General features: G+C 51.5%; 1 protein-coding gene and 1 long non-coding RNA gene across 2 annotated transcripts; one reads left to right on the top strand and one right to left on the bottom strand.

Moving 5' to 3' along the window:
- Positions 1-27,308: 27,308 nt before the first annotated feature.
- DACT2 (dishevelled binding antagonist of beta catenin 2) lies at positions 27,309-37,479 on the top strand (the record flags this gene model as incomplete). Its single annotated transcript, XM_082669002.1, has 4 exons — positions 27,309-27,545; positions 32,981-33,113; positions 34,107-34,370; positions 35,314-37,479. 4 exons carry the CDS (start codon positions 27,309-27,311, stop codon positions 36,906-36,908), a joined length of 2,229 nt encoding a protein of 742 aa, XP_082525128.1. The 3' UTR covers positions 36,909-37,479.
- A 193-nt stretch (positions 37,480-37,672) lies between these two features.
- On the bottom strand, positions 37,673-41,535 carry LOC309831653. The gene is made up of 3 exons (XR_014297620.1): positions 41,382-41,535; positions 40,729-40,847; positions 37,673-39,581 (listed from the first exon to the last, which is right to left on the bottom strand). It is a non-coding gene; the product is annotated as an uncharacterized lncRNA (long non-coding RNA).
- Between the last annotated feature and the right edge of the window lie 29,742 nt (positions 41,536-71,277).

The raw sequence follows: 71,277 nt of genomic DNA, 5'->3' as shown, positions 1-71,277 counted from the left end.
GGCAGCAGCAGTAATTCCTCTTTCCAACTACGGATGTCTCCTTCCAAATAAGAGCGCACCCTGAGGGCGTCCCTCTGACCCTGGAGTAATTACGGGACCTCAGAGGACAAGCGGCCTGCGTGCCCGTGGATCGAAGTCCCTCCTCAGGGCAGCCGTGAAATCACTTGTGATGAATTGAAAGATCTCCCTGTGAACATAAAAGAACAGCTATTTTTTAAATGCATGTATCCACCAGGAGACACCATTGCAACCCCACGGAAGCCCAGGGCCTTAGGGCAGTTGGTTTAACCGAGAGCTCCTCCACTTCTATCAAAGCACAAAGGAGAATGGTCCGTGTACTAGGCAGTCAGGCTACAGACTCCCAGTGATGTGAACTGTACTCTAACGAATCACAAAAGCTTCCCAAACGGTCCCAAATGCGCTAGGTCCACCAGCTTCTCCATCAAAGGCATCTCTTTAAACTCTGCATGAGAAATAATTTTGTACAGTAGACAACTAACATCATAAGGAAGAAATCTGTGCTCACTAATAATGTGGTAATTGCTAGCTGGCATACGAAAGCAACTTAGTAGCAATAACAATAACCAGATTGCTAAAGAAAGAAAATGAAAAGGTGGGGGGGGTACTTTTATCTGAGATTACCAAACTGTAGACACAAAGCAAAGCGGAGTAAGTGGCTAATTCGGGTCAACACTGAATAAATTCAAGACACTCCTCTCCTTTTGAGAAAATATTGGGATCTGATTAGTGTACGTTAGTTTATATTCACTGAATTACTAGGCAGTTGCTTAATTTTTATATTGGAACGGACACCACCTAACCTGCGTAGGAAATAACCTCTTCAGAGGAGCGTTGAACGTGGTGTCTGTGATTCGCAGAACGGCGTCTGGCGGCGGCATCCTTCTCAGGCACTGCCTCATTTCAGCCTAGAGAACAGTGTGAATTTTGGAAAGCGAGCCCATGAAAACCCTGCACAGACGTCTCTGATGCTGACATGATAAAAGGGATGCCACGTTAGAAACGCCTTGAGAAAGCGCATGACTCAGAGGGACGTGGTCTAGGAAGATAAGATGTGTGGGAGGCACTCTTTCTGCGTAAACACGTCCTGGCTGCTGTGAACCACCACCCTGGGAGAAGACTCTAGATTTGGGTCAGAAGCGGCAAAAGGTAAAACTGAGATTTTCCAAATACCATTTTGTTTGGGGAAAGGAAAACCCCTGACCTCCCCTCCCCTGTGGACTCTCCCCTGTGACAGCCCTTCTACCTCAGAGAACAAATCCACGGACCCTGTGTCTGCTGTAGGTCTCCTTCCCTACCCGCTCCCAGCGGCTCCACTGTCAAGGCTAGAAATCCACGGGGGCTGGTCACATGGCCTGTCAGCGACCCCTCAGAAGGCTCGCATCCCCTCCTCTCTCTGCACACCCAGCTCTGCCGTCTTCACAGCCTCATCGTCTCCCCAGTGTCCCGCTCTGCAATGGCCCCTCGCCTGCACTCTGCCGCCACCGTGAGCTGAGCCATCTCAGCCGCACGTGGGTCACCTGGTAAGGAAACAACGCCGTGTGCCATTTCTACTGGCTCCCGTGACCCAGAGGGCACGTGTAAACTCCTGAGCGTCACGTCCTCTCCGGCACAGGATGCAAGATGCCAGCCGTACCCGACCCCCTGGGACATGTCCCAGGGATCCCTGCCTCGCTGCACATCCCAGCCCCTGCTGCGCCCGGTACCCGGAGGAGGAGGTGTGTTCAAAGCACGAGGTGGGACTCCCTCCGGCCATGTGAGACCGGCAAAGCACACTGGGATGAACCCAGGGCAGGTCACGAACGCCAGGCTCAGGTCTCGACCTGATTCTGCGGGCGCCTGACGGGAGTGTGAGTGGAGGGTGGCCATGCTGAGGTTGGAGGACGGGGCGGGGCAGGAGGTGGTACCAGTTGCCCGGGGGGGCGGGGGTGGGTGGAGGTGAGGGGGGCAGGGCAGCAGGACGAAAGGAGAAGGCAGGGGTGGTGGATTTAAAGGAGGAACCCGTATGTGTTTGGAGGCGGGGCAGGAGACACAGAGGATGGTCCTGTGGAAGATTCCAGAACATGCTTCTCTAAGTGGCACCCAGAGGGCAGCAAAAAGGTGAGCCCTGACACACCCTCGGTGTCCTTTGAAAGGGACAAGATTCAAAGTCCTTTAAAATATATTCCCCCTATTTGAAGGACAAAGTCAAGGCACCATAACCAGCTGAGCACGCATCCCACACTCCCTCCTGCCTGGGACTGGTTCCCCAGAGAAACGCCCCACAAGAGCCGAGCAAAAGGAAGGGAACGATGGCCATCGTGTGCTGGGGGCTGACTTTCCAGGCACTGCACTAGGCTTGTGTTAACACGTTTACTTCTCACAGCATCTCCCCGGAGCAGACACCGGTAACACTCAGTGCGCTGGAAGAGTTTAACTACGTTGTCCAGAGTGGGAGGGGAGTTACTGTCAAAGCCTGACTTTGAACCCCGGGCCTGAGTCCCGACCTGCAGGAAGGAAGGATGGAGCACAGGGAAGGGAGGAGGGAGGAAGGCACGGGGCCGGCCAGGAGGGGAAGGACGGACTCCCAACTCCTGCCCGTGTGGTCAGCGGGCAGCGGCCCCAGACTCATCTCCAGGAGGATGGGCTGGACGGACCTGAATTGAAATCCAGTTTCCCGGGAGCCCTGGTTTGGAGTCTGGTTTGCGCAAGGAGGTGGGGTTCTTCGCCAGAGTCCTGCAGCCCCCCGCGTGCACACCAGGGGGCGCCCTGCCCACACCCGGGGGGAGCCGGCCGCCAGCCTGGATGGGAGAGTCGTCATCCTGCAGCCCAGAGCCACAGCCCGCCCAGAAGTTCTCCCTGAGATCTAACGTGCATGTCAGATTTCAAAGCACTTGTAGTTTCTACGTCCTCTGATTTTCAAAGCGAGCCTGTTGGGGGCGTTTGTCCGAAAGGCTACGGTCTTCCCGTCTCCGTTAGATCAGAACCAACAGCAGGTTCCGAGCGGGTTCCCTGTCTGAGGAGATGCGTGCAGAAGCACCCTTCCGGAGGCGAGGAGGGGTCATGGGCACCAGCTTCTGAAGACCAGGGCTACCCCCAGGTGAGAGTCCCGGGCTGTCTGTGACAACTAGGGCCTTTCACTGAAGCCCAGTGTCCCTAACAGAGCATCGAGACACAGTCTGAACCCAGGACATCAATTCTCAACCCACGGGATTAGAGAAACATTTTTAAAAGCACGGGATGCCCTCTGGGCTGGAGCACAGCAAACTTCATTCTCCGCTACTGCTCGTCCTAATGTACACGCTTGAACACCTGGCCTCTGGAAGCTGCCTGACCATCGCTTGCAAAGGCTTCAGAAATGTTTATGTCCTTTTGCCTATAAGATCCACTTCGAGGACTCTAACCCAAGGAACAAAGCCCTAAATATGGGAAATTATATATAAAGATGTTCAGCAAAGTGCCATTTCTAATAAAAGTAGTTCAAAAACCCTTCGGAAGCCTTAAAATGGGCGTAAACCTTAGTCCCTGCACACAACAGAGTATTAGCGCAGACATCAAGGTATGGTTCCCTGTTATGTGGAACATGCAGAATGTTCCAGTTTGCATTTGCAATTATGTAAAATACAGGTGTAGGAGATCAAGGCCAGAAGAATCAAACCAAGATACTAGCGCAGTCACGTTCCCAGAATGAGATTCCAGCTCTTACGTTCTGAGCTTGCTAGATCTGATGTGATATGTGATTTTAGTTTAAGATTGAAAATTAATAGAATTCACTTGTTAAAAATTAAATGCATTTTAGATTGTATTATCATGAGAATGTTGAAATCGAAAGCCACATGGAGAGCCAAAATCTATCAAGAGCACTTCTGCGCCTCTAATTCGGCGTGAGGAAAAAGTTCTTGCAAGAGGTGGCAACGTGCAGCATGACAGCAAAATAAAGACAGCCGTGGCTAGTGACAGGGTGGGAGGTCCGCACCCTCGGCCCGGACGTGAGCTCGGCACCATCACTCATCAGCAGAGGAATATTGGGAAAATTATCTGACCTTCATCAGTTTCTCCACCTGTAGAATGAGGGTGAAAATACCCCAGGCTTCGCAGGGCTTTTGTCAATATTCAAATGAAATCATTCTAGACATTTCTCCAAAGAAGATATACAGACTGCCAACAAACACATGAAAGAATGCTCAACATCCTTAATCATTAGAGAAATGCAGATCAAAACTACAATGAGATATCACCTCACACAGGTCAGAATGGCCATCATCAAAAAATCTAGAAACAGTAAATGCTGGAGAGGGTGTGGAGAAAAGGGGACCCTCTTGCACTGTTGGTGGGAATGTGAATTGATACAGCCACTATGGAGAACAGTATGGAAGTTCCTTAAAAAACTAAAAATAGAACCACCACACGACCCAGCAATCCCACTACTGGGCATATACCCTGAGAAAACCATAAATCAAAAAGAGTCATGTACCACAATGTTCATTGCAGCACTATTTACAATAGCCAGGACATGGAAGCAACCTAAGTGTCCGTCATCGGATGAATGGATAAAGAAGATGTGGTACATATATACAATGGAATATTGCTCAGCCATAAAAGGAAACGAAATTGAGTTATTTGTAGTGAGGTGGGTGAACCTAGAGTCCATTCCATACAGAGTGAAGTAGGTCAGAAAGAGAAAAACAAGTACCGTATGCTGACACATACGTAAGGAATCTAAAAACAAGTGGTTCTGATGAACCTAGGGGCAGGACAGGAATAAAGAGGCAGACGTAGAGAATGGACTTGAGGACCTGGGGAGGGGGAAGGGTAAGCTGGGATGAAGTGAGAGAGAGGCATGGACATATATACACTCCCAAATGTAAGGTAGCTAGCTAGTGGGAAGCAGCCGCATAGCACTGGGAGATCAGCTCAGCTCGGTGCTTTGTGACCACCTAGAGGGGGTGGGATAGGGAGGGTGGGAGGGAGATGCAAGAGGGAGGAGATATGGGGTTATATGTGTACATATAGCTGATTCACTTTGTTATACAGCAGAAACTAACACAACATTGTAAAGCAGTTATACTCCAATAAAGGTATTTTTAAAAATACAGATTAGCAGATGCAAACTATTACATATGTGTATAACTGAATCACTTTGCTGTACACCTGAAACTAACACAATATTGTAAATCAATCTTTACGTCAACGAAATAAATTTTTCAAAAGAGAATAAAAAAAGTGAAATCATTTATGTTATAAAACGTAATTACAACTAAGGGACATCAAAGCAATAGATGCAAGTATGTTTTCTCCTCTGCGGGACACATACTGGTTCATTTATCACCGAACATTTGTCTCGTGAAACACGTGGGGCGTCAGCAAGCGTACTGGGCACTTAGGATGTGGAAGTGAATCACTTCTCTGTACAGAGTCTTATCTGGAAAAGCCAAGCAGACCCAGCAACCACACAGAATCCAGGTGCTTTTTCTCCCAGAAGGTATGTTAATCCACATGGTTAGATGATCAGGATTAACTTTATATTTTATATATATAAATGTATTTATTTTTATATTTGGCTGTGTTGGGTCTTCGTTGCTGCACACGGACTTTCTCTAGTTGCAGCGGGGGCAACTCTTTGTTGCGGTGCACGGGCTCTAGGTGGGCGGGCTTCAGTACTTGCGGCACGCGGGCTCAGTAGTTGTGGCTCACGGGCTGTAGAGCACAGGCTCAGTAGTTGCGGCACACAGGCTTAGCTGCTCCGCAGCATGTGGGATCTTCCTGGACCAGGACTTGAACCCGTGTCCCTTGCATTAGCAGGTGGATTCTTAACCACTGCGCCACCAGGGAACTCCCAGGATTAATGTTAAAGTAGCGTCATACCTGCTATCCTCGGGTCATTATTTTTAAATGTGTGATTATTTTAAAACTAATTCCTGGATCTTTCAGTAACCATCATTGTTCAATTAGAAAAAGAAGCACTTTCCATTTTAAAGAAAAAAAAGTCTCTGGAATTGTCTTATTTGTTTACCTGTTTTGAGAGGCAAATAGGGAGCACAATAGAAACCCACATTTGCAAGTGAATTTAGGTGAGGGGCAGTGCTCCAGGGTGACACCTGCTCTCAAGCCCGTAGTCCCTGGGGTACAATGTGCCGTCTCTGCTCTCGATCCCTGATTGGCAGATGGGCTCCCCAGGGTCACTTCTTGTCCCCTGCTCTTTATTCCTTTCAACACATTGAGAAATCGAGCTTAATGTTCTACCTAAAAACTAGACATTCAGCTCAGAACCATTACCAGGCAGGAGAAAAGGAAATACTTCTCAAGAAAGGGAGCCCAACAGGCAGGTTCTTTTGAATCAGAGGCACTGAGGTTTAGCTCTACACTGAAGACCCAAGTTACTTTTCTGGTGACACCAGGAGCTTCCTGCTTTGGTGGGAAATTCCATGCAAGAAGTCTTCCCATCCATTCCTAGAACTGTGTAGTTCCCTTTCAAAGTACACTAACCTCTTCTTAAATATCACAGTTGCCCATAATAATGAACACAGAAAGTCATGTTTTATATGTCGTTTGTCACAAGTAAGTCACGTCAGTTTTATCGGTGATAAAATGTAGGCACCTACGTCCCAGGGGAAGGAAGGAAGAGAATTCAGTGTTTCTGTGCATTTTTAGTGTAAGAAAAGCACCTGGTCCTGGAGGGGCGGGGTTACCTGGGGCCCTGGACACCCTTCAACTCTGCCACCCATGACCCCAAGGGAAGAATCGATTCTGGTGACCCGAGGGGCCGAATCAGATTGGAGCCCAGCCCAGCATCACCCTGAGAAACAATTTTATGGGACCATCCACCAGAATTCACTTGCAAACTAGCTGAACATAATGAAGTTTCTCCCCCTGGAAGCAGCCCAGGATGGAAACAAGGTGAACTGTTTCTCCAGGCTGGCACCGCCACCCAGGCGGTGACTGAACCCTCCCTTGTTGCCACATGGCCCGGAGAGAGAGAGCAAATCCGTCAGAGCAAGGAGTTTCAGCATCTGGTCCGTAAAGGCCAGGGGACTGCGGTGCTTTGAGTCACCCCATTATGGATTTTAACTAGGGTTTGCCACTGAAAATGATTAATTTTTAGAGTCATTTGTCACTGAATAGATTTACTTACAAGCAAGAATTACTATGGGTGGAATTAACTGTGCGCTTGGCCTACAAGGGGCACTGAGAGCTCCGGGTACCAAGTGCTGGGGGAACACGCACCCGCTCCCAGCCGCCCTGCCCTGCTTGGCCTCTGCTCCCCCACTGGGGTCAGCAAAACCACTGCAGGTGTGTCTGTTCAGCCGTGAGGAGAGTGGGTTTTACATCTTAAAGGGGTTGAAAAACAATCGAAAGAGAATATTTCATGACATGTGAAAATTAGATGAAATTCAAATGTCCTCGTCCGTAAAAAGTTTACGATTTTGTCAGTAAAAATTGGTGGAAATCTGCTTTCTCTCTAGTCGAGTACGTACAAGAGATTCAATCTGTGTCTTGTCCCACAAAGACTAGAACACTTTCTCCTACCCTTTGTGCACCGTGTGCCCAGCCCTGTTCTAGAAAGTGCAGCCGCTTGCCCTCACCCCCAGCTAGGCTGCTGCCCGCCCCCTGGGATGAGTCCACGACCCCAGGTCGCGGTGGAAGAAACACACTGACGGTTGTGATTAGTCTCTTGGCAGACGGGGGCTGGGCCTCCACACGCCCATCACTTCCTCCTGGGCCAGCTCTGGTTCCGTCCCTGTTACGTAAGGGAGCTCTTTGGGGCAGGATTTGTTTTTCTTCACGAGCAATGAGGCAGCATGAGTGGGCCGGGCTGGGCCGGTCATGGGACTTCAGAAAAATAAGTCAGATGGACACAAGCGAAGTGGGCGTCTCGTTTTGTGGGTGGTTTCCTCCCATCTCCAGCCCTGGACAGAAGCTGAGGGGGATTTGGCGCTGTCCTGGGGCCACATTCTTTCAATGGAATGAGGTGGTGTAATAAAATCTAACCACGACACCATGTTTTGTTTTGTCTTATTTTTCCAGTTGTCAAGGAAAAAATAATTATCTCAACTTGAATGCTTCTGCCGTAACTTTTTCATAAATCCCTGCCAGGTGCCGTCACCTGCCCTGGAGCCTTCCCCCGAAAATGGGGGCCCCACGGCGGGTGAATGGGGAGTCCCCATCTGCCCCAGGAGACCCTGGGGTGCGTCTCCCTCGGAGCCGGGATTCTAGCCAATGGCCGGAACTCAGGCTACAGTGTCGACGAAGGTCCTGGGACCCGACAGGAGCTGAAGCGCATCTTCCCTGAAAGGACAGGTCGCCCGTCTCAGCCCTTCCTTCAAAGTTCAAAGAAACCTAAGTTCACGGTCAATAGTCGCTGAGCACATGAGGAAACCACACCAAGTGACACCCAAGGACAGAAGCAGACCCCCAAAGATGACAGATGTCAAGTTTAAGGAGAACGTGATGTTTGAGGCATTTTTTTAAAGAAACGAAAGATGGAGAACATAAGGGAAGAAAGTACAACCGTCAGAACTGACAGGTTGTATCTCCACAAGAACCAAATAAAACATGCAAAGGGAATATGTGGCTGAAGGTCATGTTGAACAGCACGTCAGGTATGTGGAGAATGACTAAAGGAGCTAGCATTTACATCTGCAGGTACGTAGGGAACCACTTCAGATTAAGTCTCAAGTCACAAAGAGATGAATAGACGGCCGCGTTAAACGAAGAACCTGTATTTCTCAAAACACAGTGTGCAGAGATGTAAAGCAAAGGACAAACCAGCTACAACCAGAAATTATTTACAACCACATGCAGACACAGGCTTGGCCACCAGAACAGAAAGGCCTGGAACACCAATGAGACAAAGACAAACAACCCTTCAGGGAAGTGGGCAAAATACAGGAGGCGTTTTGCAGACGATGAAAGTGACATCCCATGTGTTGCTGAAGGGCAGCTTCGCCCATTGTCAACCAGGCGACACAGTTCAGGCCACAGTGAAACAACATACCAGGCTCAGCAAAACTGCAAAGAGCGGCTGCTGGTGAGGACACGTGACTGCAGAACCCTCCCCAGCTGCAGGCGACGGAGAGGGTGGTCCCACCGCGTGGGAGTAACTTGCAGCGCGGACGTGGGCACAGGGCCCCTCTCCCGACCTTGCAGCGGAGGAAAACTCTCGCAGAGGCACCTGGAAAACACATGCAAGAAGTTTCAAAGTTTGTCATGGGGGAAACTGCAGACGAGCATGGAATGGATAAATAAATGCCGGTTAATCATAAAATGAATCACTCCACAGTGAAAACAGGAATGAACTACTGCCCCGTGCACGGGCTCGGCAGCCCCGAACAGGGCATGGAGCAAAGGCAGCCGTGGGTAGGGTAACAATCACGGCCTCTGTTTACGTTCTGGGGGCTTCGCCTGCGTTAACTCACTGCCCGTAGCCGCTCTGAGCGGCACAGAACGTGTGTGTCCGTTTCCGGGGGGCGGTGGGGGAGCCGTGAGAACTCCGTGAGCACAGGGCGAGCCCATTTGTATGAATTTCAAAGATGGACAGAACCTAGCAACATGTATGGGGAAAGTTTTTTTAAGAATTGGAGGGATGATAAACCCAAACTGCAGAGGACGATCCTCCCCCCGCCCCCCCGGGGAAGGAGAGCTGTGACCTGGGTTGGGGGGCCGCCAGGGACTTGGGTGGTTCGGCATCTGCCTCGGTCCGCGTCCTCACACCCCCGTGTGCGGCCCTCCCCGCGGTCCCACAGGACCCAGCCTGCCCCATCACCCCACCCTCCTCCCCGTCGCCCTTCACGCCCGCGCCGCACGCGGGCTGGGGACCTTCCCTCTGCCGCCTGGCACGGCCAGAACGGGCCTAGGTGATGGGAAAACAGACGTCACAAAGGTGGAGTAAACCCGAAGACGGCCCGGGACGGACGTGCCTTAAAACAGCCGCTCCTGGGGCGTCGCAGTCCTGAGGACCAGGCTTCCGCCGCGAAATCTGCATTTTGAACAAGTCTCCTGGCCATTCGGAGGGCCTCCACGACCGGAATTTGGGAATCACCAACCTAGAAAAAGTGGCCGGAGGCGAGGGTCTTCCCTTCCCAGGCTCGGGGTTTCATTTGTCCCCTTTCCTTCGCGAACTCAGCAATACTGCTGACCACCCGCTGTGGACCGGGCTGTTCTCTAGGAGAGCTGAGCGCACAGGGAGAGACCCTGGGCCCCTGGCAGCAGAGCCCTAACCTGTGAGAGCCTGAGGCTGGAGGCAGGAGCGGGGGAGGTGAGGCCGGCAGAAGCCCGCTGGCCAGGACGGCTCCCCCCGCCACCCCTGGCTGGAGACCCCAGAGTCCAGGCGGGCAGAGTGCAGCGCCACCCCTTCCGGACTCCCTCCCCAGGATGGACACCCCCCACCCCCAGGGCTCCCCTGCACCCATGTTTATACTCCTGGGTAAGGAGTCCCCCGTCCACCCTGCCCGGAAACCGGACGCAGGTCCGGTTTCCCGGGTCCCTGAAGCCCAGGTGGGTCTGATCTGCAGTGTCCTCTGGTCGTTGTAGTGGGCACCAGGCTGTCTGGACACCCCCAGGGCTTGTCCTCTGCTTGGTGGGCTCCCTCACTCAGCTCGAAGCATCCTGGAAGGGACAGCTAGCCTCACAGCAGGAGGTGTTCCAGATACTCAGCCCCTGCACCTCCCCTGAGCCCCACCCCCGCTCTGCAGGCCTGGGGCCCAGAGACAGACGTCAGCCACACCCAGCTCCCACCTCCCTCTGTCTCCTGCTCTCACAGGCTGTCCCTCCCTGGAAGGCTGCCCTTTTTCATCCTGCCAGAGAGAACCATTTCTTCCAGACAGAAGCATCAGGACCATTTCCTCTCTCCCTCCAGCTCTGTCCCCACTCAGAGCTCTCCTTGCAGGCCCCGAGGTTCTGTGTCGAGGTTGCCTCCTCCCCCGTGAGGCCCGCACAAGGGTCTTCAAGTCCCAGACCCAGCAGAGGGGCCTGGCGTGGAGAAGGGGCTGCAGAGCGAGGGACCCACCTGCTCAGAAGCAGCACTGCCCTCGTCTTTCCTCCTCGTGGTTTTCCACATCAGCACCAACTGTCCCTGGCATCGTTATCCCTATTTTCAGAAATTAAACCAGAGAAAGGATACTTCTAAAATCCTTTGTTCAATCCCAGTCTTTCCAGGAGACGCACGCCTCACGCCCACAGCTTCCCTGGAGGACAAGGGTAAAGTCTGTTTCCAGAGACCCGTAAGAAGGGGACGCCCCACAGCTACTGAGGAAGCCCGTCGGGTGCTAGTCTCATGACCTTCCTTCGTCACACCTAGCACTTCTCGGGCTCCTTCCCAGACCGGCCACTTTCTCATCTCATGTCTTTCCAAGGTGGGCTCACAGTCACCCAAAGCTTCCTCTTGCGAAGGTTCTTCAGCTCAAATCAATCCCGCCTGACAAATCCTGTTCGGCTTCTGCAAACCTAATAACCTTGTGTTCGGAACGTGTAGGTCCCGTATCCTCCACCTGACTACACAATCTCGCTTATGTTTTCTTCTGTGTTTTTATCTGTATTTGTGAGATAACAATAAAAGTGCTGGTCTGGTGACTGGCAAAGAGTAAACACCCCAATGACAGTTGGTTGGTGTTATTTCTCTTACCATCTAGCTTTTAAACCTCTCAAGGACAGTAAGACCACCCTCTCCTATTTTGACCCAGCTCTAATATTGCTAATATTTACTGAGTGCTTGCAAAGTCCTAGTTTTAAGGACTCCACGTCTATTAAGTCATGTACAACCACTTCACGAGGCACTGAGGACCCAATATCCCACAAGTGCAGAGGTTAAATTTAAAGCCAGTATATGTGGCTTAACCCAGCTAGTGTCTCTGGCTGGTTCAGGACACATACTGCTGACTCGATGCCTTTTGGACCTTAAAGCAATTTCCTCATATTCTTGGTGATGGAGAAAGCAGATTACCATCCTGAAGGACTATCCCTTCATGCAGTTTTATACAGTTGCCTAGGGATTTAAACGTCCCCATACCTGGCAGGTGTGGTGTTGAGGTGGTAGGAAGCAGAAGTGTCACAAGCCACAGTGCACCAGCCTCAGCTCTGTCCTGTTACTCAAAAGGAAGACTGACACTCATCAACAACTTCATCATGAAGCAGAGCCGTAAGCCATGATGATGGCAAACACCCTCTGAAGGGGACCTGCCCAGATTTTAATATTTTATTTGATGAATAAAATAACACACCCTTTGCTAGAAAGCCTCTGAGTACTTGCGCTACATTTTAGGACCAAAACTAATAAATACGTTGGCAGTTTAATTACCCACTAAGTAAGCCAGCCTAGGAACTAAATCGCATACCCCAGCATGGCATTCTCAGAATCCCGTCAGTGGCCTCCAGCACCACCACAAGCACAGAAAGGTCACGTGAGCACCTTCTGAGGGTAGACACAGATCCCTTCCGGAGGCCAAGGTCCACGGCGGTCAGTGGGCAGGTTGGAGCTGAGGGGCAGGGGTGGGACACACGAGCCAGCGTATAACCCAGGGCAGTGACCATGACCCCCACTGCTGAGGCTCTAACAGGGGCTCTCCCACCCCTGCACCCCTCCGGCATCACCAGGACGGTCTCAAACAAGGCCAATTCCTAGGCTCTTCCTGGGTCAGCAGTCTGATTAAACTGCTTGAGGAAGGGGGCTGGCCAGCACAGGATTGTAATTTCTGGAGGTTTCCCAGGTAATTCTCTGACACACAGTCAGGGCAGAAAAGTCCTGGAGGGGTGGGGGGAGCAGTGATGCTCTTCTGACCGTGGACAAAGGCGGCCACGTGTGTTGCCAATTGTACTTGTGTTGTGTTATCCTATAACTGCTCTCCCATCTCCAGGGGCAGCACCTTCCTTGTTCTCCATTCATTGTCCTGTTTTCTCCACGATGCTTGCCCCTGAAGGCTATTTTTAACTAAAATGCTGGAGAGAAGTCAACCGCACTGTATGATCCAGCTTGAGTCTGACCCTGTTTGCTGTTTCATCTGAGTCCGTGGTGGCGATCATTTCTCTGCCCTTTGCTGGAGCGAGAAGTCTACAGCTATAGCACTTAGGGGCACCTGGGCTTCGGGGCCCCCTTCCAAGCACAGAGGGCCAGATTCACCTGCATGTGAGGTACCTGCCATCAGACAGCCACCCGGAGTCTTCTCACCTGTATCAGCAACAAGTCAGACACTTTTATATACTGTGCTCTCCTCCTGACCCGCCACTCACAGGAGGGTGGAAATCTCTCCTGGAAACTCTGCTCAGTTGCTTAGCACCTGAGAGTCTAATTCAAGCCAATGTCACCTAAAAGACGTATTTCTTCTGTCAGAAAGGCCAGGTTTCATGAGCTCAGTTCCTAAGACATCAGCAACAAGGTGACTCAAGCTCACCGTCCCCTTAAAAAGTGGTCGTGTTTCCCCCACTTGAAATAAAATAAGAGAAGCGAGAACAGCCCACAGAGAAGCAAAACCAGCCCATATAGTGAGGCAGTGGTCACGGTTGCCCTTCACCACCCTGCTGGCCTGGTGCCAGTGGGGGATTCATCTTTGAGGACCTCAGACCTCCCGACAGAGAGGACCCGCTTCTGGAGCGGAATGTGAGGGGCTGAGCTGAACAGACACGAGTGCCAACTCATCAGGCCTGGGCATCAGGGAGTCACCACCCAAATGGGTCTCATTAATATGTGACGGGAAAATGACAAACCCACACATGCAGAGAACGTTCCACCAAGAGCCAAACCAGACTTTAGTCACCGCATCAAGAGAGGAGAGTGACCCCAGAGACCTTCCTGATGGATCACAAGGCTGTCCAGCCGCCAAGGGCTCTGCTGTGCGGCCGCGGGAGCCGCGGGCCTTGGGGCCTGACAGGCAACTCAGCCCCAGGCATGCATGGCAGGTGGGTGGGTCGGCGGCCTTCCAGGGTGCCCCGTCCAACCAGGCCGCGGACACGGCGTGTGGGACACGGCGTGTGAGACGTGCATATACAATAGCTGCTAGAGCCCCTCCATCGCTGCCTTCTAGCAAATGTCCACCTCCTGCACCTACACCTCTCCCCTCAGCCCTGCTATTCTTTCAGGACTGGAAACGGCAACAAAGACAGCAAAAGCAGCCCAAGACTCTGGAGTCAAAATATTACAGTAGAATAGTGGCTGCACGGGGCTGGGGTCGGGGGAGTGAGCGCTTCGTGGGGACAGAGCTTCCGTCTGGGAAGATGGAAAAGTGCTGGACATGTGGTGGCACAGCGTGGACGCACACGATGCCGGGGCTGTGCACTTAACAACGGCTAAGATGGCAAGTTTTATATTGGGTATGTTTCACCACCACCACCAATATATATATATAATTACGTAATTATGTGTATGCTGGAAACAGAGAGGGAGAACAAAAAAGCTACTTCTGTTATTTTTTGGTAAATGAAGTGATGGTAGTCAGTTCAGTCAACTGCTAAAGAGAAAAATCTGAAAAACCCAGCAACTTCCCATGGTTCAACCCAACAGAAAACTCTGTTAGACACTAACGGGATCTGGAAATGTGTTTGGATTTTATTCCCATTCTCCTTTTTCCTAGGTGGAATTCTATTGTATATGGGGCAGGTTCTGGTGTACTCTAACACTGGGACTGATTAACGTTTTACGTGGAAAGCTTTTAGGTCACTGCTGCCTGCCAAAGCCACACCTTCCTCCTAAATTTGTGCTTTTCTTCTTCCCCCCACCCCAAGAAAAAACACTGTCGGTGATTCTGACATGCTTTCTTCTCATCTGAAAACATGTTATACCTGCCTATTTATTTATACTCTATTTATACTCTGAAATTATCATGGAGTTATTACAAAATGTATCAATTTTTTAAATTTTAAATATTTATTATAAAAATATCACCTTATAAGTACACAGTATAATAAGGAAGGAAAAGATTTCTATTTCTCCAACAATAACTAAGATTTCCAATAAAACTTCTTCTTAAAAAAAAACTGCATTTCCAAAAAGAAGACCCACAGGTGCCCCCAGAAGCCTCCCTTTTCAATCTATTCAGATTTTCTCCCGGGTAACTACAAAGCAGTCTCACCTTTTCAAAGCAGTCGGGTGCTTTCTGATACCAAGGCTGTTTCCGGGAACCCACAGACAGGTATGCAATGCACTCGGTTTTACATCCCAGGAGAAGGTAGTCTGTTTTGTGCTCAGCTTGGCCCCGAGAGATAAGGCTGTCTGAGTGGTTCCACAGCAATTATCGTTCATTTTGTTGTGTAACTGCAGACAGCTCTCTAAACCCTCACGGTCTGATTTCCTCAATCAGCAGCGTTTTCCTCGAGCCCTATTTCTCCTCAGGGCAGGTACAGAAGGTGAGCAGCCCTGGGCGGCTCCCCCCCTTCAAGTGGGAACCACAGGTGGCCACCGGATGCCCTGGAGATGGTGGTGGTTAGAATTGAGATGCGAGTGACTTATATAAATCATAACCAGCCCCAACTCACTTTGCCCTCGGGTAGAGGGTGGGCTCTGCCGCCTGTAATGACATGATCTAAAACACATGAGAATAATCAGCAAACTGTGTATATCCAACAATGATACATTCATTTCATTTAATCCAACAGAAAACTGTTTAACAATTATACGTGTACAATTATATAAACATGCCCCAAAGTTTCCTATTTCTCGAAGATTAAAGTGTTCCCTTAATTTCCGGTCGTAACGGAGAGTCTGGTTGTGAGTGATATTGTGGTTTCTGTAAAATAAAAGTTGCAGAAACATTTCAGGACTCGTGGGTGTGAGTGGAAGGGAGTGTCTGATTCGTGCTCGGGAGTGGACGGTCCACAGAAGACACCACGCCGGCCTCAGCCCAACGTTACCTTCATTAGTTTCAATGAGCCTCTTTCCCACATATGGAAATTCCCACCTAAAGAAGATACACCTACTATAGTGAGTCACCTCTCTATCACTAGGGTTTTCACTCTGAACCATCTTTTATTGCCGACGACCTCAAACGTTATGACTCCGACCCTCACATTAAGGGGTCCCAGGTTCCTTCTGTTTTATGTTACGTTTGACACCTTCTCCCCACAGCTTTAATGGAGAGTTCTTACATACCCATAATAAGTATCCTGATTAAAGTTTTGACAAAAGATTTGAACAGGAAAGTTCCAAACAAGGCCTGTACATACCTAACATATACCCAAAAAATATTCACTCTCAATATTAATCTAAGAATCATATAAAATGGGGAAAACGTTTTAATAATACCTCATATTGACTAGAATTTTTCTCAGAGGGTGGGGAGGAAATAAACCCTTTTATTCAGGATGATTTAGAATAGGGGAAAATAGTTGATTATGTAATGTCCATCAATAGGGGGGTTAGTAAAATATGCTATTTTATAGTCACAAAGTAGGATATTAGGTATTAATATTGAAAATGGCCAAAAAAGTATTAAGTAAGAAAGAGATTAGATTTGCATTAAAATTATATTTACACAGAAATCTCTGGAAAGACATAACATATTCAAAACTGTGCACAACGGGATGGGTTTATGACCAGTTTTCTCCTGCTAATGATTTAACCATCATCACATATGTCTTTAATAATTAGCATAAACAATAAAGTTATTTCCACATGTGAAGAGAAAATATCTCTGATAGTGAGTACCCAAAAGTAGGGAGAATAGGGTAGGTGCCTCATGACATTAGCCCCAGATCACTGCATAATTAAACATACTGTTGACCTTTCAAGACCCACCTCGGACGGATGGACACACCGAGTCTGAAAAGTGGCATAAGGCGTTAGTGCCCCCTTTGTAGGAGCCGTAGGAGAATTACATGTAAGGCTTAGAGGACTGGATGTAGACACTTTGGACAACCAACATCTGTCTGCACCATGGAACGCAATTAGAAGTACATAAAAGGTGACACTAACACCATTGTCCGAATGCTGGATGGCCCTAGAAAACAAAGTCCCCTTCTGAGTTAGCATTTATGTGTAGCAGTGCAGACATTAGGGCTTCCTGTATGGTGGAGTAATAAACCACAAGAGAAGTGAAGCTGCAGTAGCTTCATCGTCTCCAATTCAATGTCGTCCTTACAAAAGGCTATGGATTTCCAATTTTAATCTTGCAACAAAAATGACTATGCGTTGCTGATTGACCATAGGACACGGCGTCCTTCTGTGTTTTTAACAGAGCGACACACGCACAGACACGCACAAATACATCCTATTTGGCCCCCCACGCCCCCGTCGCTCTGTGCAAACACAAGATCAAAGGCACGTCGAGCCCTTTTCACCAATTATCTGTCATCTCACGGTTCTGAGAAAACAAGTAACCCACCCACGCAGGCGGTCATCAGGGAAGGAGTGAAGATTGAAAAGTTGCTGAGATGATACTCTTTTTATTTTATTTATTTATTTTTTTGCGGTACGTGGGCCTCTCACTGCTGTGGCCTCTCCCGTTGCGGAGCACAGGCTCCGGACGCGCAGGCTCAGCGGCCATGGCTCACGGGCCCAGCCGCTCCGCAGCATGTGGGATCTTCCCGGACCGGGGCACGAACCCACTTCCCCTGCATCGGCAGGCGGACTCTCAACCACTGCGCCACCAGGGAAGCCCCGAGATAATACTCTTAAATGATGAATTTAAAGAAAAGGGAAAGAGGGGTAATTAAGACGTGACTTCGTTTTTGAAGTAAATAAGGCCGGACCAGTGACAGACAGAGTGCATTTATTTGGCTCCTAGGCATGTGGCTTTCATGCTTAGAAATTCATTATGACTGTGCAGATCGAGTCACGCCACATCAACTCAAAACGCCCAAGTCTGAATGAGTGATACCATCGTATGAGGTTTACGGTGGCTTCGGACAAAAGCTACATGGAATTTCAGCCCCGCTGTCTGTTGGGTGCTGACTCCAAGGGTTCTCAAGCCATGCATGTCTGCACAGAGGCACCCTCTCCACATCCACACCCCGGGGAGGCCTTTCTCAGGGAAGCTCAGGGGAGCTTCACGTGCACGGGCTACTTTCTTGCCACTCCATCCAGACACGAGAATGGCAAGTATTACTGCTAAATATTAAACCCACATTTTACAAAGAAAAGTCAAAACAGAGACAATCTCGAGGTACATCATGAACATCCAAAAACACCGAAAACTTGTACAAATGTGAATTCAGACTTCGGCAATAATCCTTTTAGTTTTTCAAAACCAAATGAAGCATGATTATGTGACAAAATTCCATCAGGACAAACGTGGGTCTCATCAGACCACCTACATCACCAGCTGCAAGTCTGTGTGACCAGCAGAGCTCACTGGTCCCCGCTCTTCCCAGGACCACATGCCGGCTCCATCCTGAATATGTTCTACCAGTTTCCCCTGATGATCCGTCATCGCCTCCAAGATGGAAGGCGTTCCCTTTTCTGAGCAGGTGTTTGGAATTGCTGGAGTCCAGCGTCAGTTACACAACACTGCTGGCATCTTCTCCTGACCCTGAGGGGGGCAATTCCCAGAACACGGGGAAAGCTCCTGCCTATGATGAGATGAAGACCAGCAGCAGGGAAACGAGGGAGTAGCTCCCAGGAGAAATGAGACTCTGCGGATGGACACGTGAGAAGATGCTCTCACTCACGAGATCCACAGCGTTGGACGTTGAATAAATACGAGATCCCATCTTTTACCACTTAAACAAGAAAAAATATTTTTAAATGATGATGTTTGGCGTCAGCCATGATCTGGGGAGTTTGTTACAACCTTTGTGAGAGACAACCTTGTGACATTAAGATAAAAACACAGACCCTCTCTGACATCAGAAGTCCTGCTTTTGAGAAGATGGCCTCAGAAACAAACAACAATACTGAGGCCATATGTAGAAGGGTGCTTTTTGTAGCACTGCTGTTGTAGGAAAAAATTAAGGAAACAGCATCATGCTCATCAATAGAAGAACGATTAAGGTAGATCCATAGAACGGAACGTTAGCTGTCGATTCAAAGAGTTATGAGATGGTGACACTGTAGGGTGATGTGTGGGGTAAGAGAAAAGAGGGATGTTATAAATGATACGTAGATGGATAGATAGATAGACAGGCACATACCTGCATGGATAGATACATACATCATACATGCATACATGGACGATAGATACACATACATAGATGGATAGATACATACATACATACAGAGATGGATAGATACATACATAAATGGATAGATACATACATACATAGATGGATAGATACATACATACATAGATGGATAGATAGAATGATAGATAGTTGGATAAATAGATAATGATAGACAGATGGATAGATAGACACATACATACATATATGCATGGATAGATACATACATCATACATACATACATAGATGATAGATAGACACATACATACATACATAGATGGATAGATAGAATGATAGATAGTTGGATAAATAGATAATGATAGATAGATGGATAGATAGATATAGATGATAGGTAGATAGATAGATCGATAGACAGACAGGCACATACATACATGGATAGATACATCATACATACATACATGGACGATAGACACATATATAGATGGATAGATACATACATACATAGATGGATAGATAGAAAGATAGTTGGATAAGTAGATAATGATAGATAGATGGATAGACACATACATACATATATGCATGGATAGATACATACATCATACATGCATACATAGATGACAGATAGACACATACATACATACGTAGATGGATAGATAGATGATAGGGTTGTGAAAGGCTGTACCTTAGAATACATAAAGAAGGTTTAATCCAAGGGGGATGAAGAGATGATATTAAATTTTCTTTACATATCTCTTGAACCTTGTGTATTACTTTTGTAACAAAACTCAATAACGTAAAAAAATGTTATACCATATGGGGGATGATCTAAGAAAAACATGATATAATTTTTTTTTCTTCTTTATTTTTTTCTGGCCATGCCGCAAGGCTTGCAGGATCCTAGTTCCCTGACCAGGGATCAAACCCGGGTCCCTGTAGTGAAAGCACTGAGTCCTAATCACTGGACCACCAGGGAAGTCCCAGACATCATTTTTAAAGTTTTCTTTCAGCTCAATGATGAACAAGTTACCAAGTGTTTATCCAGCAAATGTTATTAGGCATCTACTTGGAGCCAGGCTGGCATCTAAAATACACCAGTTTACTCAGCCATAAAAAGAAACGAAATTGAGCCATTTGTAATGAGGTGGATGGACCTAGAGTCTGTCATACAGAGTGAAGTCAAAAGGAGAAAGGCAAATACCATATGCTAACACATATATATGGAATCTAAAAAAAAAAAAATGGTTCTGAAGAACCTAGGGGCAGGACAGGAATAAAGACACAGATGTAGAGAATGGACTTGAGGATATGGGGAGGGGGAAGGGTGAGCTGTGACAAAGCCAGAGAGAGGCATGGACATATATACACTACCAAACGTAAGGTAGATATCTAGTGGGAAGCAGCCCCATAGCACAGGGAGATCAGCTCAGTGCTTTGTGACCACCTAGAGGGGTAGGATAGGGAGGGTGGGAGGGAGGGAGACGCAAGAGGGAAGAGATATGGGAACATATGTATATGTATAACTGATTCACTTTGTTATAAAGCAGAAACTAACACACCATTGTAAAGCAATTATACTCCAATAAAGATGTAAAAATAAATTAAAATAATAAAATAAAATCAAATACACCAGTTTAAAAGCAAAGATCTCTATTCTCACCAGGCTTACAATCTAGTGGGGGAAACAAACAAAGAGAACAATGATCATAAGAGACAAGCAAACTATAAAGAATGTGAGAGGATGATGTGCTGAGAAAACTAAAAGTGGACAGAGGGCCCCAGGGGTGCAGCAAGGTCAGGGCCGGCCCGACTGGAAACTGATCTGAAAAAAGAGGAGAGGAGGGGAGGGGAGGCCATGCAGACACCGAGGCTGAGCCTTCCGGGTAGCGGGCACAGAACATGCAAAGGCCCTGGGGAGCTGAGAGGCCACAGGAGGCTGAGGTGGAGTGGACGGGGTGTTGGCGAGGAAGGGGTGCCCAGCAGGGGTCAGATGGAGGAGGGCTTGTGCGGGCTCGTTGTCCCACCATCTCCTGCTACAGTGGATCACCGTTCTTTTTGATCTCTGCCAATCTGATTGGGAAAAAAAGTTTTCTAATAGTATGCAGGGCTGTGTGCATGAGGATGTGCTGTGTGCATGTGAATATTGGCTTATTGCACAAATAAACTGACCAACAAGAGAGTAAATTAGCACAGTGGAGAAAGCCACCCACCACCGCAGCAAACTTGCCAATGGCCGTCTTTATTTTTTTTTTAATAGATCTTTATTGGAGTATAACTGCTTCACCATACTGTGTTAGCTTCTGTTGTACAACAAAGTGAATCAGTTATACATATACATATATCCCCATATCTCCTCGCTCTTGCATCTCCCTCCCACCCTCCCTATCCCACCCCTCTAGGTGGTCTCAAAGCACCGAGGTGATCTCCCTGTGCTATGCGGCTGCTTCCCACAAGCTATCTATTTTACATTTGGTAGTGTATATATGTCCATGCCCCTCTCACTTCGCCCCAGCTTCCCCCTCCCACCCCGTGTCCTCAAGTCCATTCTCTACATCTGTGTCTTTATTCCTGCCCTGTCACTAGGTTCATCAGAACCCTTTTTTTTTAGATTCCATATATATGTGTTAGCATATGGTATTTGTTTTTCTCTTTCTGACTTACTTCACTCTGTATGACAGACTATAGGTCCATCCACCTCACTACAAACAACTCAATTTCATTTCCTTTTATGGTGAGTAATATTCCATAGTATATATGTGCCACATCTTCTTTATCCATTCATCTGTCAATGGACACTTAGGTTGCTTCCATGACCTGCATCCATTCAGCCAGTCTGTATCTTTTGGTTGGGGCATTTAATCCATTTACATGCAAGGTTATTATTGATATGTATGTTCCTATTACCATTTTCTTAATTGTTTTGGGTTTGCTTTTATGGGTCTTTTTCTTCTCTTGTGTTTCCCACTTAGAGAAGTTCCTTTAGCATTTGTTGTAAAGCTGGTTTGGTGGTGCTGAATTCTCTTAGATTTTGCTTGTTTGAAAAGCTTTTGATTTCTCCATCGAATCTGAATGAGATCCTTGCCAGGTAGAGTAATCTTGGTCGTAGGTCTTTCTCTTTCATAACTTTAAGTATACCCTGCCACTCCCTTCTGGCCTGCAGAGTTTCTGCTGAAAAGTCAGCTGATAACCTTATGGGGATTCCTTTGTATGTTATTTTTTGTTTTTCCCTCGCTGCTTTTAATATTTTTTCTTTGAATTTAATTTTTGTTAGTTTGATTAATATGCGTCTTGGTGTGTTTTTCCTAGGGTTTATCCTGTATGGGACTCTCTGTGCTTCCTGGACTTGGGTGACTATTTCCTTTCCCATGTTAGGGAACTTTTCGACTATAATCTCTTCAAATATTTTCTCAGACCCTTCTTTTTCTCTTCTTCTCCCGGGACCCCTATAATTCGAATGCTGGTGCGTTTAGTGTCGTCCCAGAGGTCTCTGAGACTGTCCTCAATTCTTTTCATTCTTTTCTCTTTATTCTGCTCCTTGGCAGTTCTTTCCACTATTTTGGCTTCCAGCTCACTTATTCGTTCTTCTGCCTCAGTTATTCTGTTATTGATTCCTTCTAGTGTATTTTTCCTTTCACTTATTGTGTTGTTCATCTCTGTTTGTTTGTTCTTTAGTTCTTCTAGATCTTTGTTAAGCATTTCTTGTATTTTCTCAATCCGTCCTTCCATTCTATCTCCGGGATTCTGGATCATCTTTACTATCATTACTCTGAATTCTTTTTCAGGTAGGTTGCCTATTTCCTCTTCATTTATTTGGTCTTGTAGGTTTTTACCTTGCCCCTTCATCTGTGACATATATTTTTACTGTCTCACTTTTAAAAATTTTTTTATGAGTGGGATTGTGTTCTTGTCTTACTGGTTTTTGGGCCTGAGGCTTCCAACACTGGAGTTTGTAGGCTGTTGGGTAGAGCTGGGTCTTGGTGCTGAGATGAGGAGCTCGGTGAGACCTCACTCTGATGAATATTCCCTGGGGTCTGAGGTTCTCTGTTAGTCCAGGGGTTTGGACTCAGAGCTCCCACCGCAGAAGCTTCACCTGTCCTTCGGCTTGTGAACCAAGATCCCGCAAGCCACATGCGGTGGCCAAAAAAAAGAAAAGAAAAAATAGAACAATAACAAAGTAAAAAATAAAATTAGACTAGGAAACTAACAGATATGTCAGAAGGAATATAAAAATATAGATGAGTCAACAACCAGAAGGTACATCAGTACCACAAGAATAAAAAAGAGGAGGAGGGAAAAGAAAAAAAAAAAAGAAGAGGAAGAAAGAAAAGAAAAAGGTGGGGAGTAAAGGCCTCGGCTGTGGAGGACGGGGCCTAAGCAAGGGCGAGGTTTGGGGGATGGGTGGGGCCTATGCTCAGGACCCACAGGGCTGGAAAAGGCCCTGGGGGCTGTGGGGGGTGGGGCTTAGGCTCAAGGAGCAGAAGGGGCCCAGGCGTGGCCCCCACCCCTCTTCTTAGAGGGCAGAGACCTCACCTGGGAGCCCAGCAGGCTTCCTGGGCTCGAGTGGGCGGGGCAAACGCCCTCCTCTCCTCTCCTGCTCCTCTGGTCCGGAGGGCCCTTCCCGCCCGCCGCTCCTGATCTCCCCAGCCTCCCTCCTATGCCCCCAAGGACCCACACAGCCTGGAGGGGGCTTTGGACGGCAACGTATCAGCCTGGGAGCTCAGTAGGCTCCCCGTGCCCAAGTGGGCCAGGCGATCACCCTCCACTCCTCCCGGAGGGTCCCTCCCGCCTGCTTCTCTGATCTCCCTGGCCTCAGGGGCTCCAATCCTGTCTGGCCTCCACTCCTCCTCCCCCTCAATCCCCCCATGTCCTACCAGTTCACTTGGGGGTTCCTCCCGTCTCTTTGGGCATCAGGCTCCCCCACCAGCGGCTGGCAGGTGCCCTAGTTGTGGGAAAACACTAACTCAGCGTCTTCCCACACTGCCATCTTTGCCAGTGACTGTCTTAATTGTCTTATGCTCCATAAGCCCTGCTGGTATGCAGGTGCACTTTTCATACACTTACAGTTACAACATTTAATTCAGTTTGTTTTTTCTTGGCATCTTAGAAACATTTCTTTCATTGCTATTTAGTTATAGTTAAATAATAATCTTTTCAGCTACGTGGATGTATAATCATTGAATAAGTCACATACTTTCAGACCCTCCAATACTCACAAAGGAAAGGCCCGCCCCTGAGACCTGAATACGCTGTCACCCCAGGGGAGTGTAGGTGACAGCTGACACGCGAGCCTCACGGAAGCCCAGGGCAGGAGCTGCAGTCTACACCCAGCATCCTTCCCGCCCCGGGGATGGAGGGGACGGGAATGTGGTAGCCACTCCCAAGAGCACTAAGGACGCAGGAGCTTCCCCCTCAGCAAGGCTCCCAGCACATTTTGGGGAGTGGAGAGCCCTCAGTCCCCCTCAACGCACCCCTAAATCTCAGAACATTAGAGGTCAGAGTGTAGGGGCAACTGGCCACATAGAGCCCTTCATGCCAACCCCAGGTGTGCCCACCTTCAGAGACAGGAGCACAACTGCCCACAGTTCAGCAGAGGCGGTCCAGCATTTCTGCCCACCCACTGCCCTAGGCCAGCACCAAGGACTCCAGAACCCTCCTCCTGCCGCCTCACATGGAGGATAAAACCCAACAGCACTCTTTGGGCTCTTGCTTCTTTCTTTTCTTCCCCCACTTCCCCTCCCTTCCTATCCTGAACAATTGAAAAAGCCAAGGATGCCTGTTCTCACCACTTCTATTCAACATGTACTGGAAGTTCTAGGCAGAGCAATAAGGCAAGAAAAAGAATTTAGACGCATCCAAATACAAAAGTAAGAAGTGAACATATCTATTTCTAGATGACGTGATCTTGAAAATTTTTAAAAATGCAAAGGAATCCACTAAAAATCCATTAGAACTAATAAAAAATTCAACAAGTTTGCTTAGATCAATATACAAAAATCAGTTACTTATTTCTATACACTAGCAATGAACATTCTGAAAATGAAACTGAAAAACATTTCCATTTACAATAATTTGAAAAAGAATTAAATGTTTAGAAATAAATTTAACAAAAGAAGTGCAAGACTTGTACACTGAAAACTACAGAACACTGTTAATTGAAGAAGGCCTAAACAAATGGAAAACATCCCACGTTTATAGTTCAGACATCTCAACCTTAAGGTAGCAATACTTCTCCAATCAATTGACAGATTCCTCTGCAATCTCCATCAAAATGCCAGCTGGCTTCTTTGCAGAAATTGACAAGCTGATCTTAAAATTCATGTGGAAATGCAAGGGAGCCTGAATTGCCAAAACAGTCTTGAAAAAGAACAGAGTTGGATGACTCGCATTTCCTGACTTTAAAACGTACCACAAAGCTACAGTAACCAAAACGATATGGAATTGGCATAAGGATAGACATATACACCAGTGAAATAGATTTGAGAATCCAGAAATTGATTTTTCTGAATCAACTGATTTTCAGCAAATGTCCCAAGACAATTTAATGGGGAAAGAATTGTCTTTGCAACCAATGGTTCTGGGAAAACTGAATACCCACACGTTTAAAAATGAAGTTGGACCCCTACCTCACATCATGTACAAAAATTAACTAAAAACAGATCAAAGACTTAAACGTAAGCACTAAAACTCTTTTTAAAATCTTAGAAAAAAACACAGAAGTAACCTTTGACCTTGGATTAGGCAATGGTTTCCTAGATATGACACCAAAAGTACAGGCAACAAAAGAAAACTAGATAAATTGGACTTAATCAAAATTAAAAACGTTTTGCTGCAAAGTACACTATCAAGAAAGTGAAAGGATACCCCACAGAGTGAACAAAATATTCGCAAATCATATACCTGATAATGGAATTGTATCTAGAATACATAAAGAATATTTACAGCTCAATCATAAAAAGACAACCCAGTTTTAATAAACAGGCAAACGATCTGAACAGACATTTCTCTAAAGAAGACACACAAATAGCCAATAAGTGCATGGAAAGATACCAGCGTCACTTGCCATCAGGGAAACGGAAATCAAATCACAATGGGATACCCCTTCCCACATACTGGAATGGCTGAGACCAAGAAGACGAACGCTGGTGACGGCGTGGAGCATTTGGAGCGTTCATGCGGTGCTGGTGGGAACGTGAAACGGTGCAGCCACTTGGGGAAGCAGTCTGGCTGTTCCTCAAAAGACTAAACACAGAAGTTACCTATGAGCCAGCAATTCCACTCTTAGGTAAACACCCAAGAGAAATGAAAACATACTTCTACACAAAAACTTGTACATGAACAGCCATAGCAGTAGCACTATTCATAATGGTCAGAAAGTGGAAACAACCCGTTAAGGAATAAATGGATAAATAAAAACGGGTCCTGCCATACAACGGAACATTATTTAGCAATAAAAAGGAGTGAAGTACTGATACCTGCTACAACGTGGATGAACCTTGAAAATACACTCGGTAAACGAAGCCGGTCCTGAAAGGCCACCTATCGTGTGATTCTGTTTATATAAAACCTCCCGAACAGGCAGCTTAGCGCTGGGTGCAGCGGGGAAATGGAGGGTGACCGCTAAGGGGCACAGAGCTTCTTTGGGGGGTGGTAAAAATGTTATAAAATGGATTGCGGTGATAGTTGCACAACTTGGTGAATATGCAATACTAAGGGACCATTGGACTGTACGTGTTAAATAGGGGAAGCAAATGGTATGTGAATTATATCTCAGTAAAGCTACTATTATTTTAAAAAAAAAAAGACAAGCTGAGGTTTCCAGGAAAAGTGGAGTTTTTTCAAAGTGCTTGTGAGTTCATAATGGTAACACAGTCCTTACAATGGGGAGCTATCCAATAATTTACCTTAAAAACATTGCTTCTAACCTGAACAAGACCTTTCTCCGTGTTTGGTCCACTTTCGCCCCTTCACCCGCGCCCACCCGGCTCCTCCTTCCCTCGGGTCCCCTCCAAGGGTCACCGCGCGCCTTCCGGGCGCCCCGGAGCGCGCGGCCCGGGTCCCCAAGGGCGTGGGGCTCCGCCGACGGGGCGGGCCCGGGGACGGCCGCTGTGACCCCGGGGCGTGTGCAGACACCGCCTCCTCTGCCACCGATAGGTCCCACCCCGCCTCGGCGACCCGCGGGCCGGGGGCGGGGAGAGGCGGCGCGGAGGCCGCGCGCACCGCCCGGCGCCGCTCGGAGGCCGGGGAGGCTTCGGGCAGCCGCGCAGGTCGAACGCGGGATGTGGGCGCCGGGCGGCCCGCCGGGGCCCGCGGGCTGGGACCGCCGCAGGGTGGGCGCCAGGCTGCGCGCGGCCCTCGCGGGGCTGCACGAGCTGCAGGGGCTCCGCGCCAGGCAACAAGCGCGCGTGTGGGGCGCCCTGGCCGTGCAGCCCCCGCCCGGGCCCGCCGCCCCCCGCGGCCCCCGCGCACACGAGCTGCGGCTGGAGGCGGCGCTGGCGGCGCTGCAGGAGCAGCTGGTAAGGAGCGCGTGCGGGGGTCGCGGGGCCGCTCCGGGCGCGCGGGGCCGCGGGGACCCGGTCCACCCGGGAGGCAACAGGCGGACGGGCCAACCGACCGATCGGGGGGCACCCTCGGCGATTTCGAAGGACGCAGCTCGGTCCCGAATGAGAGGGACGCGGAGGCCCGAGGCGCGAGGCTAGGCGTCCGGGCCCTGAAAGCAGCCCGGCCGGGCCGCCCGCGCCGAGCCGCGCATCGGGGCTGCGCCCGGCTCTGCCTACTTCCCGGCGCAGACCGACTTTAGGATGTACTCCTGTTGGTTGGAGTTTTGCTGATAAGAACGCATTAAATCGGTTTCCCCTGCGGGGGGCTACTAGGGATCCTGGTGTCCTGCGCCCGGTGCCAGCCTCTCCCTGCTGCGTGGGTCTGGGGACAGCAGTGCCAGCGTGCCAAGTGTCCCCCGAATTGTCCCCAGTGATGTGCTCAGGTTGAGCTCTGGGCTCGTGTCACTGTAATGAGATGTTGGGGAGAGCCTGTATCCGATGAGGGCCTCTCCGACTTTAAAATGTAACCTGACCTATGAAAAGAGGTGTGTCCTCTGAACGCAGAGGCGGTGGAACCCCGCTGGGCCTCCTGGGCCTGCTTTCCCACCGGCCTTCTCCCCCCTGGGCTCCTCCAAACGCGGGTCCCTTTTGTACCACTGAAGACACTCCTCAGGTGATTGCCTCAGTTATTTATCCAATGTATGGTTTCATCTCATGTATTGGAAAAAACTCAAGAGTTTTGCAGGGTTGCAGTGTTTTCTAAAGGAAAAATCAGAAGGCTGCATAGAAAGATGTCTGTTTGGTAGAGCTGACTGTAGTACTCCAAGGGGAATGTCTTTTAAATGAGAAATTAAATCTGCCCTGTTTGAAGGCTGCTGCCTTTACAAAGCAGCCTGGATGAAGCTGCTGCTTTGCTGCCAGCTTAGCGCAGTCGTGTCAGTGATTTGTTGGCTGCTTCTGGATTAGAGAATCAGGAAGCTCAGCGTCTTAAGATGTGTCCCAGGACTCCCGCGATCTTCCCACCTGGCAAGGGGGGGCCCTAACTGCGCAGCCTCTCCGCCTGTGATTCCGCGGCTGCTAGCAAAGGAGGGAGCTAGTTACCGAGCGGAACTTCCATAGGCTTCTCACCCCCCATCTTATCCAGTCACAGCTGCAGGTTTAGCTTACCTGCGTGTGTGTGGGTGTGTGTGTGCGTGCGTCCTACCTTCAACTGGAGCTCGGAGGGGCACACAGAGCCTGCAAAGATGCATGACGTGCGTGTGGCAGGAAGGAGCTTTGCGATGCTGCTGTGAGTTGTTCTGTCGGGGGAGCAAGAACCCAGTTGATGATTAACTTGGCTTAAGTAATGTACAGACCAGACTTGTGAGTCCTCAGCCTCTAATTACGGGGAGCCTTTTGGGAGAGAAGATCAAACAGGTTTTTTTGTTTTATTTATTTATTTTTTAATGTGGGGACCAGAAGGAACACGCACCCTTTGTCTTGAAACTTTGTTCTTGGCACAGATTATGTGATCAAAAGAGAAGAATAATTGAATGTGTGTGACACCAGCCTGGCGATTAACACGTTCACATTTTTCTTACAGAGAAAAAAGTAGGAGTGATCCTAGTTCTATAATGCAGGGTACAATCAAAAGGCCTTCATCTCCAGCCCCAGGTCCACACTTCAGTAACTCCCGGCTAATCGGGGCCCCTCCTACCCACACCCCGGGGTTAACCGGGGCATGGGTCACCATTCAGGTGTGGAGACAGGAAGAACTTTTATCTGACCCAGATAAAAGTTTTGTCCCACAGACATTCCCAAGTGAGAATGAGCTTGAGCATTTTGCGGGGGGGGGGGATTTAAACTGCAATTAGGAGAAGTCATCACATTAACACTTACCAGAACGAACGGGCTACACCGTTTTAATTGCCGCGTCTACAGTCACAACAGGAAGCGCGCAGTAGGTACTTAGTATTTGTTGAATAAATAAATGAGCGAGTTTTACTGCTGTAACAAAGTGGAAGATGATTTCAGTATTTACTATCTCCACGTTCTGTATTTCTAAGCTAATGTAACCCCCATGACCTCTGACCAAAGCAGCCCTTACTGTTTGGCCGGTCCTGTGCTCACCTGTCTGTGCCTTCCAGGGAGGTTGTCATTCCCCGAGAAGAGGCTGCCATTCCCATTTATGTAAGCGTTACGTTCCCAGCAACACTGACTTGGAAAGATTTGGATACCCCAGAGGAGCCTGGAAGCTCCATCTCCCACCAGGAGGCGCCAGCGGTCACCCCAGGTGGGATGTGAGGAAAGGCTCTGGGGACCTGCAGGGAAACTGGTGCTGGAGAATCTGCTGCTGGTTGTTTTGCTGGTCACGGCTTGCCCTGACCCTGAGTGGCAGCATCTCCTCCTCCCTGGCAGGTGCCGGCATTAAGCACTGCAGGAAATGAGGGTCTGACTCTGCAGCTGTAATCACGACGTCTGGTGTTTTCCTTGGACCGACCATGCTTGCTCCGTGACCTCTCAGGGGAACGAACTCGCTCAGGGTCACAGAGGAGGGGGAGGCATCCACGGGGCTGGGCAAGGCTTCCTTCTGCGGCACTAGTGCTCGTTATGCCCCAGGCTAATCTGTGACCCTGGCCCTTTGAAGGACCTCTTTTCAAGCTAGGGAGTAACATTTACCCACCCACAGGGCACTTGCAGTGCCGTGAAACTCATGCGGAAAATGCTTCCTGTGCGTGTTCTCAGCTTTCAAGGAGAGAACAGAGGTGTTTTAGATGCCATCTCCGTATCCTGAACTTTGGGACGTTTTTCATTTTTGTCCTCTCAATCTGCCGTAAAGGTTGAGAAGGCTGGAAAGCCGAATTGTAGATGGGGAGCAAAAGGGCAAAGCAGGTGGAAATCGCATCAGTCTTTTATGGCGTGTAAAGTCCGCATCTCGAAGAAAGGGCTAAGCCAGATACTTGTTTTGAATGGCATTCCCTGGGTAGAAGTTCTCAAACTTTTGTGGTCATAAAAAATTGGTCCCAGGGAAGCTTGTCAAAATGCAGATTCCCAGGAGTGCTCTAGAGTCTGAGTTAACGGGTGTGGCAGGGAGCCCTGGGGTCTGCACGGATGCCCCGGGGCTCCCAGCTCCTGGGAACCGGGCTGTGCTTTCCCTTACACCGGACCCCCTGCCCCTCGCCCAGGTTCAGGGGATTCAGACAGGATGTGCTGCCCTGCCCCTGAGCCTGGAGGCCTGCGGTGAGTAGGGAGGGCTGGTGGCCACACAGACTGGCTCGCTGCTCTGGAGGGAACCCGTGTGACATCGCTGTAACACATTTTCCCTGCAGAAATACATGGAAGTCGATGCTGTGTGCCTGGCTCCGCAGTGGGGTATGCTCAGTCCTGGTGCCGTGAGGAACCTTTGACTTAGCACAGAGTTAGAGACCGAGGAGTTAGTGAAAAGCGGAGACATAAAAACCCCCAGCGAGGGACGGGGGAAGGGTTACGGAGGACAGTGCCAATCCTGGGTGACAAAGCCCTGTCGCCATGCAGCGGGGTCCTGGGGACGCACCCGGGGGTCTGCGTGGCTGTGCCCCTCAACACTAGTCAGAAGCCACCAGCTGCAGGCCGGGCTGGGCAAACATTAATGACAAAGCAATTATTCCAGCACAAACACGCCAGGGTCAGTTTTCCGGGGGGGAGGGGGATTGGAGAGGGAGGAGAGAAGCCAACTATGGAATCCAGAGAGGTCCCCCTTCAGAAGAAAGAGGACATCGTGATTTGGAAGAGAAGGGGTCAAAATCCATGTTTATAAACGTCGAAGCGTGGTCAAACAGAGGAACTGAACTCTCCGCCAGTACCGTGGTCTCATTTTACGACATTAGAAGAAAAGTCATTTGCAGTAAAAATTCCCACCGTTTGTCTGAGTGTTTTTTACTTGGGTAGTGATGGGCCGGGAGCCCACCTTTGCTGCCCCCGCCACTCCGGCTGTCAGGTAGTGCCGACCTGGGGAGCGTTTCCCTTTGTGAAAACGTGCCAGGATGTTGAGGCTACTCTGGGTGGTCCTGGGTGTGTACGGTTTGATTAAATTCTGGTTTTTTGCAGTGTTATGTTTACAGATACTATTACCTGAGGCTGGGAGACTCTCTTGCTACAAGACTTGGAGGTTGTTCTGAGACCCTTGCACTGGGTCCAGAGGAAAGTGGATTTGGGTGTGGTGGTCTGCCACTCACCAGGTGCTGGGCCCTCGGCCCCTACCCCTGGTGGTATGGGGACAGTCTGCGCCAACGTAGTTCTCCCGTAAGAATCAAGTTACCGCCACCTGCTTCCCCCTTGGACTGACTTCTCAGATTATTGAAGCTACTGAAGTAATTCCTCGTTTCCTATATAAGAATTTGAAACACAATTGATCATTTTCTCAAACAGGGTGACCGGCATAATCGCATTCATTAATTATTTGCCTTAAACTTAATTGCTAATCAAAACAAGAAATTTAGGTAGTGGACCTTGAAAACAAGGTGAAGTTTTATCACTGAAGGCAGGAAGTCAGCATTTATGAAACAGTGTTGTTTTACAGACATATGATTCACGTGTGTGTGTGTGTGTGTGTGTGTGAATGTATATTGTGAGCGTTAACCACATGCGTGTGCTGTATGTATATTACATGATATACACACACGGATATGTGTGGTTGACACTCACAGTAACCCGTTTTACAGCCAGGGAAGCTGAGGCCTGGAGAAGCTAGAGCCTCGGAGGACAGAGTTGAGATGTGGACCCTAAGACCAGAAAGACCCTGCCTCCTGGGGCAGGTGTTCAGGCTGCGCTGATCCCAGGCGCTGGGCTCTCTCCTCCTGCAGCGTCCCTCCCTCTTCGCTGAAAGCCCTACAGAACCGTAACCGGTCAAAATGCCACCTGTGGTATGGGAGCTAAGACGCTGCAGAGGCAGGGCCTTTTTCTCTCCTGGGGACTTTCCTGTCCCCCTGAAGAGCCGAAAGCTCAGCCCCCCCAGGTGCCATGGACGGGCTGCGGTGAAGGAACGTGGTGATACAGGCACCAAACGCAAGGTCCACGAGGCGCGAGCCCGGGAAAGTAGACTCTTACGTAGAAAAAGACATTGAAAATATTATCGGTGGCTCCTGCCAGAGGGGGTGTCCTTGGCTGCTTTTGGTCCTCATTCCACTCTCATAAGCTGTATTACTCCGTATTCTTATAAAGAAATGTCTAATGGAAAATTGCTGGCAAAGAAAAGTCTGCACTTGGGAAGACATGCTGGAGGCGGGAGGGGTCCTAGAGACGGTGTCCGGCCTGAGGAAGGGGGAGCTGTCAGGTGGGAGCTGGCCTGTGGGTTTGCGGAGTTAAGTTGTATGTGTGCTGTAGCTTCACGTGGAGCCTCCAGTTTCCACCTCTGTACACAGAGCAGTTTTATGTCTCCCTGTTTTCCTTCTGAGAACCGTTTAAGACTTCAGGACGTCGGCCTGAAAACCCACTTGGACCAGCTGGACCAGCAGATCAGCGAGCTGCAGCTGGACGTGCGCAGAACCTCCAGCGAGGCCCCGGACAGCGACAGCAGGCCCAGCTCGGGTATGGCGTCCACTCGGGCCCTGGACCACCTGTCCCTCACCCCAGGGCGCGGCACTGCCCGGCAGGGCTGACAGGGTGAACCCGCCTCTGTGCTCAGGCCACCGGAGGGTCAGGAGCTGTATGCGCGCCTGGAAGAGCACGTTATTGGAGAATACTGAAGACGAAATACTTTTAATACTTTTATTTAAATGCGCTTGGGAAAACGGGGAGAGAGAGGGAGAGAGTGTGTGTGTACATACTCGTTGTTTAATTGGAAAAATATTGCTTTTGATGGAAAAACCCCATGAGCTTCTCGCCTGTCTCTGGCTAAGACAGATTCTGTTTATGTTGAACCAGCATGGAGATTGTAAATAATAACTTTTATGTGACAGCAAAAGTATTTTTTTAAGTCTACAGTCTAAAATCAGTACAGTCTCCTCTCCTGCGGCCCTGTGCACCCTCCTTTCGAGGTCACGTAGCGATGGTTAGGGTCGTTCTGACCTTCATGGTCCTGGGCACATGGGCTTTCTCTCCAGATTCCAGGCTCAGACAGCAGCTCAGACGGCAAACCCAGGAGACCAGCGTCTTCCCAAGTACAGTGTTCTCTGCCGTGTCTTTCTCTTCTTTTCAGTTTGCAAAATCCTGTCACAGTCTGGGTTGTCAATCATGTAGCAGGGCCGGGCCGGGGGACCTCCCCAAACGCTGCCCCTTCTCTGGTGGCTGCCTCAGATGAGCTTGGCGGGCACGAGGAGGGGCGGGGGAGGATGCCAGCCTCCCTCTTCCGGGGCTGGAAGCTGGAGGTCACACGGGGCGACGTGAGCCACTCGCCCAGGAGAGGGATGAGCAGGTGGTGGGCAACAGGAGACACTGGTGGGGAGGCGTCCTTGGCATTCTGGCCCCGGGCACCTCCCCGGCCCGGGCCCCTCCCCGCCCCCGGGCCCACTTCCCTGAGACCCCCAGCCCCTCAGCGCGGGCCCCCCAGACCACACCGACAGCCTCTGCGCCCCTGTGCAGGCTTCTACGAGCTGAGCGACGGCGGGTCCTGTTCCCTGTCCACCTCCTGCACGTCTGTGTGCAGCGACTGCGTGTCCTCCTCTCTGGGCGCTGTGCTGCCTGCCACCCCGAAGGCCAGGCCCAGCGCGGGGGACTGCCGGCCCCGGTCAGCAGATGAGACCACGGTGTGTGGGGTCCCCCTGACTGCGTGGGAACCCCAGGCCAGTGAGGGGGGCACCGGCCAGCTGCTGCAAGGCGAGTCCCGGCCCCGCCCAGTGTCCACAGGTAAGGGGAGGTGGGAGCAGGGGCGGCGCCAAGCCCTATACACGGAGGGGTGCAGTCCCCGAGCCCCATACACGGAGGGGGGCGGTCCCCAAGCCCCATACACGGAGGGGGGGTGGTCCCCGAGCCCCATACAAGGAGGAGTGCGGTCCCCGAGCCCCATACACGGAGGGGTGCGGTCCCCGAGCCCCATACAAGGAGGGGGGCGGTCCCCGAGCCCTATACATGGAGGGGTGTGGTCCCCGAGCCCCATACAAGGAAGGGGGTGGTTCCCGAGTCTCATATTTTCTGTGGGCTTTTTTGGGTTTTGGATGGAGGTAGGCATCAAACGCCCACCTGTGTTCCTTGTAGCAGGGCTGTTGCAATAAAAGGCTTCTCGTCTTACTTAAAATGAACATCCGTTCACACCCTTCCACGGCCCTCGTGGCCACTGCCGGGGACTAGGGTGGGAGCAGCGCTGCAAGTGGGCGTTGAGAGAGTTCACTTCACATGCAGTTTCCCCCCACTGGCCAGGGAACAGCCTTTCTTTTTCTTCCGAGTGTCCCAAAAGGAAAAGATGCATCTTATTCCTTATGCTAGACCTGGGCCGTTAGGATCCATGGGTTTTCTTTCTTGCACATCTGTGAATGCCTCAGGGAAGGTCTGTTCCGAGCCCTTGTCCCGATGGCCGTGTGGTCACCGGCGCCCCATCTCCCTCGGCGTCCTACGCACCTTCAGTGAACAAGGGCAGGAACTGAATGTTAGGGTCTAGGACTCGCCTTCTAGGCTGTGACTGGAAGGAACGTGATGGGAGCCGGGTGATGGGACGTGTACAGCAGACACCAGCGTGTCCAGGCGTGGAAGGTGCAAGGCCGGGGCCTCGTCCTGCGCGGGGGCAGGGCCTCATGCCCCAGGATTGTGCTTGCTTCTTCCCTTATTTATGTTTTGTTCTTTTTCTCCTTCCCAGGTGACCTTGAAAGAGCCCTGCCGGCTGAAGTGGGGCTCCAGAAAGCCAGGGCACACCCCAAGGCCACTTCCTTCCTCTGCCACGGCATGGACCCCAAGTACCAGTGTGACCTGGTGTCCAAGGGAGGCAGGGAGGTATACCCGTACCCCAGCCCCCTGCACGCCGTGGCTTTGCAGAGCCCCCTCTTTACTCTGACCAAGGAGACCGCACCGAGCGATGGCCACTTGCCCCCCAGTCAGCCCCTCCCTGGCGCCACAGGTCCGAGCCCCATTCGGACTGGACTGGGCCTCGAGGCTGGCCCAGCCAGCGCCTACATAGAGAGGCTGCTGCGACTGCAGGGCCGAGGGCCCCCTGCGAGGGGCAGTGTGGTTGAGCGTGGACCCCCAGGACGGGAGGCGTCCCTATCCCCGCAGGGGCTCGGGGTCCGGGGGGCGGACAGTGAAGGTGGCCTGGAGAAGCCGGTGTGCGCCCGGGGGAGAGCGGAGGTGGGAGGGGAGGCCCAGAGCGGGGCCGCCCGTGGGGACAGCCTCGAGCAGCCGGGGCCTGTGCCCCTTGTACGCACCCTGCACCCCAGCAGCCGTCCAGAGGAGGGCCCCAGACCCTCGCGCGGCTGCGTGCACCGGGAGGCCCGTCCAGGCTCCCCATGGCTGGGCTGTGGCCAGGCCCCTGCTCCCTGCTTGCAGGGTCAGCAGCCAGCTCTCCACGGCTGGACGGGCAGAGGCAGGTCGCCGGGCGGGGGGGCGGGTGGGGAGGGCCCCCCTCGGGCCCCTGGACACTGTGTCCGCCCGCACTTTGCTGCCAGAGGAGGTCTCCCTGTGGGGCCCCCCAAGGCCAAGCCTGTGAAGATCAAGAGGGGGGCCAGCGACAAGGTGCTGAAGCTTGGGGGGCCGCAGCTTCAGTGGGGCGCCCTCGGGGGCCCCCGGCCGCCCCCTGAGTCGGGAGGTGGTCTCAGGAGGCCCCCCCTGGCCAGGGCGGCGCCCGGCCGGTCCTGCTCTGAGTCCAGCCTCTACCCCGTGTCTGTCTTCGTCCCCCTGCTGGTGGCCCGACCAGAGGGTCACCAGGTGTCAGCTCAGGCCTTGTTCCCCTTGGAAGCAGCCCCGCTGGTGGCAAGCGGAGGGGAGGCCCGGAGGAAGCAGCGCAGGTGGCAGTCCTCCGTAGAGATCTCAGCCCGGGTCCGCCCGGACCCCAGCCTGGGGCCCCATAGGCCGGCGGCCCGGAGAGGGGGTGGCCCGCGGCCCATGTGCGCCAGACCCAGGCCCAGGCTGCCGCGCCAGGATGCCCGAGCCCGGAGCGGGTCGGACGGCTCGGAGCGCTCGGCCGAGTGCGCGTCCCTCTTGCGCTCCACCGTCGCGGAGAGCAGCGGGGACGAGGCCAGCGACCACACGGCCAACCGCTTCGGGGACGCGGAGTCCAGTGGCAGCACCTCGGAGGGCAGCGGCCAGGGCGGGGGAAGCTCCAGCCAGCGGGCCCCGGCCAGCTCCAGGCCCCCTCTGCCGCCGGTGCCCAGGCTGTGCCGCGTCAAGGCCTCCAAGGCCCTGAAGAAGAGGCTCCGCAGGTTCCAGCCGGCTGCTCTGAAGGTCATGACCATGGTGTGAGGTCGCTGGGCGACAGCAGGGCCTGTCCGGGCCCGGGAGCCACAGACACAAAGGGACCTTTCGTGGCTGAGGACGGGTCCAGCCTCGCACGGTGTTAGACGTGCAGGTCTGTGTCATCTGGACACTTTGCTTTCTCCCCGAAGCTGCCCTTCAAAAGGAGTCCCCTCAGAGGAGATGATGGGCCCGTCCCTGGTGCATCGCCCCCCAGGTTAGGCTGTGACTTTGCGCACGTCACCCCACCTTGGCCCCAGTGGAGACCTTCACCCAGAACTCTGGGACTGCAGATTCGTCGGGGCGCTGGCCTCCCAGCTGCCTGTGCCGTGAGCCCCGTGCTTGCTTCCCTCCATCCTGTTCTACTTGGGCTGGGCGCTCGGTGTACCCCAGCCTGTTGAACAGTTTCCCCCCAAAAGCGTTCCCTTTAAGAAATGGTTGCAGGACTGCGCTGTGGAAACTGGGTTGGACTCTGAATCCAGGTCAAACCCTCAACATGAATAAACAGCCGATTATGCCTTTGTCTTTGCAAGTCAGTCTTTCCCTTTTAGCCTCCCTGCCCTCAGGAACGTAGTAGGTGCTCAGCAAACCCTAATCCTTCCCCATCATGTGGACACTCTTTCACCCGAGGTGGGAAAATGCATTTCACATGAGTACGCTCCACACTCTTCCCAACACTCCTGAATTGAGCATAAAAATGCTTTGGAAAAGAAACCCTTTTATGGTGTTTATTTTTCAAAGGGAATTTCCCTCAACTTTTCAGGAAGGTAGGATTTTCAGGGAAGCTGCCTGCGGAGAGCAGCATCTTCAGTTCGTGAAGCAGTTTTATCCTGAATTATTCAAAGCTGCTTCTGAGGGCCTGGAGGTGGAAAGAAGGCATGGGGGAGGCGGGGAACGTCTTCCCCAGTAGCCCACGTGGGGCTCTGGCCCGCCACAGCCCCACCCTGGGGCTAATGCACAGTCGGTAGGAACTGTTGAAGGAAAACGGTAAGAAAACAGGCTAAAATGGTGGTAGGTCTTGTACTAGACAGTAGACATTCATGCAACGAACAGCTAGTTTCAGGACGCACTTCAGGGATTCACACTTTAAAACGATTAACATTTTAGAACAAAGAAGTCCACCTGTTTGACCTGGGCAGAGGTTTCCAAAAGTGAAGGAGAGTGGCTGCTTTCTGTCACTCTCTTTCTTTCTGTCTCAAAAGTGCAACCATTTCAAAGGGCCCAGAGCAGACTTGGAGTCTTTCTGGATAGAATTCCCACGTGGGCTTCACAGAATCCGCTTACTAACAGAGGTGAAAGGGTCTTCCTGAGCTTTCTATAAAACTGCTCTGATATTTGGAGGAAAGCGTCAAACCCACCCATGGTGGAGGTTTTGGATAGAAGATAGTACACAGGGTATTTTCTTTAATGGTCTAAATCTCAACCGTGTGGCACAAGAGGCGATGGGAACCCAGTATTTGCCAGGGCCGCTGAGCAGGCGAGGGTCCTGGGAGAGCATCCAGAGCCAGGCTTCTGGCCCCGCCTCGGTCCCAGCAGTGTCCACAGTCTGTGTCCCTTGCCGGCCACCCCAGAGACATGGCCGTGAAGCTCCCTTTACGGAGTGTGTCCTGCTCTGTTTGACATTATCTCTTGCGTCTGTTGGAGTTTTTCTCAGTTCGGGGGCTTTGAATGCCGTATTTGGAAACTGCAGACTTCCTTCGTCCTCCGCAGGGCCCCCGTCCTTGTGTCACAGGAGAGGACCCTGAGGCTGTGTCTCTGGCCAAGATCATGTGAGATCAGTGCTGAAGGGGACGCAGTGGGTTCGGGCCCCTGGGGATTTCTGACAGTGTTTGTCTTTCTCAGAAGCCAGGCTCCGTTTCCTCATGGTTCAGGTTCCAAAGCACAACCAGACAGGAATGCGTCCCCGCCCAGAAGATGCCGGGCCTGTCTGTGCAACCGGCAGACTAACGGAGCAAACTAACCATAAAACCCAAGCAGACTCCACGCAAAATGCAACCGCGGCATCTGCGGACGGAGAGCCCTCAGTGATGAGATGTCAAATCAGTCATCAGTCAGTGTCCCTCCCTCCCTCTCTCTCTCTCTCTGTCTCCTTCTCTTTGATCCTCTCTCTATCTGTCTGTCTCTCTCCATCTGTCTTGGTCTCTCCCCAGCCTTGCAGACACACACACACACACGCACACACACACACACACACAACACACGCACACGCACACGCACACACACACACACACACACAACACGCACACACACACACACCTGTCTGCCCAAGGCCTGAAGCTGCTTCCTCTCCGGTGCTCTTGCATTTACTCTCTGGCAGGTTTACAGTAAATAAATATGACTGTAGGTGCCGTGTCTTCCCATCTGCCTGGGGCCCAGGTGCCTTTGCTTCCCCACAAATTCAGCAGAAGGACACAGCCCAGGGTTCAGCCCCGCTGGGCCACAGTTAGCTATTCTGAGGCCCCAGGCGTCTCCGTAACCTCCCTGGGTTTGCTTCCTCTTATAGAGTGAGGTTGTTTATGCCTCAGGGTTTGCCGGGAGGAGTACATGAAAGGTGTTGAAAACGGGCCCGGTTCTGCCCGCCGACCGCCACGTCGGGCTCCTGACAGGAGCCCAGGCAGGGGACCCCGCAGGCCGCAGAGCCGAGGGACTGGACAGGCCAGGAGGCCACGGGCGCAGAGGAGGCTGTGGGCAGGGAAAGAGCACACAGAGGGTCAGTCAGCGAGGGTCTCTGACCCACCCCGAGCATCACCCCCGCTCCGCCAGGCAGGCGGCATCTTCCGTGGCAAGAACCACGGGGGAGGGCTCTTTGGGGAAGTACTTTAAAGCACAGAGTTAAAGTCGAGATCATCGGTGATAAGGAGGCAGAGTCAGTCCCCAACCCAGTCCTGAAATTACAAAACAGAGTCTGAGGGGCTATAAATTCAGGGAAGAAAAATACTTAAGGGAGGCAGAAGGTCCAGGGCAGAATGTGCAGAAGAAAAGATTAACTGAGACATTCCATTCACCTGCCTGAGTATTTTCTATTTCTCACATATGTTTCTTCTGAACAGATACGGTCGTAACTGCTCAGCGTGAAGGGAGAATAAAGCAGGAAGCTCCCCTGCGCAGAAGATAGCTGTGACATGGGGGAGGGGAGATTATTAGGTGATGGGTGACCCTTCACGTGCGTTTGAAGACAGATGAGCTATTTCCTCATCCCTAAAGCCTTTAAAAAAAAGAGACAATTTACTGTTTGACTTTGGGGATCATTAGAAAGCATTTGTAACTTCCAGCATGATTGAAATACAAACATTTTAGCAAAAAAGTAAATATATAAAAGGAGAAGCTAGTTCTTTCTAAGTATCAACGTCAAGCTAAGGTAGAAATTAAATATATAAGAATTGCTAATTCATAAGAATGAGAGAAAAAGGATAATTATGTCAGAGAAGATACCCCAATTATTGTATCAAATCATACTGTAAAATTTGAGGAAACAGAATCTTTATCTTTTATGACCGACTGAATGCACTTGTCCCCCAAATTTGTATGTTGAAGCCCGAGCCCCCAGTGGGATGGCATTTAGAGGCGGGGCCTTGGGGGACAGTTAGGGCAAGATGAGGTCCTGAGGGCAGGGCCCCCAGCGGGATTGGGAAGAGGTCACGTGGGCACACGTGGCTGTACTTACAGGCCAAAAATAACACCAACCCCGCTGGCACCACCATCTCTAAATTCCCGTGAATTAAACCACCCAGTCCATGGTGTTCTGTCACAGCTGCCCCCTTTGTACGCACAGAAGAGAACGTGGGAAGAGCCGAGAGAGCACTTAGGACCGGAGGAAAGAGAAACTTACTTCCTGCATCTTCTTCTTATGACCAGGAGGGTAGCTGGGCGACTAACCCGAGGCTGTCTTCATCCATCTGGTCAGACACATTCACTGAGCACCCACTGTCTCAGGAGCCGTGCCGCCTGCTGTGGGGTGACAGGAAAACACGGGGCGCCCGCGCTGGGGAAGCTTTGTGTCTCGCTGGAGGAAATAAGCAAACAGCAAGGGCGACCAAGCAGCCCCTGAAGAGGCCAGTGCCCATGCAGTGGGGCCCGAAGAAGCAGAGTTTGGACTCCGTGTGGACAGCACAGTTAGAGGTTTAACTGGGAGAAGGCGGTGCTGTGCTGGGCTGGGCTGGGCTGGGGGGCTGAGGAGGGAAGAGGAGGGGGACGGGGGAGCGGAGGGCTGAGCAGGTGCCTGGAGCTGGGGTGGGAGGGACGCTGAGTGGTCCTGGTGGGGTGGACCCAGGGGGTCCAGGTCCCAGCCCATATGCGAGAGGGGGTGGGCCACCATCAGTAAGCAGCGTCACTAGCGCCCGCAGAGTTGGGGCGGGTGGGGGATGGGAGAGCTTCCGGGGGAAAGGGGGTGCAGGTGTGATGGAGGCCAGGGGGCAGGGGAAGCTGGCAGGGTTACTGCAGGTAACCTGATGAGATGGGTGAGGCGCACTTGGGGGTCCTCACCTGGTCCTGAGCTGGAAGCAGGGACAGAAGGTGGGGCAGCTGTCCGTCGCAGGGCGGTCCTGCCCGGCTGCGGGTGCCGATCGTCACAGCTGTTCCTGCGCAGCTTCCTCGTAGACGGCCTGTGCAGACTGCAAGCCGGCTTCCTGTGGGTCTGACTCACGGGATGTTTAGTGAAGACGAGGGGAGGACTGGCTTCCTGGGCAGGTGGCCGAGGCTGAGGCTCCAGCCCCGTGTTCACAGGAGGTCTGGCCGCTGGTCGGTGTGTGCTCGGTCTCTCGGAAGCCAGGAGAACCTGCTAGACTTGTGTTTGGAGAGGCCTGTGACCCAGCTGTGCTGAGATGGGTCTGAGGAGAGACAGGAGGTCCGGCCCCGGCCAGGGACCCAGGCAGGGGCGTGGCGGGGACCGGCGCCACGGTGAGAGGTGCTGCGGAGGGATGCACACGCGGCAAGACACGCAGCTCGTGGCCATTCTGTGGTCAGGGAGCCCGCGGTCTCTTGCAGAAGCCACCGAGGCAACGGTGGCATAGAATCCACGGACAGCTCAGGAGTCCTCCCAGCGTCGTTCATTTGCCCCAGTGAGGAATGAGAATTCTCACTGAAACAAGAACATATTCTTATCTCTGAGAGGAACATCCCTGTAGAAACAAGAATTTCTAATCAGAATCTTTTTCCATCTTTAAAATTTGACTCTCTTTTTAGTTTGTTATTCCCTTTTATTTTTTATTCCTTTTTATTTCCCTTTTTATGTTTCCTTCAGCCATGGTCTCCTACCCAAGGATAAAATCCACAGCAAATCCACACTTAACAAATCATTAACCCTATTGCACTTTCACTTCATTTTCCTTAATTATTTTCCTCCATCTCCGTGCCCTCGTCCCATCTGGGGACACATGCTGGATTTTCAAATTCGGTCTCTGTGACACACTTCACCTCCTGGGTGACAGGCGACGGTGGCAGCATCTCCGGTTGGTGACAGTAGTGGTGTCAGTCCCTACTAACATGGCAGCATCCCCATCGCCAGTCTTGTCGCGGCTGCACATCCCGGGTTGGCATCCTTGCTGACAGAGAAGGAGGAGGAGAACGCACACCTGGAGCCTGGAGGACCAGAGGCCAGTGCAGGGGGCTCACGTGGACCACAGCGCGTCCACACGCGTGCACAGCGGAAGCCCCTTCCGCTCCGGTCCCCCCAACCAAGGGAGCCCCTAGGCTGTCTGTAATGAGTAAAGTCACTTCTAATCCCTAGTGATGCAGGGCAGTGCACAGCGAAGGGGCTTATTAAAGTACTAAGTACTCAGGCTGATCCCCAGAGGCTAAGGGAGGATTTCCACCCCGGCCTGAATAGGTCTGGTACCCACCAGAGCCCGGGCACTCCTGCTGTGTAACTTTGCAAAACACTTCTGGCAGCAGCTCTCTGAGCCACGTCTGGAGGACAGCCGGTCCTCAGCGAAACAGCGTATTGTCCCCGTCATCTAATCAGCATCTGTATGACCCAGATGGTCCTGGAAGAGACCACAGCCTTCCCCATCCTTCACAACACCCGACGTTCCTGTTGCTTTTTACACTGCTTTCCTGGGTCTCCGAGATCAAGTGTTTAAGTAGCTCAGCACGACAGTAACTTCCTTCAGGGAAGGTTTGTGTCTGATGCACAAACGAGTCACTGAAAAACAGTCAAAACACAGAGTCTTCCTCTGGGACGTTTACAAGGATGGCATCAGAGCACGCCAACAGCGGAACGCCTCCCTGTGGCGACCACGTACGTCCGTGTGCTGACAACTTCTGGACTCAGTTCACTAAGGGTGCAAAGCAAACACATCTGTGTTTGGGGCGATCAGCCTTCATGATTTGCTCGACGCTGTAAACCAACACTTGTTTTGTCCGACCCTGGCAGGGATCCTGAGACTGGCGGAGGGATTTCACCTCACTCCAAGTTGCAAAATTCAGGTGATGATCATAATAGTCCCTGGAGTCGAATTTCATTTCTATTTATTTATTTGCTGTCAAGTATCTTTTTATTTTGCCACAGTTCAAACTGTTGGAAACACTGGAATTGGTAGGATCTGGAGTTGAGCGGATCCACAGAGTTTGCTTGTATTTAAGCCTGTTAGGAGCTCTTGTACGTTCCCCCGAAAAAGATCACATGCACAGCTAGGAAAGGCGACAAAAACACATTAAAGAAACTTCCTGTGTGTACACCTCCGTCACACATCTTCAGGAGGCTGTAGAAATCCAAACCGGCCACTTGATTGGCTGGGGAAACTGGGACGATATTAGAAGCCCGTTTAATACGAAGATTGTACTTTTACATATAATTAAGGAAGAAGAGTTTATCATAGAATTCTTAGGAGCCATTGGCTGAGATGGTGTCGACTGTCTGGGTTAGGAGACATGTTAACTCAGATTGATCGCGTAGCTGGCCGTGGCTGAGGTGCGGTATCTGCTGTTTACCGTTAAAAAGTGTCTGTGATTAATGGTTAATGTTCACACATTGCTTCCCCAGGGTTTCCCTTTGACCGTCAGGACACCTCTGTGAGGTCGACAAGGTGGGCTCTGACACCGACACCACCTTTGAAAGCTGAAGGCTCTAAAGCAAACGGGTGAGTGGAGAGCCAGGTCACCCCCGGCCGTCCTGTCCGAGGTCAGGCCCGTGGCTGCCCACTAGACACCTGCCAGGCCCATCAGGCTCACCGGTAGCCTCCACCGGGCACCACACTGGACTCGGAGAGAATGGAAGCTTCTCGGGTCACATCCGGCGGCTGGGGCACAGGGCCCAGGCCTTCATGTGCTGCTCAGGGGCTCCCCACGCTGGCCAGGCCCGAACGGACCTGCCCACTCCTCTGAGGGCGGGCGTTAGGTTGGACCGCAGCGGTGCCCCGGGGAGCACCTTTCTGTCTTCTGTCCACGGGAGCAGAAGGGCTCCCCGCAGACAGGGCCACAGCTTTTGCAGGAGCTTCTGCAATGATTGCAGGAGTTTCTGTGGCTTCTGTAACCTTTCCCTCGAATTCGGCGGCTTCAAACAGCACAGATTGACTGTCTTGAGGTCCTGGAGGTTTGGGTCCTGAATAGATCTCACGGGGCTCAATCCAGGGGTCAGCAGGGCTGGCTCCTTCCAGAGAGTCCAGGGCAGAGTCAGTCCCTTTCCAGCTTCCGGAGGGGCCCGCGTTCCCCAGCTCAAGGCCGCTCCAGCGTCCACAAAGCCAACACCTTCAGGCTGAGTCCTCTCACACCACCGCCCCTGGTTTCCTCTCTCTCTGCCCCCTTGTCCACTTGTAAGGACACCTGTGATTCCATAGGGCCCATCTTGAGGATCCAGAATCATCTCCCATCTCAGGTCTGCAAGCGCACTTCATGCCCCCTTTGCCCTGAGAGGTGACATATTCGCAGGCTCCGGGCACGAGGACGTGGGACGTGGACATCTTTGGGGCCGTTCTTCTGCCGACAGCAGAGGTTAGATTTCACTCCCCCAGCAGAGCGTGTGACTCCCTATTTTCTCACTCCTTGCCAAGAGTTTGTGTCACTGGACTCTGTGATATTCCCCATCTGGTGGCTATGGAATGGTGCTTGGTTACGGTTTTAATTCTTGTTTCTCTGTTTACAAGTGAGCTTGAACATCTTTTCGTATTTTTATTTGCCTTTCACCTTCCTTTTGTGAATTACCTGTACATATCCTTTTGTCCCGTTTTCCTAATTTTTTTTCACTGATATGTAGGAGTCTTTATAATTCAGAGACTAATTCTTGGTCACTGATAAGACACAGGTGTTGCAAATATCACTTCCCAGCTGAGGATGGTCTAACTTTGCTCGTAGATTTTTTTTTGCGGAACACAAGGTTTTACGTCAGTGTAGACAAGTGTGTGAATCTTTTCACTTATGGTTTGTGGATTTTTAAAAATCTTATTCATAGAATTCTTCTTTTGTATGATATTGCAAAGATCTTTTTATATTTATTAAAAGTTTAAAATTTTTGCCTTACCACATAGGTCTCTAGTCCACTGGTTTGTGTGTGTGTAAAGTTCTCCTAGTTTTGCATGTCCATCTTCCATGATGACTTCACCCCATCATGGACAAACCCAGTCTTCTCCCCCCCGTCCTCAGCTCTGCTCCCTGAATGCCCTCGCAGCACGCATGGGAGTATCTTTCTGGAGGGTATCTGTTCTATTCCCTGTTCATCCTTCCAACCTCCCAGGACCACAGCTAAACTCTACAGCTGTTAATAGTGCTGACTTGGCTGATATCCCAACTTTTCTTCTTCAAAGTTGTCTCGGTCATTTGGGCTCTTCATTCTTGCATGTGACTCACAGGGTCACCTTGTCAAGTTCTGTGCGAATCCTCTTTGGAATTTCCATGGAATTGCATTTAAGTGTGTAGATTAACTGGGGGGTACTGCCATCTTTATGACAGAGTCTTACTGTCACTTACCGTTTTTGTCTACTTTATGTATCTCAGTAAATTTTAAAATTTCCTCCTTAAGGTTTTGCCCATTTTTGTTACATTTATCACTACGTACCTTTTCTAATATTATAAATGAAATTGGAATTTTAATTTATGTTTTATAATTATTGAATGCTACGCGTGCTTGTGTGTGTGTGTTCGTGTATCTGTCTTTTATTCCGCAACCTTCTTGAACTCTCTTATTAGTTTTAAGAGTTTTCCTGTGGCTTCTCTGGGATCTGCCCTGGATTGTATACAGCCAAAACCAGCCGCGTTTGTTTGGGCCCAATAAATACCACTCTGCTTTCCTACCCAGGTTCTGAAGCGGCTAAACAATAAGTCAAAATCCAAGCAGCCGGAAGTAGTAGCACCAGCTCTACGTGAGAAAAAGCTGTTAGAGAATATATAACATCTACAGACAAGTGGGCTTCCCAGTAACGAACCCCGAATCAGCAGATGTGCCCCCGGTTATCAGACCGCCGGCCCTTCCCTGGGATTAGGGCCTAACCACTTAGCTGACCACATGTCTTTGGAAGGTGAGGGGCCCACATTCCCTGGGACAGACGGCTTCCCAGGGGCCGGGGAAGGTGACAGCCAGGCCTCATGCAAAATAAAACTTCGGAGCCCCGTTCAATTCAACTTGTCAGGATGTTTATTTGCCATTTACCGGCATTCCATGTACGGAAAAATTTAAAAGTTATCTTGCCAGCATGAATGTGGCCGCTCGTGTTTATATCGTACAACCGGTTTCTAAGGTAAACACAAGAATGCTAACTGTGCGGGCCCTTACTGCAGTTACACAATCTATACTTCGCAGTCCACCCTGCTGTGGGCACGGCTCCCAGCCCCTCCCGGGCGCACTGGTGAGTGAGGACAGACCCAAGGGAAAGGCATCGTGGGCGCCCACACTCCCCTCCTTCCCTGGCATCATTTTCAGTATTAACAGAGGGAAGTTCTTAGGACACGTGGCCTTTGTTCCACAAAAGTACAGGTTGGAGAGGAAAGCGTGGGCTCTCGGGCCATCAGTGCCCAGGTACGGGGTCGTTACCTTGAACCCCCACCATCGAAGGCCCCCAAGTCCTGTGCTCACAGGCATTGTGGCTGCATTGTGGCCAACCAGACCGCGAGGACCATAGCAGACACCTTCAGGCTCCACGTCCCCGGGATGCAACACAGGCCAAGACAAGATGGTTAACAAAGGAGCGTTTGTCAATAGAGTCACCTCTGCCTGGAGGGAAGGGTTTGGGGAGGAGAAAGGTGCGAGAGAGAGAAGGGTTTCTCCCTAACAAACACCGACTGTAAATCTAACCCTGCATTTTCGATTTGCTTTTCTAGTATCACTCTGCCCGCTGGGACCTCCAGGCCATGTAAACAGCACCCAGAAAGCAATAGAAAAAAGGCTAGTGAGCATTCTTTTACCATTTTAAAGAAAGTTCTTCTAATAGCTCACAATGTTTTTGTGATTTTTGGTAAATACGTTATTTATTTTTAGGTTAAGGAAAACTTCTCTTCTGATTTGAATACACAAATATTATTGAAAAATGGTGTGAAATTTAATATTTTTTAGATTATCGTGTTTTTTTCTCCTGTCATCTCTTAATAAAACGAGTTGCATTAATAAAATGTTAACCCAATCGTGCATGCGTGGAATGAACAATATTGGCTGTGAAGATTTTGTTTACACTCTTGTAAATCATTTTATTGTGGAAAGTTTTAAACATATACAAAAGGAGAGAGAATAGGACTTCTAGATGCCCACAGTATGGTTCCAACACGTGTCTTTTCATCTGTACCCCACCTGCGTTCCCACCACCACTCAGACTTCTGCCAAGTCCAGACATGAAATTATTACATGCGTTTTTTTTTTTTTTTTTAGTGCCTTGCTGGAATCAGTTTGCTGATACTCTGTTCAGGGTTCTATCTTGTGTTCATAAATGAGATTGGCCTATAAGACCCCTTTCTTGTGCTCTGCCTGTCTGGCTGTCACACCGATGCTCTTCCAGCCCCCGGGATGCTCTGTGAAGGATTCCATCTTGTTGGATGTCAGGAAGCAGTGTATGAAAGGCAGGAATCCCTTGTTCACTGAAGGGCTGGTAGGCCTGACCTGTATCATCACCTGGGTACTGTACCGGGGGTGGATTTTTCAGAGCCGGTTCACTGTCTTTATGCTTGTAAGTCTTGTCGTGTTTTCTATCGCCTTCTGAGTCAGCTTGCAAATGTATACTTTACTAGGAGATTTTCCATTTCATCTAAGTAATTAGATTTACTAACATAGATCTGTTCATGATTTTTCCCTTAAGATTTTTAAATGTAACTATCGTGTACGGGGCTACACTAGCTTCATTTGCGTTGTTGTTTATTTCTGCTGACCCTGGTTTCTGTCCCTGTTCAGTCCTACCAGAGGCGTAGCGATATTATTCATTTTGTCAAAAAGAAATTGTTTTTCTCTTTTAAAATGTTTCTGTCTGTTTGGACGTTGCCAGAGGTGGATCAATATAAACCAGATTTCCAAAGAACCCGTTTAATTGGTTCTGGTGCCCTGGACTCTCCCTTCCTGTCCCATTTCATCAATCTCTGCTCTCACTTTTCTTCCTCCCTCCTTTGTGTTTTCCCTGGGCATGTGCTGTGGCCCCCATGTTCTGTGCTCAGCTAAGGCTCAGTCTCACACCACGTTAGCTAAATGCTGCCACTCTGAGATGCAGTGTGCTCCTGTGCCAATGGGCAAGTGTTTTTAGTTTCCATTATTCCTTCTTCTCTGACCTGTGAATTACTCAGAAGGCCTTTAAAAACTTCCAGACAGAAGGGGTCTTGTGCGTTGTCTGTTTGTTACTCATTTCTAATGCATCGTGAAGTCCAAGAAGCAGACTTGACTTCGAGCATTCTCTGGTTTTGTTGCTTTCGGTTCCCGTTTGTTGAGACCTCTCTGTGGCAGCCTTGGGCCAGTTTTCGGAGACCCTCCCTGTGCAGCTGTCTGGGGCAGGGTCTCACCTGCATCCATGAAGAAGTGAGTTCTTTTGATCGCCTGAGTCTCTGGAGGAGGTGCGGTGACACGTGCCCTGTGCCTGTGGATGTGCTGGTCTCCCCTTCTGCTGTGCACAGTTGAAGGCTGTCAATAAAGTGTCCCCAGAGCACTTTGTTTTCCTGGTGAATGGTTCCTTTCATCACTACACGCTGACGGCTCACTTCCCCAATAATGCTTCTTTCTTTAAAATCTGTTCATACTGTCACATGGTCACAACCCCGTTTCTCTGTGCTCTGTATTTCCTGACAGATCTATTTACATCTGTCTACTTTCAACCCTTCTGTGATGCTATATCTTACACACGTTCTGTCCCTCATATATGAATGGCTAATTAGGTCCATTTACAGTTACTGAGTTTATTGAATCTGTTTCTAATGTTTTATGTTTTCAAATTACAATACTTTTTCTTTGCTTTATGATAGTTTGATACTGTATTTTTCCATTCTGCCCATGAGTTGGGAAAGGCGTATACATTAAAATATAACCTCTCTTATTTCAGTGGTTACCCTTCATATTCTGACATACACTCTTGCTTAAGAAAATTTAAATTTAACAACGATTTCTTTTTTCCTCTCATATGATGCAAATACCACAGACTGCTTTAAACCCGGTCCCTTCTAGTCCAGTCCTCGATGCTGTCAGTCACTGCATTTCAGCTGCATCGTGTTTACATCTCCCCCATCAGACGTTACGGTTGCTTCTGCCTGGTCCAGTCTTGTCTGGAATCACCGCATTTACCATGTATTTGATCAGCATCGCGTCCTGCGCGCACTGTTTCCTTTCGGTTTCATTGTCTTTTTTCCTCCAGACGAACACATCTTTCAGAAGTTTTTCCACTGAGGGTTCATGACCTCACTCTCGGTTTGGCTGAAGTTGTCTTTATTTCACTCTCAATCTTAAACAATCACTGACCTGGATGTAAACTTGTAGACGGACAGCGACATTCCCTCGCCGAGTTCATGCCGTCACGTCACGGCCTCCTGGTCTCTACAGTCACAGTTTCCTCATTTTGAGATATATGTGACTATATCTTATAATCAAAAGCATCTTATAATTGTATAAAGTAATAATACTGCTTGTAAATGAGGACGCCTTAGAGCTCCTGAAATGCGGCTTCACCGATAGACAGTCATGGCTTCTCTATTTTCCTTTTTAGGGAAGCTCGCTCTCTCTCTCTCTCTCTCTCTCTCCCTCCTCTTTTTGGTAAAGATTTCTTTCCTTTTCTTCTTTCTTCTCTCTTTTCATTTTTTTCTTTAATTTTCCCATGCATTCACATTTTCTTAGGATGTCTGCCATATATTTAAATTTTTTTTTTTTTTTTCTTGCGGTACGCGGGCCTCTCACTGCTGTGGCCTCTCTCGTTGCGGAGCACAGGCTCCGGACGCGCAGGCTCAGCGGCCATGGCTCACGGGCCCAGCCGCTCCGCGGCATGTGGGATCTTCCCGGACCGGGGCACGAACCCGCATCCCCTGCATCGGCAGGCGGACTCTCAACCACTGCGCCACCAGGGAAGCCCATATATATTTAAATTTTAAAAATACTTTCTCCCAAGGAGTTCTTTGTCTTTGCAGCAGAAGCTCCTTCAGCTCACTCCGCCTTTTTGTGAGGATGTGACTGTGTTTAATTAGCCCATTTGTCCCCCTTGGCACTGCTGACGTTTGACTTGACGTATGATCCTGTGCACTGTAGGGCATTTAGCAGCATCCCTGGCCTCTACCTCCTAGAGGCCCCTGACCACGCCCAATAGTCATGACTCTGAATATGTCTGCAGACATTTCCCAGGGACACACACTCACCCCCGGCGAGAACCACGGCACTGAAACCACAGCAGAGGCCGTGGCCCTCTGCACAGACGAGGGATCCGCTTCACGTGCAGCAACTCTTGGGCACACGTGTCCCGTCCTAGGTGCTCAGTACACGTCTAGCACACGTTTCCCAGCGACTGGCACAGAGCGTTGACCCTTGTGCGTGATAATGCAAATCCTCAGGACGGAAGCTTTTCCCCGAAGAGGTTTGCCTTCGGCTCTTGACAGACTCCCTTCTGCTTGTGGCCAGAGGTTTCATATTTCCGAACACAGGGAGATAAAAGCAAAGAGCATTTTCAAATGTCTTCTTCTAACCTAATTCCTAGGAGCAAGTTCTTCCACTTGTAAGGAGAACTTTCCTGAGTGACTGTCTCGGTTGTGCTATGACCTCCTTCTGCTTCGTCCACTGCTGTGCTGACTGGGGTCACATCTGGGGATCCAGGGCCTCAGAGAGCATCAGTCCAACCCCTGACTCTGCAGAAGAGATCTGAGGGCCGGAGAGGTGATGGGACTTGCCCATGGCCACAGAGAGGAGCAGAGCCCCCGGCCCGCCCTCCCCGACCCCAGGCTGGGCTGTCCTCTCACCACGCCGGGGCAGGAAGCCAAGCTAGGTTTTGGATGGTTTGGTTTTTCATGGGTTTGCTTCCCCCGTGTGTGGGCTGACATTTTAAATCTGCAAACAGGACTAGGGCAGGGCAGACATTTGCTGAGGTACCAGATGCGCCCAAGCCAAGGATGTGAGGAGCAGAAATCAGCTCCAGGTGAATAAACTGTTATAACTGAAACCCAGAAGGAAGTGCACTCGGGTAAGGGAAACAGGAAAACGTGGAAGCGAATCATCACCTCTACCTATGCATCTATGCGTCTACCTGTGTATCGCCCTGTGTATCGCCCTGTGCGTCGCCCTGTGTAACCACCTGCGCGCCCACCTGTGCATCTACCAGTGTGTCTCCGGCTCTGATTAGAAAGGGAAGAATAGCGGCGCTTCACTTGAGGCTGTCCTCGAGGTCAGGCAGCCCCAGCCCCTTGGTTCAAACGTTATAAAATCAGGAGCTGCCCAATGCCCACCACCATGCCGTTTCCAGGGAGGCTGCATTTAAGGCAAACAACGAAGGATGAGAACAGAGTGTTTGCAGCGCTGACGAGAGTCCCAGCAGCGGGCGGGATGACAGATGTGTGCACACGCGCCCACAGATTCGGTCTCGCCCCTGCTGGGTGGAGGTCACAGCTGCAAAAGGGGTTGTGTAAGTTCACTCCCCGGGGTGACCTTTCCTGGCCCCTTCCCACCCACACCAGGTCATCTCTTGGCACCATTAGTCCTGGAACCTCAGGGCCGTGCTGTCGGGGGGCCGGAATTCTGGACACATCTGTGCTCAGGTGGGAACGGCCTCTCTGGGCCTCAGGTTACAGGAAAGGGGTGTCCTTCTGTCGGTGGCCGACGTGGGGCTGGAGGTTAAGCAGCGCCAAGTCTCCGTCTTCAAGCGTAAAAGTCCCTGCAGCAGGGAGGGCGACACGGGATGGGAGGCAGGTGATGGACAGGGCTCCCGGGTCCCGGTGGCGACTGAGCACGTGGCCTGGCCAGTGATGGCTCGGAGCTCCCTGCCCCCCACGTCCTGGCTGGTCCTCAGCCTGCTGCAGGGACGCAGCCACAGCAGCTACAAGAGCAAGTTACACCAAACGCGCGACGTTGGCCGTGGTTATCTGTGCAGTAAGACTAGAGCTGCTCTCGTTTCCGTGGTTCTTTCTTTTTCAAATGTATTAATTTGTTTTCCTCTCTCAAACTCCCTTTAGCACCAGCTTCGCCCTCAGCCAGAGGCACTACTTGTAACTCCCAAAGCAGGATTTGAAAACCCACAGTGGAACCTTGGTATTGAAAGTCAGGTTCTATTAAGAAGCAAACCTGATCCCTAAATTCCAGAAGCCTCAGTGTGTCCCGCAGGACACACGTGGGGCTCCACCCGCTAGAGGGGGCAGGGGTTCTAGCTGCTGAGAGGACTTTTGAGTCATCACCAACCTGGTTGTTATGGTTGAAAACCAGTTTTCTAGAAGTGGAAACAGAGAGAAAAGCAGTTTTCTAGAAGCTGACACAGAAAGAAAGGGAAGTCAATCCAACACAAGGCCAAAGAGAAGCTGGACGTCGGAGGTGGACGCTGCCCCTGGAGCTGTGTGACTTTGGGAAAGTCGCTTAACCTCTCAGAGGCTGGTTTTCCTAGTTCATAAATTGAGGATGCTGGTAGTTTTTATATAACTTTCAAAGGCAGTCTTAGATCACGTGCTGTACCTGCCCCCCAGGAAATGGTGAGGGCTGTCGCCAGGCTTGGTCTTCTTGGAACCCCCTGTAAGATTCTGGGTCTGAATATAGGTTCATCTGATATTTACCATTTGTACACCAAAATAATGAAATACTTGCAAGTTGGTTCACCGTGCAAAAGAAATAGGGTTTCCATACTGAGTCAATGATATTGATGAGGTTTTAAAAATCCACATTGGCCGTCTACATCAGATAACCCTCAGGGGCTTCTTTTGAAGTGAAAAGGCCGCTCTGTGTGTGTTTCTCACTGGGCCAGGTGTTGATTGCCTGTGGCCCAGCAGGCGTCTGTCCTGCTTTTACAATCAGCGCCAGGCAGCTTTTGAAGCGGCAGAGATGCCTCTAGGGTTTATCTGTGAGGCCCGGTTGTATCCCACCTGGTTATTTTTAGAGCTCGCTGGAAAAGAGATCCGTCCAGATTCAGTGCCCAGTAATCAGGGTGCGCGCCTGGCATCCACTTTCTAATGGATTCCACGTGATCCCGAGCAGTTTCCTCCCTGGGTAAGTCACTGAGCGAGGACTTTAGACTTTTCACGCCGGCCCCAACCTTCCACAAACGTGCACAGCCTCTCATGCCCCGGGCTCTGCGGGGCGCTGATGAGCTGGGGGATCCGACCTAGTCCTTGAGGGGACCAGAGGGGCGGCGCCTGCCTGGGGGACCTAGGACTCTGAAGCGAAGCACCGGAAAGAGGGGCTGCAGCCTGGGGCGGTCAGGGCGGGGCTCTGCATCGTGCTCAGCGGTTCCCTGACTGCCGCCCCCCCCACCCGCCCTGGGGACCCAGCTGATGCACCCACCCCCCACCCCGTGGGTTTGCTCTCTCTCTCCATTTGAGGACGACTGTGGTCTAGTTCTCGGCCTTCTCTCTCCCCAGAGTAGAAAAAGGAGCCAAGTATGGACTGACGGCAGGAGATGGAGGACAGACTGAGCCTGAAGGGAGCTGAACTCTCCCCCGTTACAGCCTCTGTCCGAGCGCGGCGGCCCCTTGGCTGGGCAGGGAGCAGACGTCCATCGCTGACCGGCATCCCTCACCACAGTCCCCAGCGTCTCCCCACTCAGGGGGACCGGCTCCCTCCACCCCCTGGGGGCACTGGGCATGTTCTCCGGCGGTGCGTGGGTACCCCTGGTCCTCTGGCTGGTCTCAGGTGGACACTGGAGGCTCTCAGGACCAGAGGCAGCCCCTTTCCCACCCGAAGAACGTTCTGGAGGGGAAGCCCATGGCTGGTGTGGCCCGTTGCTCTTCCACAGCAGCCTCTGCTCCCCGGGGGCTGGATACCAGGTGTCTCCACACAGATGCGTGTCCGACATGTTATGAGTCCGCCCCTTGGGCCGTTTTCCCATCCACGGGAACAGCGTCCCAGGCTTAGCGTCTCTGCACAAGACCCAAGAGTTCGGCACGCGTAGGAGCTTCTTCGTCCACCCGTTGGCTGAGGTCTCTGCTCCCCGCGGGGGGCCCCCACGTGCCAGGATGGGCAGTGGGCTCGTTGGCGGGAGCTTCGCCTTTCTGGGCATCCACCATCTTCCGCCTTTGAGCTCCAGGGACCCTGCCACAGGGGTGGTCTTGATGGGTGGTGCCGGTCTGTCTGCCACCAGGAGAACAAAGGGACTGGACACGTGGCCCGGGAGCGGCTAATGAGACCATGGCCCTGAGCAAGAGACCCAGCCCCAGACACGACGGGACAGAGGTTTTCTGCTGGGTCGTCTTTCAGTAGTGGGGCCTGAAAAAGAGGAAGAAACTTATCAAAATGAAAATCAGCGAACATTTTAGCCAAAGGTATGAGATATCAGGAACGTCAATCGATGAAATGGAAGCCAATGAAACGTGCAGGTGCCACGTGGCGGCCTCCGCTTGGCGTGGGGCTCAGACGGGGTAGACGCCACAGAGCTAATTCATCCGGACGGCGAAGGAGACCAAAGAGATGTAAGGGATAAATGCATAAAACGGAGATTCGCTTTCTAACATCGAGCTGTGGGTAGAAACGCAATGTCGTGCATTATGTGTTAAAAACTTTCTTTCTTTACTTGCCGCAGGGCAATGCCAACCATGGGTCCTACTCATCTTTTAGAAGCAAAGTTAATCATTATTTTTAAAGCTTTTATAGGACATAGTAAGAGACAAATCTTTGGTAATAGTTCTGGTACTCAAAAGTGGAGAATAATTGGAGTGAATAGCTCAATTCCTTCAGAAAACTCAGGACTTATTTTCTTGTAATCCATCAGATGGAGAGGAACCCGAACCACATAACCTTTCAACGCTGGGATTTCATGATATCATGACAGAAGGAGGGCTTTGACATGTCTCTAAATTTCTGTAGTGTGGACACAGGACGGCCAGTGCCAACCTTGACCATGTCACCCCTCACGTCCCCTCGTCCATCCGCCCGGCCCGGGAGGCCCTTTGAGCTGAAAGAAAATGTCCAGCTGTCCCTCCCTGGGGTCACCTCTCAGGCCTGACCACAATCACAGAGAACAAGAGGGCCCCTGGGGCTCTGGGTGACCCTGGGACTACAGGGGACCCCACGGCTGCAGAGGCCCCAGGATGAGGTGAGCCGTGAAAGCCCCTTGTCCTTGGAGTCTCCACAGCCCCACACAGAGCCCTCCTGCCAGGCGTCTGGGCCAGGCCCGGGCCGGTCCCCAGGCCTACGGGCCACCAGAGCTGTCACCCTGAAGCCAGGAGGTCAAGGGCGCTCTGAAACCATGAGGGCCTGTTCCAGCAGAAGGTGAGAGAGGACACGGTAGGAAGTGGACTGAAGGAAAGACGCTCCCTCCTCCCTGGAAGGGACCCAGATGCTTCCAGAGCTGTCAGGCGGAGCTGCCAGTCACAGGGATCCTCCCTCCCCAGCCCAACACCCTGCGCTTCCTGCAGTGTCACCCGGAGAAGATCCTGTCTCTCAGCCTCAGTTTCCACTGCTGTGCAGTGGAGATCGCGATGCCCTACTGGGGTGAGTCTGGGGGGTTGGTGCCGGGCCTGCTTCTCTCCTGCTCGGGGCCAGGAGACCTGGGGCCCGCGGCACAGTCCTGCCCAGGGACCGTCCTCAGTAGTCAGCGCTGTGATTCTGAGCCAGGAGGCCGGCTCCCGGTTCGGCTCCCACTGGGCTCTGTGTCCTGCAGGAAGCATCACTTTCTCCACAGGCTCTGCTCCGCTCAGCTGGCCCTCCCAGGAGCACCCAGCCACGCAGCTCGGGCTCAGGGTGCATCTGTGCAAAGAAGAAGGCAAGCTTTTCTCACCAGGTAGCCGACCACACTGTACAGAGAGGAAGGTTTGTTAGTGAAACAGCCACTGCGCCTCCGCAGACCATCAGCCCGTCCTCTTTCCACCCTGTCCCACTGCTCCTCTGTTGCCGGCCGTGGTACCATCGGGGTCACCGAGACGGGCCCTCCCGTATTTCAGCACCTCCTGGCGCCCGTGGTGTAAACACTGTCCAGCGGGTCTGGGTCCCGATGGCGGTGAAGCCCCACAAGCAGGGCAACGTGACGGAGAGTCCGCTGGCGCGAAGCGACCCACACGGGCGGCTCGGCGTTCAGCCACCTGCTCGCACACCCTGCCCTGCAGAGGCTCCCGGCGGAGATTGACTTCTAAGTTAAACAGTCGATTAAACAGGATTTGGTTTGGACCATCATACACGTTAAAGATTAAACCGTTCCAAGGAGGAAAAACAATCCACAATGATGCCCGGGCGGGGGTGGCCGTCCCGTGCACCCCGAGGACATCGGGGAGGGCAGCGGTGCCCCCTCAGGAGACCCACTGTTGGCGTGAGAACTGTTCCCGCCCGTGTGGCATCAGCGACCAGAGCTGGGAGGGCACGGGGTGGGCGGGGCCCCCTGCTCCAGGACGGGGCGTTCTCGGGGGCATCGCAGGCTCTGGAACCGGCAGGAGATAAGAAGGCTCCGGGAGCCTTGTGCTGGAAGGGAACCCATCCCCACAAGTGCTGGCCGTGTCCGCGGGGCCCTCTCCCGGTGCCCGGGGTCAGGGGGCTCAGCCAGCACAGCCAACGGCATGGAGTGGGCATGTCCCGGGCTCCCGAGAACAGTTTCTTCTCCCTTTGGACTCGCAGAGGCAGCTGGATTAAAAGCGAAGTGCCGGAGCGTGGGTCCCGTGCGGAAGGGCATCCAGAAAAGGCGGGACGCGGACGCGGAGGCCAGGGCCAGGATCTTCACAGGGTCGTGACCACCGCTGCACCCTGTTCCCCCACCCAACCGGGGCCGAGGCCTGGGGACACGGACAGCGCAAAGGAGCCGCCCGAGTCGGGACCCCTGCCGCAGTCCCCCATGCCCCTCTCTGGGTGCATCAAAAAGAAAACACTTGTATTTTTCTGCATGTGAGAAGAGAAGCAACCTAAATTATAACAATGCAGCAGTGGGACTTCCTTATTCCAGTAACCGAGCGAGGGTACCGCAAAGGCCCCACAGGCGCACGGTCTCCAGGCTCCGCCCCGTGGGGCCTCGCAAAGCCGTCCCAACTATAACATCAGTTCGCACAAAGCAGCGGGGGAGCAGGCTAAAGCGTTTGGGTGGAAAACGGGAACACACGGAGAAAGTGTCGTGCACATTACACGGGGCCAGTTCGTTAGTTACACTCAAGCCCCCGAAGGAAAAAGACAAGGTTGCAGCCACGTCTAAATTGTTGTCATATCAATAAGGGATTTAGCAGAAATTTCTTCCTCTTCGGCCACTGCTCGGACTTGCTAATCTGACAGGAAAGCCTACTAGGGGGACTTACTGGAGGCTGTTTAATAGGTCACACGGGTTTTATGGAAATTCAACACAAAAGTTCTCCTTACTGTATATTCCACTTGGCGTGAAATGCCACTTAAATCTCGTGTAATGCTTTCAGATAAGTTATGCTTTGTGCATAGGGAGGGTTTCACACACCTCCTTTCTTTTTAAAAAATAAGTATGATAAAATGTGAAATTTTGGTATGAAAAAGAAATCAGAACACGCTGCACCTCAAGCGTTCCCAAGCTGGAATCCGGCTCTACCCCAGCAGCTAAGCAGTTAACTCGTTCTGTGAGAAAGAGACTGTCTTTCAGCCTAAGTGCAGTGGTTCTTTGTAGTTTGATCTCTTATCAGCTGCCAGCAGGTGGAATAGAGATTGAACTAGCTGGTTTCTGTGCTTTTAAGCTGAGACGACCATGAAAATTCTCCAGAATGGCAAAGTAGAGGTGTAGCAGGTGATTGGCCGAACTTCCAGGGAAAGAGGCTTTCCAGCTCCTAAAAGGGAGCAGAGGACAGTTTCGGCATTTAGAACAGTGCCTTTGTAAGGTGACTCAAACGTCCAGATTGGAATCGTGTGTTCCTGCCGCTGTCCCTGCATCAGGGACCCCCTCCAGCAGGGGCCGGGCGCCTTGCCCACAGGACACCCCTCCACAGCTTCTCTGGGGTTTTACTACGTCTTGTTTTAGTAAAGAGGCATTCACAATTTTTTGAGGATGCTTGGGGAGCGGAGTGCACAGAGCAGAGTCAGCGTTATGCCCTGATAGGAAAGCACGCACGACCTCCAGCACCGTTCTGGGCTGTCAGAGTGTTTTCTCTATGCAACAGAAATCAAGAAGATTACGGTGTAGGTTGAAAACCAAGCTATTTCATGCTTGGGGGGTCCAGCATTTTATTCTGTTCTGCACACAGTGAAGTCGGAGCATCTGCTGTGCCTCCTGGACCCAGGGCTGGTCCCCACGTGGAGGACGTCAACGTCGGGCAGCATCCGCGTCAGGGTACTTTTTACTTGAATTTAACCGTCCAGACTCTTCGGGTCGAGGTGCCCTCTGGGCTGTGAACGTGGGGCCACAAGTAATTCCCAACAGGAAATCTTTATTTAAAACACTGGGGAGGGCTTCCCTGGTGGCGCAGTGGTTGAGAGCCCCCCTGCCGACGCAGGGGACGCGGGTTCGTGCCCCGGTCCGGGAGGATCCCACATGCTGCGGAGCGGCTGGGCCCGTGAGCCATGGCCGCTGAGCCTGCGCGTCCGGAGCCTGTGCTCCGCAACGGGAGAGGCCACAGCAGTTAGAGGCCCCGCGTACTGCATAAAAACAAACAAACAAACAACAACAAAAAAAAAAACACTGGGGAGTGGGAGAGAGAAAGCCGAGGGTGGGCTTGGTCAGATGCCAGAGGTTCCCATCCCTGCAGGAGTTTTAGGAGAACTGTCACCGCACTAACCCAGAGAGGCTGGGTGATTGAATTCGAGTAAAAAGAATGTTGGAGGGTATGTTTTTATTTAAAATTCTTGTTTTCTCACTTTGGCAGTTTTAGAGAGCCCTACATCTTTTCCCTCAAAGTGATTTTGGCTTCTCTATAGTAATACGTAATATCCCTTATCGGATAAAGAGTCAAGGAAGTATGTTCATCAACGTAATGGAATGTTTCACAAGTTTATATTTGCAAATCTAAGGAACTTACAGAAATACACAGACACCCGGACAGGGAAAGTGAGGCCCACCACAAATTTACACTTAACTGTGATCATATCTAAAGAGCAATTTTGGACAGGAACAGGCAGAGATGCAAAGAGTTGCAGAAGTGATGGGCGTGTGGACAAGGGAAAACGGGTTTCAAGATTCATTTTGTTATTTGCAAAAAAGATACGTTTTTAAATGATGCCACTCGTTCTCAAAGTGTGAATCAGCGTATCCATCCTCCTGGTCCCAGATTATGTGAGACCATTCAGACCCTGCAGCTTCTGTCCACAGAGAAGAGAACAATGTTCCCACAAGGGAGAAGGGAAAAGGGAGGACGTTTACTGTCCCGAAGCGAAACAAACATTCGTTTTGGAATTAGATGCGCAGAAAAAATGAGAGTTTATATGTTAGGCTTTCTTTTTAATGACGGCAGTGACTTGTTTTGGTTTTCAGCTAGGATAATCCCTTAGGATGGCATAAGGCCTCAGATAAACTTGAAATTTAGGTAGGTACAGGTACCATGTGCCCCAAACACTGAAGCATACAGTTCACGTCCATGTGTGAGTTTCAGGCCCCTTAAAATATTGACAACGCTTTGCATTTATTTATTATGAGAAGTCTCTTGGTAGAAAATAGTAAGGTTGTATTTGCAAATATAGGGAAAATGTCACGAAGGGCTGTAAGACGTTAGTAAGTCTTAGAAGGTGACCTGGGAAGGCGGATTTGTCCCAATCCAGTGATTCCAGACACCGTGATGGTGCCGGGCTCTGCAGAACGCGCGCTGCTGGTCGGGGTCCTGGTTAATTTTTAAAACTTCTGTGACCGCGTGGAGACTCCTGCAGAATAAATAAAAGCCTCTCTGGTTTTAATCATCCCCGAGGGAGAAAGCAAGCTCCCCTGGGAGGGGGTCACTGGGGGTCAAGAGGAATCAGGGAGCGGCCTTTTCACAGGCCTGCAAATGTTTGTGTTAAATAAATATTTTAAAAGTCAAGATCCACATGCCTCCATCTGGGGGCCAGTTAGTCTTTTTCATGTGCAGTTTATTCAGCGGGACATTGGCCCCCAGACTCTACAAGACCCCAAGACAGCGGCTAAAGCACCGTCTTAACATCTCCTCTCAGCAACTGTCCAAGTGTGGCCAGAATGGAATGCTTTTTTCCAGAGTGGGTTTCTTTGAAGCATATAGAAAAGGAGAATTTTTAAAAGGAAAGTCAGATTTTTTTTTTAAAGTTGAGATGTTTGGGAGCTCAAGAAAAGACTCACAATTGTAGGATAATCTACTTAAACCCAGCCTTACCTTTTTATATGATAAGAAATTAATTTCATGTTTGAGAATGCTTTGTGTCTTGAGAGCCCGTAGTTTTTAAAAGGTCTCAGCGTAGCGTATTCATTCAAATTTTGTTCCGCTCATTCTTCCCAGAGGCTCTCTGTGAGTCTGCTTCCTTAGCTCAGCCCACTTGGTCACCCTTGGCTCCAAGCAGGGAAAAGGCTAACCTTTCCTCCTACCCGGCTCCTCTGTGGACATCCTCGTCAGGTGAGGGGGGTGAGGGGATATGAAAAGAGCTCCGTGTTACTCACGAAATACAAACCTATAAATAACCGTGTGCTAGGGCTTTAAGAACAGGCTGGCAACTGGCATATTACAATGCAATGATTATACAAAACTTTAGAAAGTGCACTTAGCCCATATTGCTTCCGTTGCTGTTTTAATCTCTGGGTCCGTAGCAAAGTCGGGTATTCTTCCCGACAGAAAAGCAGCTGTGGGGTTCACCCCCTGCAACATCACTCTCTTCTGAAAAGGCCGCACCCCGGGCACCGGCAGCCGGCCTGTTAAGAGTGACTCGGGGTGTCACTCAGACTGTGAGTGTGGAACAACGGAAGGGGTCACAGCCAGCGCTGTTCCAAGGAGGACGTTCCCACAGCCTGCAGCGCTGTGCGCCGTTCAAGGTCACGTGTGCAGCGGTGTAACTGGAAATGGGGATCCTGGCTCCCAGCTCTGGGGGGCACGTCCCACGCTGTACACAAGAGTGACTCTGATCAGATCCAGACTCTGAGAGCTTGATGGTTGCCCAAGGTCTCCCCGCCGGTGAGCGTCGGGCTACCGTTCAAACCCAGCTCCTCCAAACGTCAGACCTCAAAACTGTGACAATCACTACCCCGTAAGGCCTCTAAGGTCTGGGTCAGGAAATGACAGTATACAAGTATACAAGTCATTTGCTTCCTTTTTACAATTTCAGGCTTTTCACTAAAAGAAGGAAGTTGTAGGTCCTGGGGAAGCGATTTTCATGTTAAGATGCTAACTCGCAGTCCTCAGGCTCTCGCTGGAGCACAGCGTGGCCCAGCAGCCGGCACCCCTGGGGGCCACCCCAGGCCTACCTGCCTTTTAACCAGGAGCTGCCTGACCCCCACGTGCCTTAATGTTTGGGAGGCGCCCCCTGGGGTCATAAAGGGTAAAACGTCAGCGGCACATTCCGGAGCACGTTTGAGGATCGTCTATGATAAGCTGGTTGATCAAAGGCGATGAAACTGAACACTGGCCGTCTGCTTTAACTTCCTCTCTCAGTGTTGTCAACCACAAATGGAAAGACAATCACGGAACTCAAGTCACGCTTTGCTCCCAAGAGGATTAAGGTGACTTGGAGTTTAGTTTGTTAAGTTTGGTTTGGGATTGAAAAATTATAAACATTTATAACTATAAAATGTTAAGATGATCAATAGAAATGATGAAAGAAGGGACACGATTTTTAAAAAGTGCCTCTCATTCAGAGGCAGACTTTGTTCTGTATTTTGATTTTCATTTATTTTCTTTCAATTCAGAGTAAATGTTTTTTGCTTTAATTTTTTTATCATTACAAAATAATCATAACCATTCTAAAAAGTTTAGAAAGTACAGTTAAACAAAGAAGAGAGGAAAGGGAAGCGGGGGGAGTCTATAGTCTCACAATCCAGAGAGGACACACAGCTGACGTTTTTGTGAACCTGATTCTCAAATAGTGAAGCATGTATTTACAGATGAGACACTGGGTAATGAAAGTGTTTTAAAAGAAGTTTTTCACTTAATAAATATATCAGGAACTTCTTCCCATAGAACTTTGACTTTTGATCTAAAAATGTTAAAATAGAGTTATTGGTATACTAAGAATAAATCTGTAACAATTTTTAAGAGAATAAGAGGAGAGGAATACATGTCAGAAAAGGTAAGGATTTTGAGGGGACACTTCTCCGGTCTGAGAAGCTATGTTCCAAAGTATTTACTGGCAGCAGTTAAAGTCCTTTATGATGGTTTAGCACAATCCTGTACCCTGGAAAGCTAAAAGAGACAGACTTCCCTTTCTAAGGTAGGCTTTCTCTTCGAGGATGACTTTACTAGCTGCTGAGGCCAGGAACTCCTGAACGGAGCCCTGTGTGCTGGCAGGAGCTGGTAGTCAGAGCTCAGAGGTCAGCAGGAGGCTGACCCCGTGAAGATGGATCCAGGCGGGGTGAAGGCTGCCGTGTTTGATGTGGGGGCTCTGCATCTGTGCCCACGGGATTCAGGGCGTGGACGGGGAGATCCCCCCCTTTCTGATGCGTCTGGGGTCTCCGTGCTGTATCAGAGATGACCCATTCCTTTGATCCTTGTCATTTCACTGCATCAGGCAGGTGGATGGACTGTTTTATTGCCCCTTCCTTTCTAAATTTGAAAATCCCCAAGGACCTCTGTGTCATCATGTTCTGCCCATAAAACTTAAAGGTATTTGTTTCTAGACTTGTCTTTTGCCTCTAAAATGGAGTCAAAGGGCCCAAGGGAATTCTTATGCTCTCCTCTGTGCTGAGGTCTTATCACCCTGCCGGTCGGCTGTTTACTCTCTACCTCCCCAGGCGGGGGGCGGGGGGTGGGGTGGGGGCAGAAGGTGCTCAGAAGTGTTTGGAGAATGAATCACTCAACTCCATGAAATGAGGTTTCAAGCAGCCCAGCCCCGCTGTGCCTTAACCTCCGGGACTGTGTGAGCCCAGGAGTCCTTCCTCATCTCTGTCCCCGCACTCTCCTCACCCCGAGGGCCGTCCTGAGCTGAACAGAGGGCATCACAGAACATTAGCGGGGAGGGCAGGCTCTGCTGGGGACGGCACGGGGTCCAGGCCTCACCCCGCAGGCGCCCCCAGCCCCGCTGTGCCTGGGCCGGAGCCCCTCTGGGCACGTGGCTTCTCCCCTCATGGGTGAGCTTCACAGAGGAACTCACTTGAGGAATGCTGGCATCATGGTCACCGTTTCCATGCCGACACCCCTTGATTATTTAGGGAACCAACTTCCTAACCCTTCTGCTTGCTTGTTCTTTTTGGATTCGTCTTTTGTTCCCAATAAATATACCTTACATGCAGATACATCTTTGCACCCATATGTCATTTAACTCGTGCATTGATTCGTTAAGTCATGTACCAGACACCAAGCACCTCGTGCTGTGCTGGCCTAATACACAGTCCCGCCAGGTCGGTGGGGAGCTGGACACCTGCACCTAGAGGGAGGAAGAGGGAGGGTGTGAAGGGATGGGCGCCCCCCCCGTGAAGGGAGACCCCTGCCAGGGGACCCCGAAGGTGGTCCTTGCCACCATCAACCGCATCAGTTTCCCGAGAATGCAAACTGCTTTGGGGTAGAGCAGAAACCCTGCCCTGCGCTGCACACACCTGGCCTGTGCAGATGTTCAGGTGGCGTTTATGGAACAGATGCATTAATGAAATAGTGAATTATGTCCAGACATTTGCAGTCATCCAATAAAGAATCAGACTGATAGGTTTAGGCCCTGAGGCGTCATGAGGCAGCTTCGTCCTACAAAGCCGTGTCTGTGTCTGCTTTTCTTGACACAGGTTCAGCCTCAGGAGAGCAATAATTTTAAAATCCTTCTCCAAGGAGGCAATAACCATCCCTCCACAAGCTGCCTCTTATCAAAGAAACTGTTTCGAAATCAATACGCTTTGAAGGGAAGAGGGAGGCACAGCGTTCCTTAGCCCCTGTCCAGGAGACAAAGTCAACAAGTCTGGAGTCGGCCAAGAGACAGCCTCTGGGCCAGGAGGCCACAGCGTCTCAGGAGCCAACTTAGCTCCGGGCTGGCCGACTGGCCGACTTCTAAGTAGCTTTGTTTGTTCTTTTAAGTGAAAAAGGTAACGATTATTCCTACCGCCAAATGCTGGACCATGTGAGCTTTGCTTATAACAAATAACCGTTTGAAGTCCCCGGCCTGTAAATTGTGATTTAGAGATTTATGACCCATGCCCTGCACATAAATTTCTGTTTCTATTTGCTTTGTCAATGTATTTCCCAAAGAGCATAACATTTTTCAAACTTTACCTTTTTAACAAAAGATACCCAAGGAAATTTATTTGTGATGTTTGTTTGCGTGACAGCGGACATACTAGGTGCATGTCGACATCTGAGGGCACACGGGCGGTGTGTCTCTACTGGGTCCTCACGGGATCACAGGTTCCTGGAGCTGCAGCTCTGCACCGAACCAGAGCGGCCAGAGCTCCGGAGCATGTGCACAGGGCAAGCCCGACGCTCATTTCAGATGTCAGGGGGGCCCTGCGGTGAGTCCCAGCTGTTCACTCACTACTAGCAGTTATAATCATAACCGTCCCAGCTCACCCTCGGTTTTATCAAATGCGCCGTGACTTCTCTTTGAAATGTAAGTCCAGCGGGCGGGCAGTCACCCCGGCGCTGCTGATGTGGGTCAGGGACAGAGCCCGGCCCCGACCTTGACAAGAAAGGTTCCAGCAGGGAGCCGCTTAGCCTCCTGTCCCGGGGGGACCAGGGTCTCTGCTTCTTCCAGAAACTGTTAAGGTGGATGAAACCCTTTGCAGAGCTCATCCTGAATCCAGCATGTGGTGGAAACAGTGCGGCAAACCCCCCATTCAGCAAGTGAGACCCTGAGAGTTTCCAGGAGCCAGTAACGGTAAGACGCAGAGACCAGGTTTTCCGGCCTGCGGCCTCCCCTTGGGCAAAGTTACAGCTCTGCCCACGCTAGTAGAAGTTACTGTTTCACTCATTTCTGCTGCCTTAGTAAATGAAGGAGTAGAAAACTGATAATTAATTAAAAATTAAAAATTTAGAAAAAAAGAAAACTGACGCTATTTAGTATCTGTAACTGGAACTCGGCTTTTCAGACCAGCACCAGTGTCCCACAGAGAAATAACTTTCCCAGGAAGTCTCCCAAAATACTATTTGGACCTTAAGTGACCTTTCTTTCCCACAAATGAATTTTAAAATCTTAATATCTATTAACAGAGCTATTTACATGGAATGCCTGACACTCACCAAAACACTTTACAGGACCCATGACACCCCCCACACCCTGCTCAGGGCTCCTGACACCGCTGCAGGCAAATTCCCATGTGTACCTTCTACACACAACAAGAAGCATCACGTCCTACCCAGGAGTGGCCACCGCGCAGACACCAGGGATGGGGGCAGGAGACTGTGATGTTTTCAGGAGAATGATTGACTCCTGGAAGTAAAGTGTGTGTGTGTGTGTGTGTGTGTGTGTGTGTGTGTGAAACAGCACCGGCTTTGCAGAGGTCCAGCTGTGGACTCGGGCCTCTGTCAGGGGGACTCTCTGAACCTCAGTTTTCTCCTCTGTGAAGCAGGGCTCGTCCTCAACCCTCATGTGGCTGCACCTTTGCTTCTGTGGCCCACATGTGACGACAGAACAGTGACTGTGTTCCTGGGATTGGTTTGCTTTTCGCATCACACTGGCCACACGAACGAATGCCAGGTGAAGTGTCCCGGGGTCCTGTGCGGGGAGCTGACGTTCAGGGTGCTCACAGCTTCCCTGGCCCTTGGCCTTCTCAGCCTGACTCCGCCCTGATTGTAGGAGAACCACTCACCGGTCATTCAAGGCTGCGTTCAGCTGCTCAGAACGTATAGGATTGCACCTTCGATAAATTGTTCCCCCTCCTCTTGAAGCCACAGTGCGCTTTCAGTAGAAGAGTCGTGTGTCGCGGGTCAGACTCGACCCATGGAGGCCATCAGAGTGCGGCTCACTCCCAGCTGCGCGTTAGAACCCTGCCAGCCAGGGCTTCATTTCTGATGACCGCAGACCCCTGAGCGTGGTCCTCACGCCCCAGAGAAGGCCGCCCCGTCCAGAGGGTTCTGAAGCCATGTGGGCTGACAGCCTACAGGAACGGGCCTGTGTCCCACCAAGTGATCCACCCTGTCCTGGGTGCGGCGTGGAGGGAGGGAATGAACTGGGATGGGGACCTACTCACTGAGAAGACACCCAGACGCATCAGTAGGCCGGCACGGAGTCTTCATGGCTCAGCGCTTGTTCTGGCGAAGCAAGAGGCCTGGCACCGTGAGCCCCTACGGACCCCTGGAGACCAGGTGCTTTGGGCCTCTGAGCTGGAAGTTGCCTTCCCGAGGAGCTTTGCCAAGTTATAAAGGGACAAGTGGACTTACGTTTGCAGTGGCTGGAGGGGCGTGTGTATAAAGTTATAGCATTTCAACCTCTCCAACGTCAAAAATACAAGCTATTCCTTTAAGAACAAGTGTTTCCTCCAAAATCAGAAATGTGGCAGCAAGGGACGTCGTGGGCTTTCTCCCGAAAGCAGCCTTTGCGAGACAGAAACACAGTTCCAATAAAGAGCCTGCAGGCGTTTGTGGTGGGAATGGAACCCGTCATGTGTAAACACGGGCGAAGGAGTGACGCAGCCCGTAAGAGAGGAAGAAGGAGGAGGTGTGCCAGAGGGAGGGGCAGGTGTCCCACTTCCAGCCAGAGTAAACCCAGGGGCCCTGCTTTCAGCGACAGGAAACAGGACTGTCTCTCGGAGATGAAGCAGTTAAGCTTCCAGCTTCAGCTCCAGGGGTCAGCCAAGCCCTCCAGTTCAGGTGAAATATCTGCCCAAACACCCTCTTTACCGTCAGACCTGTGGGGAGGGGAGGCAAGCGCGGTATTCGACAGTTTTTATCCTTTGTATTAGTGTCGCTGTTTTTTGTTGTTTGGCTTTTAGTTTTCAGTTTGGATGGAGAGTGAGGTGGGCAGAGCGGGGCAGAAGAAACCCACCGCCCCGGGGATGCTGGGCAGGCTCACGGCAAGGCAGGAGTGTGGACGGACAGCAAAGGACTTCTTCCCCTCCTCCCCGCCTCTCTCATCCAAACTTGCTCTTTCCTTTCTGTTTTTATTTTCTGTGTCTGTTTCCGGTGAGTTCTGTCTTCTCAGTGATTCTCTGTCTCCTGGGGTGTCGTTGGGGGTGCTGGGCCCGCCGTGGCCCCGGGGCAGGACGCCACCTCCTCTGAGTTGCCCCCCGGCATGTCAGGCGACTTGCCCTCGGCGGGAGCAGCGGTTCCAGCAGCCAGTCGGCTGTGACCGGGGAAGGCGGTTACCCAGCCGGGCGTGGTTCCCTACTCACCGCTCCCTCCGGGCTCTCCTTGCAGGAGCTGAGGACCCCGCACCCTCCGTACCGGCCTTGTCCCTAGTGGTCCCGAGCCAAGCACACTGCTCCGGATGTGCGGGCGGGTCTGCGGCGCGGAGGCCGGGACAGCGCAGGGAGAACAAGACCCTGAGGGAGGCTGGCCCGCCAGGAACGGGGGCCGCGGCGAGGGACGTCCACCCAGCACTGTCAGGGTGACTTCTCCACGGACGGACGAGGGAACTCGGCTTGAGAGATTTTCAAAGCGCGTCCGTGAAATTTTACCATCATTCTCGAGGGAAGATATTTTGGACATCTTTGTTGAATAAACGTGGAACCAGAGAAATTGAAAGCTGGCCTTAGGGTCACCCAGCATATGGCTTTCTGTGGGTTGGTTGGCCTTTGTCTCTGTCAGGCTGCCCGCAGGCCCGCAGGCCCTGGGCTGGCCCAGCTTCAACAGGCCGGAGTCAGCCACGGAGAGGTCGCGGTTGAATGGACGGGGCTGGAGTCATCACGGAGACATGGCGGCTGAACGGATGGGGGAGCGCCCACGTCTGAAGCAATAGCCCACCCTGTGCTTCAGACAGCAGACGGGACATGGAAGGGGACGTTCCCAACGACGGGGGCTTTGACCACAGGCTGGCTCATGGTCACCAGGGAATCCAGCAGGAGGCAGGCCCTTCCCGGCCCCTTCATAAGCTAACGGGTGGAGACAGTCCTCACCTGAAGAGAGAACAGTGGCTAGCTGGGCCCCAGGGCAAGGGTGCGGGCAGTGAAGCTTCAGATGGAGGTGGTCAGGTGAGGAGGGGGCGGGTGAGGCGGGGCTGCTGAGATGGACGCACAGAGAGCAGGGAACAGCCACCCCGAGGCGCTGGTCATTGTCCCCACACGGCCTCGGCGGCCCCCCCAGGAGTCGCCTCAGGAAGCAACAGCGCAGCTTGGAGGCTAATCGGGCTTCAGCCGAACTCCCCCAGTTTGGGAGCATTTCACGCACTGAGGTTCCACAGATGGTCCCCTAGGCAGAAGCCGCCCCCCACCTCCAGCAGCCCTGTGTCACCAAGGCCTGGAAAGCCAGCGCCTCGTGGCAGGAGGGCCTTGGGGACATCACAGGACCAGCTGCGGCTGAGGCCCCTGCCCCAGGTCTCCTCCAACCCCCCCTTCCCTCGGCAGCCTGGGACGGACCCCCGGGCCCCTGCCCACCCTCTAGGCCGGGCTCCGGCTCCCAGGAACTTGGAATTCCTGTTCACGTGGCCCAGGGATGCCAGGGTTCAGACCAGCCTCCCTGTCAGCCTGCCCAGGCCCACCCCGCTGCTGGCGCACACACCCCCAGTTCAAGGGGGCCACAGGGGGGCGTTTTGGGTGCTGGAAAGGGAAGGCTCTGGTTTCAACACACACGCATTCAGGATTCCAGCGATGAAGGTCAGCGGCGACAGGAGACCAAACGCACATAACGAATGTCCAGACCATCTATAAACCAGAGCCATGACCGCAGCAGCCATGCCAGATGCCAGACAGCAGCCCTGTAGGCACCGGCTCCCACTGGCCAGGATGAGCAATCCCTTCCTAACCGCTGACCCCGTGTCCAACTCAGAACCAAGCAGAGAAACGCAGACACGCAGCCTCACCCACCACGTGGGGCGCCGGCTTCGAGTAACCCCAGCCCTGGGACACGCCGAGGCCGCATCTGCACCAGGACCCGCTCCGTCCCCTGCCTGCCTGGCTCTGCCCAGCTGAGCCACGACCGAGCAACGGTGGCCGACCCCTCCTCCAGCAGCTCTGAAGTGTCCATTTCCCGGGTGGGTGGTCTTCGTTCATTTCCCAGGAAGAAAGGGTCAGGCCCCAAACGGCCGGGCTTCTACTTCTAACCTGGGCCCACAGACGTCGGGGGGCATCCCGAGAGGGTCCTGGAGCTAAAGCCGAGGGCTTTCCCCAGCCCTGAGTGCCACAGCCCCCAGAGGGCAAAGACTGTGGTCGAGACACACCGTAGACCCTCCAAGGCCAAGGAGGAAGTTGGCGGAGAGTTTCTTTGGGACACCAGGCACTGAAAAGCATGTGTACGCTGGGGATTCAGTGCCCAGAGAGGACATGCACAGAAAAGGCCTGGAAACCCTGGCTCTCTCCTCAGCACGAAGTTCAGGGTTTAGAAATTCCACCTCATTGTGGCTCAGGAAGAAAACACAAACCAACCGAGCAGCGCACTCCGGGCCTTAATCGTCTCCAAGTCTCTACGGAAGGCCTGGGAATTGTGGGCTGTGAGGGGTCGCAGGAGCTGAGCAGGAAAGGTGCCCATGCGAGCGTGTGCGCGCGTGTGCGTGCGTGTGTGTGAGCATGTGAGTGTGTGTCTGTATATGTCTGTGTATGTGTGAGTGTCTGCATGGGTGTGTCTGTGTGGTGAGTGTAGGTATCTATCCGCATGTGTCTGAGTGTATGTATGTGTACATGTGTGTCTGTGTGAGTGTGTGTATGTATGTGTATACGTGTGTGTACGTGTGAATGTGTGTACGTGTAAGTGTGTGTATGTGTGAGTGTGTATATCTATCTGTATGTGTCTGTGTGAGTGTGTGTCTGTATGTGTATATGTGAGTGTGTGTCTGTATGTGAGTGTGTGTATGTGTTTCTATGTATATGTGTCTGTATGTGTGACAGTGTGTGTGTTTGCACACGCCTTTCCGGCTGGCACCCCTCACATGGGTCTGTGCCACTGGAAGGTGGGGGTGAGCAGGGCTGACAGGACGAGGGAAGGGAGGGAAGGAGCCGGAGGACTCCCGGGCCCAGTGCCCGCACGTCCTAGCCTGTGTTAGGGGGTCAGCTCAGTGGCACAGGGGTGAGCCCAGAGCCCACGGTGACGCGGACATCCCCGCTGCCACCTCCCTCGCCCTCCCTGTCCCACCCTCACACACCCCCTCCCCACACCAAGCAGGTGTGAGACAGTGGATGACCTCCCCGGCGTCTCTTCCACGTGGGTCACCTGTAGGTGGACACGTCTTCAGCGCAAGCCTAATGGGAGGAGCTCCCCTTACAGGTCTGACCTGGGTCCCCACGTCCCCTGACAGGTGCCCCCTGCTTGACTGAAGGAACCATCCTCCATCCCTGTCCCCGGACCACATGTGCCAGCACCTGGTTTACAGCCCCTGCTGTCCCTGAAAGGCAGGCTCCAGGGGGACATGGAGCGGCCTGAAGAGGCTGCCCTGGCAGCTTCCCCTTGAGGGTGGTGTGGCTGGAGTGGGCGTCGGGAGACAGTCGAGACGGCCGGTGGGTAAAGTGTCACCCGTTACAGCCGAGCATCTAATTTAACTTGAAAACCAAGGGATCTGTATCAAAATTTCAAGAGCATTTTCTGGCTTACTCTTCTTTATTCTTTTGGGTTTCCAGTGCATAATAAATGATTGATCCAAGGAATATTATATACACACGAGGTCTGTGCTGAATTTTAAACACTAGTACCTAAGACTAAAAACTCTGGCTACAGGGCTTCCCTGGTGGCGCAGTGGTTGAGAGTCCGCCTGCCGATGCAGGGGACACGGTCCAGGAGGATCCCACATGCCGCGGAGCGGCTGGGCCCATGA

This window comes from Grampus griseus, assembly GCF_964374135.1.
Source record: "Grampus griseus genome assembly, chromosome: 13".
NCBI lineage: Eukaryota > Metazoa > Chordata > Mammalia > Artiodactyla > Delphinidae > Grampus > Grampus griseus.
The sequence above is the reverse complement of the archived record's forward strand: the minus strand, read 5'-3'. Positions and strand labels throughout refer to the sequence as shown.